General features: G+C 37.7%; 1 long non-coding RNA gene across 1 annotated transcript; it reads left to right on the top strand.

The window, feature by feature from the left end:
• The first annotated feature begins 35,207 nt into the window (after nt 1–35,207).
• Nucleotides 35,208–38,482, top strand: LOC139718542 (uncharacterized). Its single transcript, XR_011710036.1, has 3 exons — nt 35,208–35,408; nt 36,385–36,477; nt 37,805–38,482. It is a non-coding gene; the product is annotated as an uncharacterized lncRNA (long non-coding RNA).
• The last annotated feature ends 33,607 nt before the right edge of the window (nt 38,483–72,089 follow it).

Raw genomic sequence — 72,089 nt, 5'->3', positions numbered from 1 at the left:
GTAAATAAGACAAATACTAGGCAATTACGTCTCCGTGACCATATACATAGATTGAAAGAACAAAAGAGACCTTGACGTGTATAAACTATCCACTCCATCAAAGGCTCAAGAAACCGTATTTCATAAAAGTTAAAATTGTTCTGTATAATAGTGGAACTGTTACAAGAACGAAGATATTTGCTGTGATACATTTATTTTTATGAGTGTGCTAAGAAACCAAGAATTAACGATATCGAACACCACATGCAAAGGCTCCCGATTTTGATAACATTCAACTTTTTCTTTGATATTATGTTGTCCGATTTCTCATGTAGAGTATTCAGTTTATGCAGAACGATGTGATTATCGACGTGTTATCTGGTCTTAATAGTGTAAACGAGAATTTGCCATTTTCAAACATCCAATTATATATTACAGAATAACTTGCTTCACTTGCTTTTCCTACTCATATTTATATAACCTGCGTTGATGACAAGTTACTTTTACTGCCTGTTCTCTCGTTCGTTTCGAGAGCATTTAAATAGTTTATAGTTTATTGCGGTTACTTTGCCATTAAAATGCTTGTACAATTTTAGAATGCTACACTTCTCACATACATCTTAAGCCAAGAACAATAAAGTCACAATGGAAGGTTGCAATCCTGATTTTTCAATGGAGACTCATCACCATTCGTTAGAACACGAAATTCTATTGCATTGTGAGATAAATCGGTTCGTTTTTATTACATTTCATATACTGACAATAACATAAGAAACAAGTTATTAAAAAGTCTACTTTATATATATATATATATATATATATATATATATAATGCGGTATAAAATGATGTTCATCAGTTTATTAGTCAGTTACGCGGGTAAGAGGGCGTTGCTTTTAAGCGTCATATCGCACTTTCCCAGGACCCACCAGAGATATTTTAGATACTTTACGTCTTTCTCAATGTCTTCCTCGTTGTTTGTAGTGGTATAGTTTTCAAACATCTGGATGTTCATCCCACTACGGCTTGTGACCCTGGTCATCTCCTTACGGACAGCCTTTGGATCGCCATATTCACTCTTGTGGGTTATCACGACAGTCGCCTTTACGCCGTCTAGATGAAGAACAAAAATAAATACACAGAAGAAAACAAGCAAAATTGAACGAGAACTAACAAACGTTAAAAGATTTAGAAATGAAAAGCATTGAATGGGTTGAGGATGACTGAGTCCTTGCTTTAACCACCACCACATTATTTGAGGTAGTTTTCTCAAAAAAGAAGAAGAATCAAACTCCATCAAATCAAACCTGCGCTTCGTACAAGAAGCTGAAGAAAGAGAGAGAGAGAGAGAGAGAGAGAGAGAAGGGAATGGAGACATCGAGAAAAGGCCAAATGTGACCGTGCACCTCAAAACGAACATAAAGTCGCACACACTGATTTTGCGTGAGGACTGAAAATAAGTGAAATGGGTCAACCTAGCCGAACTTTACTTTTTCATATTTTCTGAAAGAGCGGGTCTTCTTTTACATTATGCTAAAATTTGATATCATAAAACGGGCAGGAAAGTGTGTTTTTTTAGCAGTTTATCTCGAACATTTTTGCTAGAATAGTGTGGTTATGTGTGTCTTTAGAATCCCTTTTTCATTTCTGAAAAACCTTGTCCACACTCTTCACTTTCAACTCTAGTAACTTTTGAAAGGATAGTGCTACTGCTTTGAAAGTTGACATTGATTATGGACAGAATGTGTTAATGAGGCATGCTCAATTTCAGTTCAATCTAATAATCCCTTCATTGTTGTTACTCTGGTGGTTTACTTCCTGTTTTTTTTGTCCCATTCATCGCACAGCCAGCACGGTTTAGTAAAGATTAAGCGCTTGAATAGACACTGTACTTCAGAGCCTCTTTTCTCAGTTCACACTTTTCCTGAGTTTGTGCTTTCTTTCCAATATTTAGATAGGTTAGGAGAGTCCATTTGATTTGAGTTATACATCATTTTAAAGCTTAAAGTCTGCACTTTCAGAATATGGACTTAACTAAAAATTCATGTCTGGCGACTTTTTGTTTGTTTTGAGGTGCACTGTCACAAATAATCGCAATTACCATAGTCAGGGCTCAACCCGAGTTGCGCAGAAATCTAGGGTTGTGTTATACAGCTGTATTAATGTTGTGCTACGCAAAAAACATTAGATCTAATCCCAACACTTCTCATAGTACTTCACTTAATCTGCGGAGGGTGTATGCTACCCCTGTAATTCTGATTCTGGGCTTGGAACACGCCGGCATCCGCACCTTAGATCAGCTTTCCTCACATTTTTTTTTTTTCACTTACCTTTCGTCTATATGTTTTGTCGTTTTTTCTTTTTTGTTGGTATTTCATTGCATGAACATATTTGCAATATTTCAATATTCTTGACAAAGTCTATATGTGTACTTTTTGTTCGTTACCGCATAACTTCTTGATCACTGTTTTGTACATTTTTGTAACGCGATTTATTCGAAATTGCATTTCTTCATTATTTCTTACCGTTCTTACCTGCTATTTTTATATCTTTTCTTAAGTTATGTAGATGTCACATCTTGTTAGTTTCTACATGTTCATTTACTTTCTCTTTTGTTGCCGTTATAATCATTATGTGATTTTCATTTGCATTATGTGCTATTGTAACAGGGCAAACTTGAAAAGCAGGCACTTGGGCCCTGAACGTGACTACCCTGTTCACTTTTCAATGGAACCGAATAAATACATGTTAAATACATAAACATGTTAAATCGTCCGTTAGGCGGATAGGCGTATCGGCAGATACATCAGAATCATTTTACTCTTTCATTGTAAATCTTACTTACCCATACACACAAAACTATTAATGTTTCATTGATTATAATTACTTTCGTAAACTACTTTTGTAAATTACTTTCTAAAACAGATAGCCTCATCAACGTGTTGTCTTTTTATAAGTTTTCATGTGTTTTACTCTACTAGGACTCATGAAGATGTTTTGGAATGAAAAGAAATTGAAAAATCAAAACAAAACAAATAAAAAATACAAAGAGTGTCGAGAATAATAAAGAAGAAATATTTTTGGTGCCTAAAACACTTTACCTTTTCTCTTGAATGTGGAAGATACGAAGAAAAATCACTCTTAACGGGTAAGTCGTATATGTAAAACTTCAATATCTAAAGCAACTGGTGTTTTAAGAAGAATAACAATTTATTTCTACCATATGTAATGTACTGCAATATCGTATGGGGCAACTGTAGCAAAACTAAGTTGAACATAATTTTTCTTCTCCAGAAAAAAGCTCTTCGTATATGCACACATTCTAATGTCCTGGCTCACACTGATCCCATATTTTATCGCCTAAAAACTTTGAAGGCCCATGATATACATTTATACCTAACTGCCATATTTATGTATAAACACACTCGAAATGTATGACCATTTTTTTCACAATGCCCTAGTAACCAAAGACCATATTCACTCATACCCTACCCGTCGTTCCCATGATTTTCATTAAAGTAATCCAAAGCTTTTACTTGCTCAAAAGTCGATCAGACATCACGGTCCGGATACATGGAATACTCTTCCTGAGGAGTTGAAACTGTGTGCCTCCTTGTTTTCATTTAAAGCAAACTTAAAGAAGCGTATTTCATTACAGTATACGTCAAATACGAACTAAAAACAAATAATCTATATGACTAATGTTGGTCTCCCGATAGCAACATCGCATGTCGTTCCTTCTTCCAGCAAACCAATTCTATTATTCTAAATCCAAGCCTATCTGCCCTTGTGCACTTTCAAGCACCTGCACGCACATTCACCACCATCACACATATTGTTGTTTATTTTCCCCCGCTATCTTCGCAGCAGAATTTGTATTGTTACGAATCTCGTACGTGCCTATCTTTTCCTCGGGCCGGCCATCTTTTCAAGCAATGCTTATAATGGCGGCCCTCTGCATAATCGCGTCTTAACTACAATTGTTATTGTAATATCTGCTGCATAGACATGCATACTGTATATTATTTCATTAATTTCCTTTTATATCGTTGTTTATGCAAGTCAGACGACTCAGTGTTAAATTTACATTGTATATTTCCTACATGTTCATGATTATGTAACTTATGGATATTGATTTGCAGAAAATAAAGTATCTATCAAACAAACACTAACATATCTATCAAAACACTCACTTCCAAGGGGAATACTACCCTCCTACAGCCATCCCCCCCCCCCCCCCGGATGTGCTTTGATCCGTACGGTTGGGATGATGGACTAAGCAATAGCTACATAGAGTTAATCGCGAAAGTGTTACGTTTTCCCTCAAGAGTCTACATTCTTCTTCTTCCGATAAAGTGCTGCCCTCAAATGGTCGAGGATGAACGCACTGCGAGAACATGCGCATACGCCGCACCGGGGCAACAGAAATTTGAAATCAGGTACATTGGTGGAACACTATTGGTTTTAGAGAAGAAAGTGTGACTATTGAATAATTGTTTCCAAATTACATGTAACAACTTCTTACTTTTACTTTCGACAACCGGCCGTATTCTACTCGGCAGATGTTTAGCAATATAAGTCACCCCGGGCAACATGCATTGTAACTGTCTCTAGCGCTCGTGGAGTAGCTCTCTGTTGCAGCCGCGTTCCTCTAACACTCTTAAGGACATGTACAATTCAAGAGGCTGTTTAGAGTAGCCACGAATTCGATCTCTTCTGGCTAAGGTAATAGCGTGATTTGTCTGATGTTAGCACACAAAAAATAAAATGAGTAATAAATAAAATGCATGTAATGAAATTGACTAAAGAAAAATATGATTCAGCGATACAATCATCAATAGTGCAATGCTCAATATCGGGACGGTGTGTACGTGCTTCGCGAGATCAGAGCTCTATGTATTATGTTATGATATTTTACTTTTGGGGGTTAAAGCTGGTGACAGAGTTTTTATAATGCAATATTCTAGCTTGAATATAGGTCATTGCATGTAACAGTGAGAATTTTGTTAGCGTAATAGTGTTTTTTACACTCACGGCATAAACTCTTCACTGCTCATTTGTGTACGGCATGCATGTATGTGTGTGCTGTGGTTATCATGTAGCAAATTTAGGAAATCATGCACGTGTGCTATGTGTGTTTTGAAAGTGTGTGTGTGTGTGTGCTAGAACGTACATTTGCAGAGTCCGCATATCAGATGAATCATTATTGCATTTCCCATAATGTTGTTACCTTGTTCTTTTTTATGTTTATTTGTCCCTTATTCCATATCCTTCGGTTAGATAATAAGTTATTGTATCCGCAGTATCAGGAATAGGGTAAGGCTTGACATGTTTGTATGAAAATATGTTTGGTTTGTTTTAGCTTATAAGGTGTGTTCATTTGATCAATGTCAATATTCTTCACTTTGAAAAGGAGATCCTGAGTCCTACCGATTGCTTTAAGCACGAGACGTGATACGTCCTTGGGCAAGTTTTCCCTTGTGACCAAGGTGTAAAAATGGATGAGCCCCAACAATACCTAACAGGCAATGCTGGGGTAATGATAATCACTGATGTACTGGCAGGGCCGGGAAAGAACAGTGGTAACACTGAAGAGGCTGCCCTGGGTATCCAGCCAGCAAATATAAAACCATATCATGTATCATTTAATCTAGTACCTGTGGCTTTCAGTTCTGCGAACATGTACATACGATTAGCAGGTAATATTAAAGGTTTGGGACAAGTGACATAAAGAGAAAAAATTGTTCAACAGCCATAAATTCTTAGATTAAATGGGTGATAATAATAATGTATACGACATCACTTACAAGTTTGATCAAAGATCATCTTGCAGAATGTGTTGATAAACTTCATCGCCTCTTCTCCTCTGGCTGGTCTGAAAGTATCGAAGATTCACATGTAATTGATATCCATTTGGTTTTGGTGACATGCTAGTAGATACGCATTGCACGTTGTGTCTTAAAGTCACCAACACCAGCCAATACCCCCGTACATTGACACACACCATGGGCATAAATCCCGGGGGGGGGGGGGGGGGATGGGGGTATGAATTCCCCCCCCCCCCCGAAATGGATGAGGGGGATGGCCTGTACAATCCCCCCCCCCCCCCCCTCCGAAATTTTAAAAAGAAATGGAGGAAACAGAAATGTGATTTTACGCCCACCTTCAGACAGGTAACAGAGCTGCACAGTATTCTATCTTGTAGGATAATGTATACATAATTTTTTTCCAAAGCGCTCGCTCGCTTCGCGAGCGAGCGAAGAAAGTAATATCGACATAAGGCATGGTCCAGACGTTGACAACGTCAAATAGTACAGGCCTACATGTAAACATGCATGACGCGAGCAACTGGGGACCATCCGCAAATTATGTACGAATACAAAGAAACAATAACACAAAAAATGAAGAGTTTGTTTGCAAAAACCGATAAGTCCATATTTGTCCAATGGAGATATTTGCGATTAAAGGTCAAGAAAAATAAACAGAATAATAGTTCTTGCTTCTTTTGACCATAACTTCAAAAATGTACCTTAATAATGTAGTGACCAATATATCATTTAAAAGGTATTATTTTGTACTTTACGACAGAGATCGTACTTCAAAATCTTCAAAAATGGACTTATCGGTTTTTGCAAACAAACACTTCAAATATACCGCCATAATTGACCCCCCCCCCCTCCATTTCCTGAATTATTCCTGAAACGACGATGACTCTGATAACTCAGTCAGGATACATCTATGGGCATACACAGGGATGATCAGGGGCGTCGATTCTATCTCGGGGGGGGGGGGGGAGGGGAGCAAAGGGGCATTCATCCCGCCCCTACGGAAATGTTAGGGGCATGCAGACAAATCATTTGTCCCCCAAGCATTTCCCGAGAAGAGGACACATCTAGAACTTTCTTTATGGAAAATTGTCCAAATACTGCCAGAACTATGCACCAGATTGTTGAATTGCAATCATAAACATGCAAAAGCTCCACTACTTGGTCCCCTTGTCACTTTGTACAATTTTGAGATGGCCGAATTTCCTAATATTTTATTAAAGAGTGTGCAGCAGAGTTTTCACTTACAAAAGTTCCCTCATATGCAGAGGCGTCGATGGAGGGGGAGTAGTAGGGTACCTAAGGGGGGGGGGGGGGGGGGGGGGGTCACCGTGCACCCCCCCCCCCCCCCGGACTCCTCGAAACTTACATTTTCAGGATCCTCATGACATACCAAAACATAATCAAGATGTTAACAGGAACGAAAAGTGGCTGTTCTTGGTGAAATTTAATGTATTCTAATGTTTTTCATAATTTCTTATGTATTTCTTTGTTGTTCAACTTTTTCAACTTTTGTTTTTTCTTTGTTTTTCTATTGGAAATTTTCACTGACCACTTTTCTGCCATAACTGGCACAAAACTAATCAATGAAAGTGATTAATTGTAAAAATAATCAGGTTTTCATGACCTTCATGACAACTAGAGCACCCGTTTTCCATAGGAAATGTACACAAAATCACAAAATTGTGCCCGTTTTGGGGGGACATTCCGTTACAATAATGGGCGTGACTTCGCAAAAGTGTACGCGGATGTTGCAAATGTGGTCTCAAAAGTTGTGCGAGACTTGAACAAACAAAGTCAAGAAGCCTCGCGACAGATTTATAGCGCGAAACTTCGAGGGGGGGGGGGGCGAATCCCCCCCCCCCGTCCTTAAAGGGTTAATGTTGCATGAAAAAAAAAATCAATTTTCACATAATCTCATTTTTAAGGAGGTGGTATGCTTTACTAAGTATTTATCCATATATTTCTTTCTTTTTGATAAACCGAAAGTCACTTAACTTCGTGGGTGCGTTCGACATAAATGTATTTCTTCTGTTTCCACGACAACAGGGTGTGCTATATGTAATATATATGTGCTTACATGTAGGGCCTACATAGTAGGGTACCTAAGGGGGGGGGGGGGGTCACCGTGCACCCACCAGGACTCCTCGAAACTTACTTGACTTTATTTTGTTCAAGTTTCACGCAACTTTCGAGACCAAATTTGCAACTTCCCCGCATACTTGTGCGAAGTCACGCCCATTTTTGTAACGGAATGTCGTCCCAAAACGGGCACAATTTTGTGCTTTTGTGTACATTTCCTATGGAAAACAGGTGCTCTGTTATGAAAGTCATGAAACCTGATTATGTTTACAATTAATCAATTTCATTGATTAGTTTTGTGCTAATTATGGTAGAAAAGTGGTCAGTGACAATTTCCAATAGAAAAACAAAGAAAAAATAAAAGTTGAAAAAGTTGAAAAACAAATAAATTAAGAAATTATGAAAAACAATAGAATAATTAAATTTCACCTAGAACAGCCACTTTTCGTTCCTGTTAACATCTTGATTATGTTTTGGTACGTCATGAGGATCCTGAAAATGTAAGTTTCGAGGAGTCGGGGGGGGGGGGCACGGTGACCCCCCTTAGGTACCCAACTAGAGGGGGATGGTTCCGCCATAAAAGTATTTGGGACAAACATATCATTTTGCTCCTCCTCGTAACTCCCAAGATGTGGAAATGTTGTTACTTTTTTTAAAGAAAGCTGTCTAAATATTTCATCCAAAGATGGCTGAAATTCAATTTGAAAATACAAAAACTTCCTCGTGTGAGAGGGTGATAGGCCTATACCCCCTTCCATACCCTCCCCATTCAGTCCTTTCTACTCAATGCACTTTTAGATTGACAGATTTCCAAATGTTTCATCTAAAGTGTGCACCAGGTCTGTTACTTCCAAAAAAAAAACAAAATGCAAAAGTTCCGTGGGTGGGAGGAGATATCTAGATACTTTCAATTAACGGAGGGTTCCCCCCCCAAAAAAAAAAAAAGTACACTTCTGGGATTGAAAATTTCCCCCATTACATCATAAATGCGTTTACGAGATATTTTCATCTGAGTTTTACAACTGCACAAAGCATCCTCGTATGCAGGTGCGTCGATCCTTGAGGACGGGGGGGGGGGGGACGGGGGGATATTATCATTTTGATCCCTTTCTGTGCCTCTTTCCCTAGCCTTCACACACTTTTCAGAGTTACCAAAAAAAGAAAAAAAAAAGAAAATGAATAATTCTGAATGCACAAGACTTATCACTTCAATTCAGAAAACTCAAATGTCCCCTCATGTACAGGAGGAATACCCCCTTTTAATCAACACTTTCTTCGCTCAGTTCCCCAAGGTCAGTTTTTTTTTTTATAATTTCCCAAATATTCCATCAAACATGTGTGTACGAGATATCTCAATTTTAAATTCAAGAAGGCAAAAGCTCCCTCGTACGGGAAGGGTGGTGACAGCCTTCTCTTTGCTCACCCGCCCCCTCCTCCCCCCGCCCCATGCATACAAGTAGACTGTGGCTACACTTTCAACATAGACAGTTTTGCAATATGCCACAAAATGTGTGCACCAAAACGTTTAAATGCAATAAGAAAATATAGAATCTCCCTCGTGTAGAAAGGGGGAATAGGGCTTATCTCCTCCCACCTTCTCTGATTGACAAATTTCCAGATATTCCAAAAAAAGTGTGCACCAGATTGTTGAATTTCAGTTCTAAAACTGAAAAAAAAAAGCTCCATCGAATATGGGAGAGGTATCTTGCCTCCTTCCAATTGCTTGGTCCCCTCTATAGACTTAGTACACTTTGCGGAATGACAATTTCGAATTTTCCACAAAAAGTGTGCTTCAGATCGCTTTTTCAATCCTTATAACGCAAAAACTCCGCCCAGCGGGAGGGGGAATCCCCTCCCACACCATCCCCCTAATCTCTACCTCACTACACTTCGCACATACACACAGATGATGCACACTGGGAATCACAGCTAACTGCCGTGATTTTAACACTTTCCTGAAAAAGCCCTATTTATTCCATTATTACTTTTTTTGGCACCAAAAGTTTGCACCAGATCGCTGAATTTCAGGTCTGAAAATGCAAAATTACCTTCGTATGGGAAAAAATGCCCCCTATCTACACCCTCGTGTGCTCGCTTTTTCTGTTTGATTGCTTAACAGACAGCTTTCATGATATTCATTGTAAGAATATTCATACAACTTTAGTGTATTTGAATAATACAATTATTTCATAGGCACATTGTTCAATGTAATTTACATCAAAATATACTGCTACCTTAAAAAAGTGGGACTGTTTTTAAATCAATAAAACAAGCAAACATGCATAAACTTTCACCATTTACAACATCAAAATGCAAAAAGTTTTCACCGTGGGAACACCCCCTCCCACATCCCCCCCCCCCTCCTCGCTCGCTCAGCTCGCTCAGGCTCAGTCGCGTCCATGACATTTAAAAAAGAATTAATACAAGAAGTTTATTTAAATGATAGCATTTTGGACAAATTGTTCAATGGTAATCTACATCAAAGTATCCTGCCACCTTCAATAAGTGGAACTGTTTCACTTATTTCATGTAAAAGAGTGGGTGATGCAAGCTTGTAATCGTGGTGATGGTGACTATCGCCCATCACGCCCCCACCCCACTCCTCCGTACGGATTTACGCCGTTGACACACGCACACACATACACACACAAGCACACACATGTTGTCTTGTAATACACGTAAAAATAAATTTGAAATGCGGAAGAAAACTGATTATCCTGTAAAAACCAAAGATGAGCAGTAAGACGGGCCGATGCATATCCCCTTCCCATGCCAGGTCAGCCCAATTGCCTCTTCCACACTGAAATATACTACGCAGCCTCCCCGAAAACTACATAAGAAAGTTTAAGAAAAGGTATCATGATCATGTGTACTGGTATAAAAATACAACTATTTGAAAGAGAGAAAACGAGCATGCAACACAACACAAATACACAGAGAAGAACAAAACCACGACATTCACGCCATTGATTCATCCAGGTGACGATCAATAAAAGTACAAATTTAAATCAATTCATCTGGACTTACTCTTTTACTTCCGAGAACGGTTTCACGTCCGATCCTCGACGCTTCATCAGTTCGTTGCCAATTGGCGCAGACGCACTACCTACCCCCTCCCTTAACAAGGGTGGGGGACTGCGTCACAACCTCTGTACAGCTCTGTCATCCGGGGAATTCCTCGGCGACTGACTTCGAACAATAACGTCGGTAGTGTGCGTCTGCGCCGATTGGCAAAGACGTCTTCCCGCCATTGGATCAGACGAGCTGATGAAGCGTCCAGGATCGGACGTGAAACCGTTCTCGGAACTAAAACAGTAAGTCCAGATTAATTGATTTAATCTTGTACCTTTATTAGTCATTGATTTTCATTTTATTCCTCCTGTAATCACCAAAAAGCGGGGTTCTCACCTCCCTGCAAAAAGTGACACTTTCAAATATTCCGATCTGAACCAGATGCTACTTGACAGCGGTGCGCGGGGGAGGGGGGGGGGGGGGGGGGGGGGGTGGTGGTAATACAGTAGGATAGGGGCCCCCGAACAACACGGGTCGACTTATTTTGCTCTCTATACAGAACGCTTCTACCGCCTGGAAAAGATGGCCTAAAGGTTTTCTGAAGAAAGTTTTTTTGTTTTGTTTTTTGTTTTGTTTTTGTTTTGTTTTTGTTTTTTTTTTTGTTAACAAAGATAACAGTCCAACATAAGGGTAACAAAAAGAAAAGAGAAATGCCCTTCTCCCCAAACCTTCCAAATTAAGTAATTGTACCCTTGTGGAACAGACACATGGTCACACAGTGTGGTTTTACGTGGTAATGTCCAAATTTCACAGAGTAACTAAGTGAAATTGGGACATTGCCACATAAACCACAACGTGTGAGGATGGCTTTGTTCCATAAGGGTAAAAGTGGAATTTTTCGGGATGAACTAAATTGAATCCTTACTGGTTTATATCAATGTGTTTACAGCTTCAAAACCAGGGGTGATTACTCGAATGATGTTACTTCCATCACATGTATTTTGTTGTATTCAATTCAATTCAATTCAATTCAATTCAATTCAATTCAATTCAGTAGTTCATTTGTGGCCCGCCTCAACAAAAGGATGCGAAAGTCGCTAACGGCTGAGCCGAGAAAATCACAAAATTGGTCAAAACCATTGACTTTCTGTTTGTTTGTTTTTGGGCATAATGATATGTAATCTAGTGTTTCGTCCATCATTAGCCGAAATTTCGAAGCTAAATAATGAAACGAAAAATTAAGAATAAAATGTGTTTTTTCCTGTTTTCTTGTTGTTGTTTTTTTTTGTTTATTGTTTGTTTGTTTGTTTATTTGTTATTGTTGTTGTTGTTGTTGTTGTTTTGGGGTGGAGGGGGCATTGTGATTTAGTGCTGCAGACAGACTCTGCCCCTATAGCAAATAGGGAGTGATTTTATTGGTCAGTGCGTGAGTAGTACTAGGTGTTTCAAAAAACATTTCCCACTTTTGATCATTAATAGTTCCAAAACTATTCATCCTATAAAACTGTCATTGATATGAGTAATGGCTGAATAGTATGCAATTTTGGTGAAGGTGATTTGAATGTGAAAGCATCAATCAGTTTCATTAAATCTAAGATTGATTTTGAAGTAAGGTTTCAGATTTGGTCAACTTTTAACCCTATGTACAAAAATTGAACTTTGCATAGGAACCAATGATGTGTATGTGAGTGTGTGCTGACAATGGCCTTGAACAATGGACATGCCTGAACCACCTGTTGACTAGGCGTCAGTCTCGGGCTCCCAGGCACATGAATGCTTAATCAATAATTCATGTGGATTGCCCTGGGCACTGCTAGTCTGAATTCATAGCTGGCAATCATTTTCAAATTTTGCTTTACATATCACTAAATTTGGGATATAAATAAGCATAAATAATCTAAAGTTCTTCATTTTAACACAACTGTCTACTAATAGTCTGACAAATGTGTTGCTTTTTTCAATAAAAAAAGATCATTTTTGGTAAAGAGTTCAGCAGCATTTTTTCATCGGGGCGATTTGTTTCACAGAAGATTTATTCAAGGCTCCATATGTGACCTAGTCCACTGCCTGGACTGTTTTGTGTGATCATTTACCGCGCGCACACACCGCTACAGCACGCGTATGCCCCACCGTATGCTCGTGTATTAATTTGCCGCGCACGCACGCATCTCGACCTCCAAAACAGTCCAGTCTGGTTTGCCAAGTCTCCCCGAAATATTTCGGAAAAAACTGGCCCCACCCCCATCCCCTCATTCATTTCGAGCATCCTGATTGGTCGATGAGATCGCGTCCAGCAGGCAATTTGTGGGATCGAAAAAAGTCGATCGATCTCTAATCTTGTAGTCTTATTGCAAACAGGTATATTGCATGTAGTAATATAACATACGTATTTTACGCCAATATTTGTATCAATCTCTCCATATATTGATGGAATTTCAAAATTATTTTTCTTTTTATTAAAAATTGCTCAAATGATACATCTTAGAGATCATAAGAGGAGAATGAAATTAGAACGTACATAAACCGTGCGTAAGATTAAGACTAACTTCTACTCGTTTCCATAACTGTTATAAATTAAATTATAAATATCACAATAACCAGCATTTTAAATCTATTTTTCGACAGAAAAAATAATTTAGAAATTACAAATAAAAAAAAATTGATAAATACGTCTAGAAAAGATATTCGCTCATTTAAAGCATCGTGACTTATCGTACATGTCAATTTCGAGGTGGCTTTTACTTCTCGATTGGGGATCCCCCGGATCGCGTGTACAGCATACAGCTTGTGCAACAAATGTGCTTTTCGTATTGATTCCGAGTCTTGCGTTTTCCGACCAAAATCTGTGCAGCATTTCAAGTATTTCCTCCAAACCTTGTTTACATGATCAATGGATGTCAACATCAGCGTCTCCGCGTCGCTTTTCTGACAGTGATAATGAGAAGAGCATTCAATGCACTGTGCTACTGAGAAGCTTGGATTCGTTGACGGTTTCGGGGAGCAGCAGCAGAACCATGATTTTGTTTATCTCCATGCCGACTGGTTTCGGCAATAGTGTGGTGTTCCAACTTCCAAGCTGCACCGTTGTGCATTGATATTCTTCGCAAACTAGATCTACATGATGGACCAGACTCTCCGAAAGCTGTGGCTCTTGTCATGCCTTTGAAGTCTTTAATTTCGGACCAGATGAGCAGGGCTATGGATCTTGCTTGGCCTGCGTGACAAAGTCGAAGACTCAAGCGGCCTAGTGGTAAGCTAATCATTTAACGTTAGATCTATCCAGTTTCTACAAATGATTCGTCAAGGCAACTTTCATTACGTGTCTCTTGTCTTGAATTACAAACTGTAACTGTAGGCCCCTAGTTGAACAATAAAAAATGATTGTAAAACTAAATGTAGTTAAATGTCTGGCCTTTGAGCCGGGTAGGGTAAACACATGTCAGGGCAGGCTTCTACTACAGTACTACTCTTGTGAGTGTTCCTAGGTGTACCGAGCTGAGTCAAATCCTGTGTAATTGTAATAAATTGTAAACACCGTAACTGCACTGGTTTAATTGTTTTGTACAGTACAGTAACTACTGTAACTTTCTCGCATACAAATGCAATTACACATAGGCCTACTGCCTTAAAAATTTAGCTTTAATCTGTGAGACACAGCCTGTGTCTCGTCGGCTTTGCTCCTCTACACAGACAGAGGAGCAATCGAGACACACGCTGTGGCCCACAGACTAATTCTTCATGTGCATGTACATTGAGAAAAAACTCAAATAGGAACATGCTTCAGTATGCAAATGTACTCATACTGAAAGGGGACAACTTTGCACAACAGGGAATGACACTAGAACCAGACAGGTTTTGCCTTTTGAACTCTTTAATTCGGTCTTTGGTACCGAATCGTCAACATAGGTCCTCTGAGGACAGTCGCCATCTTTCGTTCTTCTTTCCGCCCTCTCTCGGCGTATCTGTTACAATCGTTTACACATTATGTTCCCTTACAATACTTGTTCATCTATAGATTAAAATTATGCAGTCTTATGGCTATGCGATATGCATTGAAGAGACTGCAGGCATTATTAAAATCACATGTGCAATGTAAAAAATGTTTTTTTTTATTTTAATCTTACTGTTTTTTTTTTCTTATTTAAATAGGGGGACTGCATCTGGAGACACCAAAGCATTTCGAGCAGTGTATGGAAAATTTGGTGAATTACGATCGGAACTCAAGTCGTCAGTCCCGCTGTTGCCCTGACAGCCACTGCAACCAGAGATGTGCGTAGCGGTATCATCGAAAACTTTGGTCTTCGCAATTATGTGTGGGTTAATCAGTTGCCGGACAAGCAAAATATAAAACATGTTGTCAAGTCTGCTGCAAGAGATTTAGATACAATGTTCAAGTGGCTGGCAGATGACTTGAAGATCCATGGTGCATGTTGTGAAAGGATGATAAGAAAAATGTGCAGTAATGTGTACGCGACCTTTATGGCACTGCTTCCAGAAGGTTGCCACAGGTATATTAATAAGTTTATATGTACCACCAGAACATGGAAACTGATATCCAAAAGGAAATTGTTGACAGCGTGTTAGCAACAGATGGTGAAATCAGAGTTCTGATAGCTACCATTGCATCTGGCCTGGGTGTTGACGTAAGCAACGTACACAGTACGGTTTTGTGTGGATGCCCAAGTGATCTAGACGATTATATCCACTTTTTAAAAGCACTCAATTTTCAGGCCTTATCAGATATACTGGTAACATGAAGAATCATGTACAGCTGTACAGCTGTACATCATAGCTGAGATTTTTTTTTTTTTTTGTGAAAAATGTCACGTATACACGTGTACATGTAGCTCAGCTTGTACCTTTGGGATTTGAAAATTGTTTTTTTAGAGAATTCATATGATTGTTTTAAAACAAGAATCCACTGTGGGTGTTTTTCCTCCTTAAGGTTTGTAATGGTTAGTGGTTGGTATATTGGTTTCTGGTGTACGTGAATTTTTGCAGTGCCATGCTATATGTACAATAATTTTCATTTTATCACTGCAAATACTGTACCTTGCTCAGAATATTCATAGAAGCAAATACAATGTACATTTGTACACACCTACTTTTCATACTGTACTTTATTTTTTAGGTGTGAATATTTTCATTGATTTTAATTGGACATGTTGATGGGTACATATCATAATTACAAGTGATAAAATTATGGAATAGTTGAAATATTTTAGTTCAAGGTTGTGTTTTTGTGATGTAGTGGATTACATGTACATGTACATACAGACCATGCCAAGTGGGGATGGGCTGTGTGTTTTGGGTGTTTGGGTGGGTGTTTGAAAATTGAACTGAAAATGCTGTTTGTCTGCACATGTACAGTATATACCAAAAGAAACTTTGCGTTAATCAACATTAACGTTTCATTAACGCAAGCGGTTTCACCTGAATCGTTAGTAACGCAAAGTAACGATCGGGAAAATTAACGTTTGTAGTAACGATGAGTAACGATGAGTAACGATCCCTCACGCAAATTAACGATGTTTCGTTAAAATTAACGATAGGTAACGCAAGAACTCACACGAGATTTTGGTTTTGTAACGAGACCTGGTGAAAGGACGACGTAGCCCCTGCCGAGTGTAGCGATTTAGCGGAGTCTTTTCGCGAATCGAATCACGATTTCGCGAATGGTTTATTTGCGACCGGCGTCACCAAAAACGCACGCCGGGCCACCAAAAAAAAAGCCGGATGTTTGCCTTCAGTTTTGAAAATGAACAGCGGTAACTATCGGCTTCGTAAGCATCAGGCCTCGAATTAACCGACGGCCATGGCCGTCGGTGCCCCTCTCGTTGGCCGTAATGCCTTTTGTTTTTTGATCAAAGTTACGGCCAAAAAAAAAAAAAAATGTGCCCTTTTTCTTGGGGCCGTGGTGCCCTTTTAGAATGAAAGTTATTATTTATGACGTATGATGCCCTTTCTCAAAGTCTCTTTAATAAGCTTGAACAACTTTCCTGATCTCAAATATCATACCTTCAGTTCACTCGCGTCCCGATGTATCTGATTCAAACTCAAAGTATCTTTCCGAGATACGAGACGACGTGTACGTACATGTACGCCCGACCGGCTTTTACCGTCCCGACTGCCTCCGCAGCGCAGCGGCCGCGAGTACCGTAGTTATGGGTAAACTCGGCCTAGTGGGTAAAGTCGGCCGCCAGCGCGCACAGTACATAAAATTGTACTGTGCACGCTGGCGGCCGACTTTACCCGCTAGGCCGAGTTTACCCATAACTACGGTATGTACTAGCTAGGCAGCGCATATTCAGATAGAGTATAGAGTGAACTCCAAGTTCACCAAGAAAAAAGAAAAATCCCACGATGCCAAGGGGTGCCAGACTGGGGAATGGGGAGGGGTGGAGAGAGAGAGAGAGACCAATCAACGGAAGAAACCGCGCGTACTGGCGCATTCTTGGAGGTCATGAACTGTCTGTCACAGACTAATCATAGCAATCTACACGCGCACGCAAATTCCTTTGCCTTGTGGTTTTGCCAGCCAGCTGTCGGAATGTGCTTTGAAGTTTCATGGCAGCCTGGGTGTGAAAGGGTGTCGAGTTTCGATCAATACCTACCACCTACTGTTGTTTTATTCCTGTTTTAAAAAATGTTGTTTCACCTGATAGAAACGCGGAGATCGGGAATGTGTTACAGTTGTAGGGAAGAGGTTTTTGTTGTGTGTTGCACTTTATGTGTGTGTGTGTGTGTGTGTTTGTTTTTCTCGGTTTGTTTTTCTTCTTTCTTTTTTCATAAACACCAAACATGCCCTTTCCAATGTGGCCTTGCTGGTGCTCCTCTGACTGAGTGCCCTGGCCTCTTGGAAAAAGTGCCCTTTTCTAAATGGCCTTGCCCCTCGAAAATCCTATTTCGAGGCCTGTAAAGCTGCTAGATTAAATGTCAGATGTTTGCTCTTAATTTTGGAAATGAATAACGGTAATATTCGACTCCATATTATACAAAAATAAATGTCGGATGTTTGCTCATACTTTTGGAAATGAATAATGGTAAGATTCAGCTCCGTACGGTGCTGAAATTAATGTCAGATATTTGATTTTGCGTTCGGAAATGAATAGGGATAAAATACGGCTCCGGAAGATGCTGAAATAAATGTCGAATGTTTGCTTTGACGGTCGGATATAAATGATAATGAATTTCAACTCCGTATACGATGATAAAATAAATGCCGGAAGTTTACTTTTACGTTCGAAAGTAAATAATAATAATATTTAGCTCTGGAATATGCTAAAGTAAATGTCGAATTATCCCTTTGGCGTTCGGAAATGAATAACAATAATAATAAACTTCGTACAACGACGAGATAAATGTTGGATGTTTGCTTTTGCACTTTCGAAAGTGAATAGCAATAACATTCGGCTCCAGAAGATGCTGAAATAAATGTCAGATGATTGTTTTTACGTTCGGAAGAGAATAACAGTAATTTTTTGCTCCATACGATGCTAAATAACTGTCGGATGTTTGCTTTTAAATTTCGAAATGAATAACAGTAACATTTAAATGCGTTTGATGGTGAAGTTAATGTTTGCTTTGACGTTCGGAAATGAATAACAATAGTATTCAACTCCGTCCGATGATAAATAAATGTCTGATGTTTACTTTTATGTTCGAAAGTAAATAGCAATAACAATCAGCTCCGGAAGATGCTAAAATAAATGTTGAATGTTTGCTTTGGCGTTCGGAAATGAATAACAATAGTATTCAACTCAGTACGATGATGAAATGATTGCTGGATATTCGCTTTTACGTTCAAAAGTAAATGGCAATAACATTCAGCTCCGGAAGATACTAAAATATATGTCGAATGATCCCTTTGACGTTCGGAAATGAATAACAGTGATATTCAGCTCCGTACGACGATGAAATGCCGAATGTTCGCTTTTACGTTCGAAAGTAAATAGTGCTCAATAACATTCGGCTTCGGAAGATGCCAAAATAAATGTCAGATGATTGCTTGAACGTTCGGAAGTGACAAGCAGTAACATTCTGCTCCATAATTAAGATGCTAAAATAAATATCAGACATTTGCTATAAATTTAACATTTCGAAATGAATAACAATAACATTCAGTTGCGTTTGATGGTAAATGTCGGATGACGTTTGAATGTGAAAAACAGTATAACATTCGGCTACGTAGGATGCTGAAATATGTCAGATGATTCATTTCACTTTCGGAAGTGGACAGCAGTAACATTCGGCTCCTTCGATCATAAAGTAAATGTCGGGTGTTTGCTTTTGAATTTGGAGATGAATAACGGTAATATTCTGCTCCGTACGATGCTAAAATAAGTAACAGATTGTTGCTTGTACATTTGGAAATTATAAACGGTATCAATCGGCTCAGTTAGATGATAAAATAAAGAGCGGATGTTTGCTTTCACGTTCGGAAATGAATAAGGATGATATTCAGGTCCGTAAGATGATAGAATGAATGTCGGTTGCTTGGTTTTACATTCCGGAAGGTGTTAAAATACTTGTAAATGTTGAATGATTGCTTGAATTTCCACCAGAAATAAATAACGGTAATTTTTTGGCTCTTTACGATGCCAAAACAAATGTCAGATGTTTACAATGTCTGCAAATGCTCCCACTTTCTCATTTCAAACATAAATTTTGACCAATTTAATAGGCATCAACTATAATCTATAAGCCTATTTGCGAAATCTTAGAACTCAGAATAACGGTATAAGATGATTAAATTTTCTCCTTATTTTAGACGTGGGTACCTGTATCACTTCAGTAATACTTGATATTTATTTTTCTATGTTTAGTAGGACCGATAGTTTTGCTTGTTTGTTTTTCTTTTCGGGCCACCAAAAAATAAAAATCAATCATTTTGGTGGCCCGATCAGGCCACCGAAATAAAAGTTAGTGTGGAGCCCTGGCCTTTTGTGGATAAAGTGTCTTGCTTAAAGGCAAATATCGGGCTTCGAGGGGATTGAAGCCGCAAACCCGTACCATGGCTAATTGATTCAGATTTTACTTAAGTACATGTACTTGAAGGTCAACTTTAGATAGACTTCTTCTTTTTTTCTTTTTTTTTTTGTGCGATACAGCTGGGGCTCCATGCGCATTTATTTACAACAACAGTATAATCGGAAGACGAGCAGAAAGAATGTCAGCACCAGGAGTAATCGCACCGGGCCGAAAGGGGAAAAGGAAAAGTATATCCTGAATCTATACCCCCCACATCGACAAGAAGACAAATGAAAAAAAAAAAGAAAAGAAAATGAATGGACCCACATGACGCATAATTTTGGTAAATCTGCGGGATACTCGTTATTTCATTTTGCTGTGTTCAAACTATACACCAGTATAGCTTTTCGAGTGTGATCTTAATGCGTATGAATGTTCTATGGACTTTAAGTTTATAATGCGAAAGAGGGTAACTATATAACAATTAACGACATTGATAACGCCAAACAATAGGAAATTTCAGAGTGCAAGAAAAATAAGACGTCCCGGAAGTACGCCAGACATCATAATTGCTTTTTTTGTTCCTTTCTAGCTCCACAGCATCACCTAGGAAATCGATTTGACCAAGAACAAAAGCGCGTCCCTCTTTTCTTCCTGGGCAATTACCCCGGACCCTTCCCCTGGCCCTAATCCTAACCATAACCCAAACTCCTCACCCTAAACCTAACCCTAATCTTTACTCTAACCTTACCATTAACCAGTATTTAGCGGGGGAGGGGGGGGGGGGGGGGTAATTGCCCTCTGGGGTTAATTGCCCGGATTAGGTTGCAACACACAACAACCTCTTCCCTGGCCCTACACCTTCCCGATCTCCGTGTGTTGTCAGGTGAAACGACATGTTCAAATACAAGAATTAAACAACAGTAGGTATTGATTGAAACTCGACACCCATTCATGCCAGCCAGGCCAGGCTGAAATGTAACTTCAAAGCACATTCCGACAGCTGGCTGGCAAAACCACATGGCAAAGGAATTTGCGCGCGCGTGTGGATTGCTCAATAAAATTGGAGGGCCTGGGAGCGGGAAAACAAGGGTGATTACTGAGTAGTCTGTGAGTTATCAAAAGCAGACCTTTCGAACAATTGCAAACGTCATGATACTATTTTGTCTTCCTTTTGGACTGAAGAAAAAAAATCACAAAGACGAGTTGAGTACACGTTGTATCACAATTTTTTACATAGCCATGCAAAACGATTACTACACTCATGTTATGACAAGAAGAATCAATATTCCAAGACAAATACAAAGCAGCCTCGGGTACTGACGGTGACAAGAAACGCCACGCATTCACAATGCACGTTGGGGAGCAACAGGGAGGTGGGAAGAGACTCTTCCCGCCTCCCTGGGAGCAACATGGAGTTGGCAGGGAGGGGGGATCCTGGAGTTTGTGAGAACTTCCCGATACTCCGTGACAACAGGGAGGTGAAAGAGAGACACTCCACCTCCCTGGTGACAACACGATTGTGACGATCTCAAAGCATGGACCCCAACACGCCCAGCAAATCTGCGTGCTACTTCTCAAAAATTTGAAGGAACTTTGTCTCTGATCTGTTGAGTTGTTTTTGCTGAATATCAGGAGCTTTTCATGCCTGACGTTCAAATGGATGGTTGCCAAAAATTTCATAATCTATAAATCTCTAAGTAATTTATTTTAGGCTGTTGATGCTGCCGTAAAAACATTAGAAATTTCATAGGAACTAGTCAGGATAAAGACAAAAAAAAATCTCCGCACAAAACAAATACGAGTATCTTTTAATGTCATTGGTAGTCAAATTTGTGTTATACAGATACATTGTATGATTAAAGCAATAGGAATAGTATTAACTATTGTATTACACGTAGTAACACTTTCATGGTAAGTTTGACGTTTTAAAAATCGCAGGAGAGTTTTTTTTTTTTTTTAAGGAGTGCAACCATTTCTAAACGTGAAGGCATGATAAATGAAAGGAGAAAAAAAAAGAATCAACGTTTGTAATCCTGGGTCTTCGACTTGAGCTATCTTTAATTAAACATTCCTTCTCTGTTCATCTCCAAGACCCCAGACTGTTCATGACCTCCGAGAATGCGCCAGTACGCGCGGTTTCTTCTGTTGATTGGTATCTCTCTCTCTCCACCCCTCCCCATTCCCCACTCTGGCACCTTGGCATCGTGGGATTTTTCATGTTTCTGGGTAAACTTTCATGTGAAGCGTGCCTATCAAGTCACCACTTGACTCACCTGCTGGCAGTGTAATAATGCGAGCAGAAAGTGGTAGACATTTTCTTCTGCTGCAGCTACTTTTACTGCCGAAATACTCGGCTTTGTCACCACACACTACCACCAGTTATTCGGCGAGACACACGTTGTGTATTGGAATATAAATGGACTTTTGCACCTTCCTGAATTGAGTAAGTGTCTGACCGTTGTTGAAATCGTGACATCGCTAACGTTAGACAGTCGGCGTTAGTTTTAGGCTTGCGTATGCGTGATTTCATGGGTTCAATGTTCGATGGAATATGTTGGCTGTGGGGAAAAATGTGGCTTCGAAATTTTTGCTTGCCCGATTCCATTGACTGCGCCCATGAGTACAAATTTGACGACCATGACAATACGACATTGCCAGGGGAGTTCTGCTCAACTACAAAATCTTTTCGGTATTTGATATCGCTATTTAAATGCCTTCCGCCGGCAGGAAATTGTCCGTAGTAAATATTACGAACGACAGTTACTTAACCGAGGCATCTCCGAGTCTCGCAATTTCCGAGATTTCTTGCCAGTCCACATGACAAGTCCGCTAACGCAAGATCTAAAAATTAACGCACAGTAACGATCTGTAACGCACAGTAACGATCTGTAACGATCTGTAACGATCATTCACGCACGGTGATCGTTAATTTTGTAACGCAGAAAGATTAACGCAGTAACGATCGGCGCTTGCGTTACACGTAAATTTAACGCAAAGTTTATTTTGGTATATACTGTAATTGTACATCGCATGTTCATCTATGCATACATGTACATACAAGTGTACAAATGTGTAGAGTGTGTTTTTTTGAGTTGTACAACTACCAAGAACTTGTTTACATATAATACTCTCTTTACATACAAAATCATTCATGAGAAGTACAGTATGTTCTTTGGCCCATTTTGATAAAACTAAAACTAGTTCTGTTAATGCACATGAACATTTTTACCTATAGTTTGAACTGTGTAGCAATGAATTTATTTTCTTTTTTGAACTTCAAAGCATTTTTTAAAACCAAGAGTTGTTGTAAAGCGCAACAAATGAAAAAACAAAGATTTCTTTGTCATAACTTGTAACCAGTTTGTGTTAATCCTGTATTTTTGATGTGTAATGAGAGTCTACTACACATGGTAATCATACTGAAATGTGACATATCAAATTATTTCTCTGACATCAAAATTCAGAGTCAAACAGTTTACAATGTATTTTGTTTGAAATAATGCACTGTTGTTGAACAATGATCATGAACTATACAGTAAATGTATTGTATATTACAGTACTTGTACATGTACATGTACAAATGAAAGTGTATAATGAAGGAATTTCAAGAGCATGGAGAAACAACTGAAATATGCCTAATATTTTATAAACTACAGAACATTCAGTTCCTTATGAGTACTTGGTGGCACAGAATATCCAACTTTAAAGACACTTATACACCCGAGGAATTATTTTGAATGTCCTTCCCAGAGTGACAACTTTTTGAACTCATTATTGACAGTTGGGAGTGGGATGCTAGCTTTGAAACTTCCTTGGTAGTTGGTACAACAAATAACAGTTTTACCATCATGGCCAAATTTTTATAATGAAGGCTTAAGAAGTAATGTGATTAAAAAAATGTACAAGTTATACATATGCTCAAATTACACTACTCGTAGTCCATTTGTTTTCACTTTGCTGTCTGCTCTTACTGTACATGAAATGATGAAGACTACACAGTGTATTTAACAGTACATATATTTGCACATAATGTACATGTACACTGTACATTGTACATTTCAAAGTACAATAGTGATAAATTGATGTATTTCCTGACCACACCTCAACACTGAAAAAAAAAATCCAAACTTATTTACCAATAATCAGGTGCCATAAACGTTGAAAAAAAATAAAGTCTACTACACTGTACAGCTGTATGTACAAAGTACATATACGATGTTTTAATTTGGATGTGATTTGTAATAGGGGGTTTAATCAAATTGCTAACATGTGAATGTGTGTGGATGTGTTTGTGTATGTTTGTGTGTGTGTGTGTGTGTGTGTGTGTGTGTGTGTGTGCACATGCGTGTATGTGTTTGTGTGTGTTGTGTGCATGGCCCACACATTTCCCAAGCATAATTTCACACTGATATCCCCCTTAAATGTTTGTGAATTAGAAAAAAACAAGTTGCTTTGTCAGACTGTCTTTTGATATGAATAGGCCTACTTATTTGATAATGTATATATATACATGGAGCTACTATTTTGAGCAAATACAGGTATGGTTTGCCAAAAAAAAAGGAAGATATATATATATATATATATATGTAACCTTTATATGCATATGCAGAAGGGCAGTTCAACCAAAACTGTTCACTTGTAATGCCAGAGACAAATGGACCAATATCTCTAGCAAAAATGCTCTTAAGCGTCTTCGTCTTGGTTCACTAAGTTTAGCTTTACTATCATGAAGACTAACAAACAAAAAACTGAGTGACGGGGTATTCTTACAACAGGGATATTGGTCTGATTGTCTCTGTTACAGAAATTATCAAAGTGAATAGTGTCGGTCCAACTGCCCAGTAGGCCCTACATGAAGTGGTAATAAAATTATAAAAGTTGTACAAACTTAGCGCAATTCTTTAAATTTATAGACTGCTCTCTAAAAAAGGCACCTTCTGGTTCCTTACATGTACTTCACAACTTTGCACTACAAATTGTGTAATGTAGTTGTACCCTATCCCCTTCACCTCCACCACCCCTGATCAGAATATGCGTGATATCTTGTATACCATAGCTAAGTAGCGGTTCATAGAACCTACATCTCACAGCCCTGAGCTTATTACAAAATTACATTGTTATTTAGTGGGCCACAAGTGCCTATGTCAATTAAAGAATTTCTTTAATTTCTGAATATTTCATCATACAATATTATTAAGGAAGAATAATTGACGACAAAATTATTTCTTTTAATGAATATGATCGGCACAATCCACCCCCCTCAAAAAAAAAAAAAAACCCAACATATTGATCCCCTTTACCAACAATAACATCGCCAAACAAATCTTCCAACTTTTCTTGAGGTCCACATCTCACGACCTTCACAGAGTTCTTTGCAGTTTTATGTAGTGTTTGGATGTTAGAAGTGGCACATCACAAATCATACATCGGCGAGCTGGCGATTTGTAGCTCGCCATTTTTAATCTCAAGAATAATATTCAAGTCATCTTCGAATCTGGGCACAACAAAGTCCAAAACACCACGTGAAAGTAGGTCGGACATGACTGCAACCATAACTTTCAGCCAGTCAAAAACGTTGCACGAATCAGCTGTGCAACAATGCATGGTACGGATCACTGAAGAACTGAGTACATGTATCGCATTGCATTGTGATCAAAGAGTTGGCTCTCTGATTGTGATAATGTGTGTTGTGCAAAAATGCAGGCATCTCTGTGCACATAATTAGTAATTGTTGCAGATCGCACTGTATTCACGGTGCAATGCACACAGCTGGTAGCAGATCGATCGATCCCACATAACTTTTCTGTGATCGATCCCTTAGTTTTCATGCATACGCAATGAGCTTGCGAGAGATAGGGCATACGTAAGCATACCTAATATGAACTTTTGACCCTACGCACTGTCAAACCATTCTGGACGTTTTTTTCGGACAGGTTTGTTGGCATCGAGCGGTTACAGGGGATAGCGCGATAAGCTGTGGAGCGGCGCGTGGATGCGTAATGATAGAAAACGTCCAGAATCTGGGTTACACAAGTGTATACTCTATTTGATTTTCTTTGTTTCCTGTCACCATGTTTACGACAGAACAGAAGGTATTCATTGTAATTTCGTTTTCCAGAAGTAGGGAGAGCACTGTCGCGACTCAACGACGGTCAGTGGCGTAACTACGGGAGGGGGGGGGGGGGGGGGGGGCACGGGGGGCACGTGCCCCCATTCCGCTGGTAAAAAAAAGAAAAAGAAAAAACAAGAAAAAAAGGCTTGCCAAAATGGTAATTCAGAGGTTAGTAAACTGCTTTTCAAATCGACATGAAAGGGAGATCAAGAAATAAGATATTTTTCTAAGACTTCTTTCAACCATAATTAAAGAGGTATATAGTGTGAAACATTGTTCAAAAAGCCCGGAGCCGACAAAAGATTGTGATTCAGCGTGATTCCTAGTTGGCATTCTGAATAAGCAAGATGTGCGCAGTGTACTCAGAACATCCGAACGGCAAAAAGAGTTATGAAAATAAACCGACACCCTTGACTACCAGTGGCGAATCGGGGGGGGGGGGGGGGGGGGGGGGGCACCCCCCTCTTAATTTCCAAAGCGAAAAAATATGGCTACAAACGGCAGTTTTTGGACTATAAAATGTCGACATTTTCAAGCTCGCTCGCATTTAATCGCTATACCATTCTCCTGATGTTGCTGCCAGTAATTGCCAGCAGTTTCGCCCGGTGCGCCCCCTTAATTTCCAAAGCGAAAAAGTATAGCTACAAACGGCAGTTTTTGGACTGTAAAATGTCAAAATTTTCAAGCTCGCTCGCTTCGCTCGCTCGCATTTAATCGTTATGCCATTCTGCTGATGTTGCTGCCAGTAATTGCCAGCAGTTGCGCCCGGTGCGTCCCCGCCCCTTATTTTCCCAAGCGAAAAAAATACAGCTACAAACGGCAGTTTTTGGACTGTAAAATGTCAAAATTTTCTCGCTCGCTCGCATTTAATCGTTATGCCATTCTCCTGATGTTGCTGCCAGTAATTGCCAAGGGTTGAGCCCCGTGCGCCCCCCCCCCCCCCCTTAATTTCAAAAGCGAAAAAATATAGCTACAAACGGCAGTTTGGGAACTGTAAAATGTCAACATTTTCAAACTCGCTCGCTTCCCTCGCTCGCATTTCATCGTTATGCAATTCTCCTGATGTTGCTGCCAGTTATTTGTCGTTTCACACCGTCATTCCATAATCCATATAAAGAAAACACATTCCGTTATGTATTCTACACAGCGCACGCACACACGCGCACACACACATACACACACACGCACGCACAAGCATACACTCAAAATTACTTTTCCACGAGCTGGTGCCCCCCCCCCCCCAATCTTTTGACCATATGTATCACTATCTGTATCACCATAATTATATCGAAATACGGCATGCATCAGGCACATCCAGAGCCACACGCTCTCACCAACAAACACCATGCGCTATATAGCTCTCTCCACACTGACCATAGCTCATTTATACATCAATAAATAGGCTAGTAAGAATGAAAAGTAGGAGTCATTGGGATTACCTTGCTGTTACGCTGTTACGCTGTTCTGCTTCCTTTGCAGAATCATCTGCAATTAACTCTGATAACTCTTGTATAACTCTGTCTCTCTGGAATCTAATCTAAAACTGTAATACCCATCGCATAGCCCCTGCCTCTGTGCTTTGCCCATGGTCAGTTCAAGACCAGGGAGGTACGAGGTAGGCCCCACAGAGAGGCTGGCCGCACTTTCACAACAGAGATAAGAACCCAACCTGCCGGGGAGAGTACCACGGAGAAGAGAGAGGGGGAAATAGATGATGCGTTGGGAAATGGAAGGTGGCTGTGCTGGGGGAGAGAAAGGGAAAGAGGCCAAGAGAGGAGATGAGAGAGGAGAAGGGAGAGAGGTAGAGAAAAGGGGAGGGGAAGGTCTGATAGGCAGGAGTACATTTCTGTTACACAATCCAACGCCTGTCGCACAAGGCTAAAAAGAGGGCAAACCGTTGGTCATTCAAAAAACATTTACCTAATTATGTATTCCGACCAGAATTACGCCAGATGTCATGCTTTTATTCCCCTAGAAATGGATTATTATGCAAGATTAGGTATTTGGCTTACTACAGATGAAATATCAGAAAAGTGTCAGTGTTAAAATTTTCGTACGAAATTAATATCGATTAGGTGTCTTCATCACCTAAATTTTCTCCATGCCTTTTACACTACGAGCATCGCGTGGCATGATGGGTATTGTCATTATAATATTCATGATAGCAGAAATCGGCGCTTTTCGACAGGCGCAATTTTCTGCGCCTGTGCCTGACTGCTTGATAGAAAGTTGTTCAGAAAAGACATCTGAGAAAAATTGACAAGTGTCGCATGAGCATACAACATGGGTCAGAATGTGTCTACCCAAGCCAGCAAATTGAAAAAAAAAAGAAGAAGAAAAAAAAAAAAGGATGAGTACTGTCCAAAACCGTTCATTCCTGGGAATCCCAAGCTCTTCAAAGATGACTGGTCAAAATAACTTCCAATCCTTGGATATTGGCCACAATATTTGGCTACGAAACCAATTTAATTTCAGCCCCATACCAATAAAATTTTCCTCTACAAAGTGTACATTCTACCGAGGAGGCAACCCATGAAGAATTGTCTCTGACAATTCTCTCAATGCAAGCTATTAGAGAGATTCCTCATTTGGAGTATCAATTATATTCTACCAAAGACTGGCATTCTAAATCCAATCACAAATGTGTGAGATACGAACACTTCAGAGTGGAACAGTTTCGCTTGATTAAGGCCTTAATTTTGCCCCTCCAAAGGGTGCACCCTTACAAAAAAAAATTGTATGGTACATGTATGGTATGGCTCTATGGTGTATGGTAAATCTATGGTACAACTCTATGGTAGATGATTGCTCTATGGTATACCATATAGTGTAAACATATGGTGGGAATATTGCATATATGGTACATCTGTATGGTAGATGCTTGGTCTATGGTATACCATATGGTGTAGGTACATGGTGAGTAGACTGCATATGGTACATCTCTATGGTAGATGCATGTTCTATGGTATACCACATGGTGCAAATTTATGGTGAATAAAGTGCATATGGTACATCTGTATGGTACATGCTTGTTCTATGGTATACCATATGGTGTAGATACAAGGTGAGTAGACTGCATATGGTACATCTCTATGGTAGATGCATGTTCTATGGTATACCACATGGTGCAAATTTATGGTGAATAAAGTGCATATGGTACATCTGTATGGTACATGCTTGTTCTATGGTATACCATATGGTGTAGATACAAGGTGAGTAGACTGCATATGGTACATCTCTATGGTAGATGCATGTTCTATGGTATACCACATGGTGCAAATTTATGGTGAATGAAGTGCATATGGTACATCTGTATGGTAGATATGCGTCCTATGGTATACCATATGGTGTAGATACAAGGTGAGTAGACTGCATATGGTACATCTCTATGGTAGATGCATGTTCTATGGTATACCACATGGTGCAAATTTATGGTGAATAAAGTGCATATGGTACATCTGTATGGTAGATATGCGTTCTATGGTATACCATATGGTGTAGATACAAGGTGAGTAGACTGCATATGGTACATCTCTATGGTAGATGCATGTTCTATGGTATACCACATGGTGCAAATTTATGGTGAATAAAGTGCATATGGTACATCTGTATGGGAGATATGCGTTCTATGGTATACCAAATGGTGTAAATATATGGTGAGTAGAATGAATATCGTAGATGCTTGTTCTATGGTATACCACATGGTGTAAATTTATAGTGCATCATGGAATGCATATATGGTACATCTGTATGGTAGATGCTTGTTCTATGGTATACCACATGGTGTAAATGATGGCGAGTAGAATTATAGAATGAATATGGTACATCTGTATGGTAGATGCCTGTTCTATGGTATACCACATAGTGTTAATCATGCTGAGTAGAATAAATATGGTACATTTGTATGACAGGTGCTTGTTCTATGTTGATATCACATATGGTGTTCGTTTGTATATATTATGGTGAGTAGATCGCGTATGGAACATCTGTATGGTAGATGCTTGTTCTACAATATACCGTATGGTGTAGAATATGGTGAATAGATTGTATATGGTACATACATACATTTCTGTTATCTAATACTTCTCTATGCAGCTCATATATTAAGATATTTTTTATTGTGTTACATTTTTTATGACTCGGTTTTTGTTTTCATACAGGTAATTAACCATGTGAACAAAATATGGCTGTTAAGTATAGTGTTGGTTCTATGATGGTAATAGATGCATTGTAGTTATATGGTAGATATCAGGTGCTAACATGGAACATTGTATGGTGACTGTGGTAGATATCTGTGGCAGATTAATGCGTCATTTGTGTTAGCTGTTTTGGTTTATGGTAGATATATGGTAATTATATGAACGAAGTATGATTTATGTATGGTGTTTATGGTGTATGCATAGTGGTTCTATAACTTCTATGGTGGGTAAATGGTGCAACCATACCACCATATGCCTACCATATAACCATCATACACCATATATAAGCACCATACATATATCATACTAGTATCATACATCTACCAAATACTACCATACTTCTACCATATAATCACCACACATAAAACTATCCCAGAAGCACCATACAGCTACCATCATGACCGCCATGATACCTATACACCATACCACCACTCATCTACCACAAAAGTACCATATATCTACCATTTATACACCATATAACCACCATACATACACCATATAGCGACCATACATACCCCATATTACCACCATTACATTTGCATGTTCTACAATGACGACCATACATACACCATCCCTGATACTGTTGTTTAGTGATACTTGCAGACACTCGTCGCAAAAACGTCTTTTATTGGTCATAAACTGGTCAACTGGTCATACGTCGTGTTACGACAAAATTACGACGTCTTTATGACGACTTTCAACGACGAATGAATTGCACAACTAGAATATGCTGTGACGTTTACGTCAGTTATTGACCAATAAATGACCAGTGTTTTTCTCCTGCTTTCATGTCGGGATTAAGACGTCAGTTTTACGTCGCTTTTTGACCAGATCTAGTGCATTCCCGCAACCAGATAAAGACGCTTTATTTCACGTCATTTAACCTAATCTAGACGTGTTATATAAAAGGGTTAAGTTTACTGTATGTACATATTTCACTCTAAATCTTTTACCAAACCTTAGTAAAACTAAAATACGTGTCAAAATGGAGAATTGTTACATGCCATAGCCAGATCTCAACACTAACGGTGGCCCGGGGCCACCAAAAACGCGCGTCGGGCCACCAAAATGTCGGATAACTGCCTTTACTTTTGTAGATGGACAGCGGTAACAATCGGCTCCGTAAGAAGCTAAAATGAATGTCAGATGTTTGCTTTTTATTTTGGAAATGAATAACGGTAATATTCGGCTCCGTATGATACTAAAATAAGTGTTGGATGTTTGATTTTGCGTTCGGAAATGAATAAGGATAACATTCGGCTCCAGAAGATGATGAAATAAATGTGGAATGTTATAGCTCTGACGTTCGGAAATGAATACTAATAACATTCAACTCCGTACGATGAGAAAATAAATGCCGGATGTTTGCATTTTATTTTGGAAATGAATAACGGTAATATTCGGCTCCGTATGATACTAAAAGAAGTGTCGGATGTTTGGTTTTGCGTTCGGAATTGAATAAGGATAACATTCCGCTCCAGAAGATGCTGAAAAAATGTGGAATTTAGCTTTGACGTTCGGAAATGAATACTAATAATATTCAACTCCGTACGATGTGAAAATAAATGCCGGATGTTTGCTTTTACGTTGGAAAGTAAATAACAACAACATTCAGCTCAAGAAGATGCTAAAGTGAGTGTCGAATGATCCCTTTGACGTTCGGAAATGAATAAACATGATATTCAACTCCATATAGATAGGAAAATAAATACCGGATGTTCACGTTCAGGTGAATGATAAGAATAATGTCTCATGTTTGCTTTTATGTTCGAATGTATATAGCAACAACATTCAGCTCCGGATGATGCTAAAATAGATGTCGGATATTAATTTTGCTCTGACGTTCGGAAATGAACAACAATAATATTCAACTCCATAGATCACTGTGATAGTAAAATAAATACCGGATGTTCACGTTCAGGTTTGAAGTAAATAGCAATAACAGATCAGCTGCGGAAGATGCTAAAATAAATGTCGAATAATCCCTTGCCCTTTGACGTTCGGAAATGAATAACAATGATATTCAACCCCGAATGATGATTAAATAAATGTCAGATGTTTGCTTTTACTTTCGAAAGTAAATAGCAATAACATTCGGCTATATAAGGAAGATGCTAAAATAAATGTCAGATGATTGCTTTTGCGTTCGGAAGTGAATAGCAGTAATATTCTGCTCCATACGATGCTAAAATGAATGTCGGATATTTGCTATTACATTTCGAAATGAATAACAGTAACTTTCAGCTGCGTTTGATGGTAAAATATTTAAAGTCTGATGTCTGCCTTGACGTTCAAAAATGAAAAACAGTAAAATTCGGCTCCGTACAATGTAAATTGTCAGATATAATTCATTTCACTTTCGGAAGTGGACAGCAACAACATTCGGCTCCGTACGATAATAAAACAAATGTTGGATGTTTGCTTTTTTAATTTTAAAATGAACAACGGTAATATTCTGCTCCGTACGATGCTAAAATGAATAACAGATTACTGCTTTCACATTTGGAAATGATTAACGGTATCAATCGGCTCAGTTAGATGCTAAAATAAATCGGGGATGTATGCTTTCACGTTCAGAAATGAATAAGGATAACATTGAGCTCCGTAAGATGCTAAAATGAATGTCAGTTCTTTGCTTTTACATTTGAAAAAAAAAAACAATTAATAGTAACATTCGGCTCCGTATGGTGTTAAAATACTAGTAAATGTTGGATAATTGCTTTTACAATCAGAAATGAATAACGGTAACTTCCAGCTCTTTATAATGCCAAAACAGATGTCGGATGTTCACAAATGTCTGCAAATGCTCCCACTCTATCGTTTCAAACGTAAGTTTTGACCACCTGAATAGGCATCAACTTTTATGATAATCTATAAGCCTATTTGCTAAATCTTAGAACTCAGAATAACGGTAAGATGATTGAATTTTCTCTTCATTTATTTTAGACATGGGTACATGTACAATGTATCACTTCAGTAATACTTAATATTTCATTTTCTATGTTCAGTAGGACCGATTTAGTATTCATGTTTTTCTTGATTTTTTTTTCGGGCCACCAGATTTTACTTTCGGGCCACCAAAAAATAAAAATTAATGATTTTGGTGGCCCGATCGGGCCACCAAAAATAAAAGTTAGTGTCGAGCCCTGCCATAGCCGTATACCAATACTAAGTAGTCCCCTTCGCTATGCCATCCCCTGGCCGTGCGCGCCAAAAGCAGAGCTCGTACGTTAACCGCCAGCGCGCGCGCGGTATGCGCAGTCGTGCAGTGCCCGCCATTGTTCGAATTGTAACCGTTAGATGTGGCCAACGCAAGCGAAGGACACGTCTCGAAAGATCGGAGATTGAATGCCAAATTTGGAGACTGGAAGTGGAAAGGTGAACTGCATAAAAGCATCTGTTCGCTGAAGAGGCCGGTTTCGTCAAAGAACTAACAATTCCACGTCAAATTCGGTAAGAATTTATTTGATGCCTGTTCTCCATCCACTCGCACTCGGCAAATATTCTTTTTACTCCCACAGTCCCATAGATAATTTTCTGTGTTGGTGCTTAACTGCGACCAGCAGCCCCATGCATACACTATGCGTATGGGGCTGCTGGTCGCAGTTAGTGCTTAAATTAACCAACATAGATGTGGAGGCAGTTTCTGTCAAAATGAAATCACATCCTGCAGTAATATACAGTGCAACCGCAAGTTTATAAGCCCGCTTACGCAGAAATAATCGACTTAAAAGTGATCAAGATCGGTGTGTTGAATATGCAGATAGACCTACATGTAGCTCGTTAGCTGGGTAGAAGAAAATGCAACCTTATAGGAAACAATATTCTAACTGGAATTGGCTCAGGACTGTGCTTGACAGGATTGTGCTTGTTAGGACTTGCAAGATTCTTCCTAAATTTTGCCGTAATAATCAAGATCTACTGTGGCATTACAAAATACAAAGACGGAACTTGCAACTACATAACGTGTAACTTAACCCGTTGAGGATGAGTCCCGAGTATACTCGTGCAGGTGGGAAATGCGTGTTGTAGCGTCCTCAACGGGTTAAACAGAAATCCAAGTTCAACATAATTAAGGCTTCACCGAAGGTTTATAGTACTGGCAGGATATTATTCATTGTCACAATTAATCTATTGTCGTTGACACTGTCATGTGTCAATGACAATGTTACAATTCTTACAGACAAGGACAAGGTCAGAGCCCACGGCCCATAAAAATGGAACACGAAACAGTCTAACCCATGCATATTAGTGTGTTACAGCCTGTGAGTATGAGGCTGTGTGTACTCAAGAAGATTGCATGTTCATGTATCAGTTGTCAGTGATAATGATAAATGAGTGACATTGCGATTGCGAAATAAATACATTATCCTGCTACATGTTTTGTCTAAATGAAGCCTTTACATTGTTCATTGTTAAAATCTATTTTAAAAATGAATTCTCTTTAACTTTGTTGTCATGCAAGTATGTGGTGATGTTTCATGGATAAAAAGGAGGAACTGGAAACATAACACCCTAGAAATGTCGAATGCAAATTTAATACTAATTAAACATAATGCTACTACTATTTATGTGCAGAATACTGTCAAATTTGCATTTGGATTTTGGAAGAGGCCTATTGTCACATTGCTGATTCAAAATGTTTTCGTTAATATAGGTTCTCTATAAGAAATCTTGCAATCTGCATTGATTTATATAATGAAACTTTAGATTAGTACAATTCAACAATTTTGGATTGAACAATGTTAGACACTGCCTTCCAATGTTGATTGAGGCTTTTAAAAAATTTATGGAGAACATGCAACTTTATAAAAATACAGCACATGAAACAAATTTACTTTTGCTGATGTGGCAATTTAAATGCAGGAAGTGGCTTTTTTTTCAAAACTCATACTTTCCAGTGAAGTAATGAAATCGTTTTTGTCAATTTGTTTGTTTTAATTTCATATTTAAAGGTATGGCTGCTAGCAGCGAGCATGAAAAGTGCTTGTAGGAATGGAGAGCGACTGGAGGAGCCATGACATGAACTACACTTGTCGGCAACATATGGGAGCTTCGTACATGTACGTAGGGCAGAACTGATGCGAGACACATGTACCAGCCTGCCCTACCACTCATGTTGAGAAAGGCACATTGTATGATGATGATGACCAATGCTCCCTCTGAGCCCCTGACCCTGAGTCCTGGAGGCTGGACATCATGGCTTGTTTGGGTTTTGTACATCACAGGTATGATACCACACGAGCACCCATAATTCATCACCAATTACAATTCCGGGGGCGGGGGGCAACTGCCATTGCAACGTGGACACCATGCTCGTTTATGAACTTCCAAAATGGACCCTAAATGGTAATGACCCTTCGATTTTTTCCACTGAATGAAGTATTTGTATTCAGATTTTCATGAGTTGTAAAATATATTCCCTGAACACATATCGAGCTATTGAAAAGCAAACCCTTTTTTCAAAATTTCTGTGATTTTGATACCCTTTCCACTGTTCGCGCATGCATTGCCTGACCGTGAAAAAAAAAAACCTTTTACATGTTTTGTTGAATGAGCATGGTGTCCACCTTTCAGTGGCAGTTGCCCCCCCCCCCCCCCCCCCCGCAAATTTGCATTTGATTTGACCATCAAGAGGCAAATAAGTGCACTTATGACTCTGTATTTTGCAATATGTTAGGATTCACATCATTTTCAGTGAAAGAGCATTTGAGTTCAATTAATATTCAACAAAAATATGTGCAGAATAGATTAATTCATTTTTTTTTTTTGTCATACATGATGTACAATGTATTCATATGATGGAAATGTGTTATGTGAAGCTTGCTTTCAACTTGCTTGATTTTCCCCACTTTTATACTCCAAAAAGTGTGCCTATAATTTGATTTAAAGAGACTGTAGATATGAATTTTAGACTGATATTTGTAATAGAAAATGTATTGTTTTCTGTAACTTGCTTTTTATTGCTTAATGAATACATGGATCTTTGAATCGTTAGGTTTTTTTTTATTGAATAGAAAGGGAAAAATATAAGCCTCTAAAGCTTAATTCATCTTCCAATATTTCTTGGAAAATGATCCATAGCCCATGAATTACCTCCCATTGCTCACAAGAAATATTGGTAGATGAATGGCACTTGTGTACTGTCTTGTGTGGTTTCAGTCACAATTTGGATCACCTTTTTCACTTTTATCTCTGGCACAGAAAATCATGAAATAGCCACCAGGAGGTGTCAAAAGGCAACAGATTAGGTGTGGATTCCATGTTGGAGGCAACCATCAGCAATAGAAGAATCAGGTGATTATCACATTACTGATTCTAAAGCACAAAGATAGTTTGGGTAAATCTGAAAATTTTTCACAAATATTTTTTTTAAACAAAAATTCGAGTATTTCATCCTGATTATGAATGCAAGGCATCAAGCAGTAATGGTTTACTCTGAATCTCTTCTATTTATTTTTGTATAATTTATATAATTTATTTGAATTATTTTTTTGGATTGTTCGGAGGGCCTCCGATCAAATCTATACACCTTATCAATGCACTTTGCAAGATGTATTTTTTATCAAATTGTTAATCTTACTTCGGTTCAAAGTGTGAAAGTTGTTCAGAAATACTTAGGATTGTGTCTGATCAACTGTAGAGCAAGTTATATTTTTAAAAGTTTTCTTTACCAAAACTATCTTTGTGCTTTAAATATTGGATTTGTTTGCGACAATAATCATTTATTTTCTACATCACAACAGTGGTTATATAACATGGTGACCAACCAGAAAGATGGAAAACACTACTCTAACCTCGCACATGTGACAATGCTGAGATGGACCAGCGTTATTTTTTAAATAACCATGGGAATTATCATACAGCTCCGTTATGTTTTTTTTATAAAAACAATTCAAAGTAACAGCTTTTTATAGTACTTGAAAACTGATTCAAATAAATTTGACATGAATTGGTTGCTAGCTGTCATAAGAATGATTGCTTAAAAGTCAGTACAGTGTATAATGTGATGAATTGCACATCCACACCTACACACTAACAAGAAATCTTGAAATCAATTTAAAAAACTTAGTCTTTTAAAGACCAGTCTTCACTGCCTGAGTTCTACTTGAATTTCCTCTCCTTGCAAAGTCAGATCATTATGAAGAGTATAAGCCAATGAAAACATATACTTTTGTGTGAAGTTTGTAGTAACTGGAGAGTACCAAGTCATCCATTTGGATGATCAGTTTGTCCTACCTTGATAGGATCAAATTCATTAACTGCATAATGGCATTTGAGGAATATTAAGAAAAAAAAAATCCACCTTACTTTGAGAATTTTCCTTGCCTGATTTGAGCAATCAGTTTTTGCCTTTGCTCCACAACACTTGCCCGACTTTGACTTGCCCAGGGCAAGCGGGCACATGCTTACCTAGCACCTTGCCCTAGAAAATTAGCAATGATGGGTAAGAAGTGTAATGAATATGTTAACTTAGATGAGCATTAATTTTGTGACTCATGTTAAATTGACCCAAAACTCTTGTGTTGATACTCAGTATATGGCTAAGATGTAATTTATAGTAGCAAAAAGAAGTTTCCACCAGTATTTCAAATCTTCATTTCACATCCCCTTCTTTTCCCAGCACTCTAAGTCCAGCAACCAGCTGTGGCATCCCAACATGACTGGTCATTTCAGGATCCAGAGCAAGCCCTGTAACAAAATTCGCAAGTAGCAAGCTAGCTTTACTCAGCACCCTGTACTAGCTGTATCTTGTCTCCAAGGAAGCACCCAATGGAAATTACTACGTCAGTGTGGAATAAACAATTTTGCAAAAAGGCTGGAACACCCACAACCTATTGTAGTTAGCACGTCTACTTGTGTGTGGTTTCCCAATAGGGAGTTTAAGATTTCAGTGAACATGCACTAGTGGACGGAGTCGAGATCATGTCTGCCTGCAACAAAAGGGCTACTGCGCATGTGCCTCGCTCTCAACAGTACGTCAATGTGTTCACTACCCATACTTAGAACTCCTAACCTGCCAATTTCACGTCATCTCAGACGGGTGAACGTCGTCCACTGCACCATGTAAACGTAGCCTTAAATGACGCCATCGGTTCATGTCGACTATGTCAAGGTGCAATCTTAACTCCCTAATATACAGTCAGTGAAATGCGGACTTCTACGCCTGTCATATGGCTCTCACACGCCACATCGCAGCAGGTATACAACCAACACAGAGCAGTTGAGACTGCACTTCTGTGCTCTTGCTTGCAGCAGCTCAGCCACTGCCCCGGCGAATTGCCAATGTTACAGTGTGAAAATGCGGACATCTACAGATTGTCAATCGTATGATAAGCTTTTTATGAGAGGCTTTCAAAATGTTTGATACACGTGGATATTTTATCAAGCAAAAAATTGGAAGTTTGTATCAGAGCTTTGGAAGGTGAAATAGTAACAGACTATATCAGCAATGTGGCCAATAACATGAATTCTATGCTCAGTCTTGTGGAGAACGGCCATTTCATGTTCTGAAATTGTGGGTAATTACCCCCCTTCAGTGACATTGGGGGCAAGGGGGGTATACAGTTTTTAAAATTATATTTTATTATTGTCTAAAGTAAGCATGGCTAGATTTTCCCTTATCATTTTTAAAAAGCAGAAAATTCTGTAAAAACAAAGGAAAATAGGAAATGTGCAAAATTTTTATGAATTTGTGTCATGGATATCAATTACATCATTTGGAAGATTTTTTTTTGTACAGAAAACCTAAAGGAGTTCTATTTTTCATTGATTTTAGATGAAATTCCAACTTTCCCTAAAATTCATTCGAAATTTGCATATTGAAATCCAAATGTTGAAAATACTGGTCTTTTTTTTGGAGGGGGGTGGTTAAATTATTCTACTCAGTATGTGTGAATTTTCAGGTCTTTCAGTTGATTCTAGTAAGCAATATACTAGTTAGACCTTCAATACGTGTGCTTGGAAAGTGCTATGTTAACAGCAAAGTGTATTTTTAAAAATGTTTTCCTTTTTTCAAGATATAGAATGTATGTGTTTTTCTTGTGTTCATGATTGAATTATGTAAATACGTTTCTAATCAACTTGTGTGTATTTAATTTTTTGATGCAGTATTGTAGTCTTTGTCTTGTGTTAGTGATTGAGTGTTAGTTTATGAGGTGGTTTTGACAGGTGTAGTTGTAAGACAAGTATGGGCATTACACTGAGTACAGTACTACTGTAAATTATACATTGATATACTGTAACCATAGAACAATCTGTCTTTTTGATGCATTAATGCTGTCCTACTCATTTTACATGATAAATAGAATTTAAAATAAAACAATTATTGACACCGTAATGATATCACACAGACATCTTTGTGAACATTTATACATTCTAAAATGTTTTCAGAGTATCACGACTTATTTTGACCAGTAACACATCTTAATGTAGTCTTTTCATGACCAGTAACATGTCCAAAATATGCCGTAAAGACGTCTTGTCATGACTTGTAACAGGTCTTAAATACGTCTTAATGACGTCTTTTCATGCCCATTTAAATGTGTGAATTACGTTTTAAACATGTCATACAATGTATTATGGTCAGTAACTGGTCTTAACTCTTTATGTGCCACGTTCGCACGTCCGACTCAGTCGACGGCGTGCCAACTTCGCATATTCTGCTCAACAAACAAAGCCGCCAAAACCGATCGATAAATCGGCTAATCATTGCTAATCCCGCGGCACAATGAAAGCGTTTCTCGTGCTTTTGTTCCTCTCATATACGGCTTGCATTCTATGTGGTGATTGACTATCAAGCGGTGTTCCCAACTAGATTTGCTCATACATTCTAAGTTTCTGTCACGGTTTCATGTGCAAAGGTCATGCCTTTACAATAATGTAGCAAGTGGTCATTCAAAAAAAAAACTGAAACCAGATTCGTCATACAATTTATATCTAGACAAATCTTGGCATTCCTCTTTAACTTTGCCTGCTATTATGCCCATCTTAACAGAAATTTGTAGAAGTTTTACAAATTGGAAAAAAAGAATTCTTTCTCAAATCATGACTGCCTTCCTGTCTCACAATAACGTGGCACACAGGGGGTTTCCACCGTGGCACATAAAGAGTTAAAGACGTCTTGTCATGACCAGTGACAGCTAAGAATTACGTCTTTAAGACGTCATATTATGGTCAGTTACTGGTCTTAATAACGTCTCAAATGTCATTTCATGACCAGTAAGACATCGTAATGACGTAAAAATATGACGTCATCACGACGTCTCGCGTTGGTGCAAGTTTTCGTCTTATTTGCGCCATTATATGACGTCTTTAAGACAACTTACTGGTCAGGAAAAGACGTCTTTAAGACGTTTTTAAGATGTGTCTCTGCTACAGTATAGGGATATAACCACCATGCACCATATAACCACTATACATCTACCACAAAATCACCATGCTTTTACCACACAGTGCTTCTATGGTAGATGTATGATGGCTACAACTATATGATAGATATATGGTGGTTATATGGTAGATGTATGGCTGTTATATGGTGCTTTTCGGGATATGGTGGTTATATGGTACATGTATGATACCGCCATGATAGATTTGTGGTGGGTATATGGTGCTTCTGAGGTAAATGTATGGTGGCTATATGATAGATATATGGTGGTTATATGGTAGATGTATGGCTGTTATATGGTGCTTTTCGGTATGTGTATGGTGGTTATATGGTACATGATACCGCTACGGTAGATTTATGGTGGGTGTATGGTGCTTCTTGGTATATGTATGGTGGTAATATGGTACATGTATGATACCGCTATGGTATATATATGGTTCTCCTATGGTAGATGTATGATGTTTTTGTGGTAGATTTATGGTGGGTATATGGTGCTTCTGTGGTAGCTATATGTGACCGTGCACCTCAAAACGAACATAAAGTCGCACACACTGATTTTGCGTGAGGACTGAAAATAAGTGAAATGGGTCAACCTAGCCGAACTTGACTTTTTCATATTTCCTGAAAGATTGGATCTTCTTTTACATTATGCTAAAATTTGGTATCATAAAACGGGCAGGAAAGTGTGTTTTTTTAGCAGTTTATCTCGAACATTTTTGGTAGAATAGTGTGATTAGGTGTGTCATTAGAATCCCTTTTTCATAGTGAAAAACCTTGTTCCCTCTCTTCACTTTCAACTTAATAACTTTTGTAAGGATAACGCTACTGCCTTGAAAGTTGGCATTAATTATGGACAGAATGTGTTAATGAGACACGCTCAATTTCACTTTAATCTGATAATCCCTTCATTGTTGTTACTCTGGTGGTTTACTTCCTGTTTTTTGTCCCATTCAGCTAACAGCCAGCACGGTTTGGTAAAGATTAAGCGCTTGAATAGACACTGTACTTCAGAGCCTCTTTTCTCAGTTCACACTTTTCCTGAGTTTGTGCTTTCTTTCCAATATTTAGATAGGTTAGGAGAGTCCATTTGATTTGAGTTATACATCATTTTAAAGCTTAAAGTCTGCTCTTTCAGAATATGGTCTTAACTAAAAATTCATGTCTGGCGACTTTTTGTTTGTTTTGAGGTGCAGGGTCACATATGGTAGATATATGGTGCTTTGCTGGATGGTGTATGGTGGTTGTATGGTATATACGTGGTGCTTCTGTGGTAGCTGTATGGTGGTTATATGGTGCTTTGCTGGATGGTGTATGGTGGTTGTATGGTAAATATATGGTGCTTCTATGGTTGCTGTATGGTGGTTATATGGTAGGTATCTGGTGCTTCGGTGGTAGGTGTATGGTGGTTATATGGTAGGTACATGGTCTACTGTGGTAGTTATATGGTAGGTATGTGGTGCTTTGCTGGATGGTGTATGGTGGTTGTATGGTAACTATATGGTGCTTCTGTGGTAGCTGTATGGTGGTTATATGGTAGGTATATGGTGCTTTGCTGGTTGCTGTATGGTGGTTATATGGTAGGTATCTGGTGCTTTGGTGGTAGGTGTATGGTGGTTATATGGTAGGTACATGGTGCTACTGTGGTAGTTATATGGTGCTTTGCTGGATTGTGTATGGTGGTTGTATGGTAACTATATGGTGCTTCTGTGGTAGCTATATGATGATATATGGTGCTTCTGTGGTAGCTGTATGGTGGTTATATGGTAGGTATATGGTGCTTCTATGGTTGCTGTATGGTGGTTATATGGTAGGTATCTGGTGCTTCGGTGGTAGGTGTATGGTGGTTATATGGTAGGTGTATGGTGGTTTTATGGTAGGTACATGGTGCTACTGTGGTAGTTATATGGTAGGTATATGGTGCTTTGCTGGATTGTGTATGGTGGTTGTATGGTAACTATATGGTGCTTCTGTGGTAGCTATATGATGGTATATGGTGCTTCTGTGGTAGCTGTATGGTGGTTATATGGTAGGTATATGGTGCTTCTATGGTTGCTGTATGGTGGTTATATGGTAGGTATCTGGTGCTTCGGTGGTAGGTGTATGGTGGTTATATGGTAGGTACATGGTGCTACTGTGGTAGTTATATGGTAGGTATATGGTGCTTTGCTGGATGGTGTATGGTAGTTGTATGGTAACTATATGGTGCTTGTGTGGTAGCTATATGATGGTATATAGTGCTTTGGTGGTGGTGTATGGTGGTAATATGGTAACTGTATGGTATTTTTTATGGTAGATGTGTGGTATTTTTTATGGTAGATGTATGGTAGCATAAATTTGCATAAATTTGTCCCAAAAATGTAAATGAGATGTATGGTATTTGTATGGTATATGTATGGTATATGGATGGTACATGTGTTATGGTATGTGTATGGTATATGTATGGTACATGTGTATGGTGTATGTATGGTATCTGGTATTTGTATGGTATTTGTGCTATGGTATTTGTGATGTATTCATATGGTATTTGAATGGTATAAGTCTATGATACCATACAATACCATAGTATGGTATGGTACCATACATTGTATGGTATTTTTATGGTATACCATAGCAATTTTTTTTGTAAGGGCATGTTTATCGATATCCGTTCACCTTGTTCATCAAGCATAGTCTTTCGAATGGAAATAGTATTTTTACTGCATGCCTTCAGTGCCTTCCATGTGGCCTTTGTTCGGCCCCACAGATTTTCATTAAAGCTATGAAACCTGTCTTTGACTCGGTGAGGAGTAGTGGCATTAGAACAGTCACCTATCTCGATGATATCCGTATTCTTTCTCACACCAGAGAAGAGTGTCTTGACAAAACTAATTTTATGATCAACATGTTGTCATCCTTGAGAGTTTCAGCAAGGATTTCGACAAATCCAGTTTAAACCCAAAGCACGTTGAGACCTTCCTTGGTTCTCATATTAATTCCCAGCAAATGATTTTCACTTTTTCTTCAGAACAAGATTGACAAGGTTTCTACTCTTGGAAATTCAATGTTGTATAGCAACGAAACCAAATTTCGGGATTTCAATGCTTTCCACAAAGAAAATTACCTTCTTGTCATTTGGGACTTGAAAAACAAAAACAAAAACTAATGCTCTGCTTAAAGCAGAAGATGACTTCGACACTGTAGTTACGTTATCTAGTTATGCCATACAAAATATTCTTTGGTGGTGGCTGCCTCGCAAGACAAAGAATTATTTTCCACCCCTATTAGCATGATAATTTCAAGCGATGCTAGCATCTCAGTATGGGGAGTAGTTAATTCTGAACAATGACAATTGCTTTGCTCAGGGAGTCTGGAGTGCCAAACAGAATTCCCCGCATATCAATGTGCTTGAACCTCTTGAAATTCAGAACGGTCTTGAAGCCCTGTGTGGCTCGTGTACAAAACATTTGCATATTCATAATTCGGTCAGACATTTCTACAGCTGTGTGATACGTAAACAAAGAGGTGGTAGCATACCTGACCCGAACGAATTCACAGCCAACATTGGATTTGGTGTCTATCAATTGGATATCGGCTTGACATTTAACAGGTGTAGATAATACTGAAGCTTACTGCTTCTCTCGCAGAGACATGAACAAATTACTACTATTATACATGTTTTTTTCACGACATAATCCACGAACTCTACATATCAGTGATCCTGATGTTGACCTTAATTTGCGTCTCGGTTCAACCACCAGTTCGCTCCTTATGTCAAATGGAAGCCAAATTTTATTACCCTGGCTTTTGATGCCTTTTTCCTTACCCTGGAACGTGTTCACTCCTCCACAAGCTTTAACTGGAGAAGGTGGACAGAGCACTCCTCACTGCCCCAATGGCGGCGGCAGCCATGGTTCTCATTATTGCTCGAAATGCGAATAGCCCCACCTCTACCACTCCGCGAGAAAAGTCTTGCCCCACACCCTCACCCACCGACGAGCCTCCAGTTAGCCGCCAGCATGGGTGCTCTCTGCTAGCGATGACAAGCGACAGACACATAACAGCACGCTGCAAAGCTCCTTTCATTGGGAGACAATACTACAGCTGTAATAAACAAAACATATGAGGGTGCTTGAAGACAATAGCATTGTCTGTGTTCTGAACAATCTTGTAATCCTTTTTAACCCATTTACAGAACCAAGTTGTCAACTTTCTAAGCCTGTAGCATAGCTTTTAAACAAAGCCCACTCCACGATTAACTCATAGATCTGCTCTGTCTTCCATGCTACTAGTACCTAAAACTGAGAGCTTTGACATAGGCAAACAGCCCCTATAGTCAGACTTATGAATGGCGTATTTAACTCCGACCCTCGCAAGCCTAAATGAAACAAGACTTGGGATGTCTCAATTGTTTTGAATCACTTTTTATCGTCTCAAGATAACTATGAACTATAGATTTCTTCTTGCCTTCAGCCAAAAACTCGCCTGCACTCGTTTTGGCCAAACGTACACAAATGCTGAGGCATCTAGTTCTTATGACTCTACCGGAAGATGAGGCCACGTTTCACATTAGAGATATGAAAGGTATTTCTAACCAGGTAATTAAAGCGCCTTCTGTCACCTCTAATCCTCAACTCTGTTTTCTATCAACTCTTCACGAGTATATTAAATGCACAGAAAATCTCCAACGAGCAAGTTCAGAAAGCAAAATCATAATTTCTTCGAAACATCCCCACAAATCGAAGACGACAAGCACCTTGGAGGAGAGGCTGAAAGCCAGTCCCTCGCAGCTGCATGTACAAACACTTACTAGTATATACTGTCAGTGGCTATACTATACATCCCTGTACACTGTACTGACTGCTGCATACAATTATGTATGTATGTATTGTTGCTATGGGAACGTGTACCGAATTTGTACTGTCTTCGAGATTCAATATGAAAGGGTACCACGGGACGTACCTCGGGTTCACATACATAAGGATTTGGGAGCACAGCCATCCCGTGTTCATCCCAGACTGGTAAGACATCCAAGGATGGCAATATGAAAGGGGTATTACGTTTACAGCTCATAGCTACGGAAGCACCGCAACTTCTAAAGCTTTTGCGCGTGGAGTATAAAAGTCTTAACGAAATCTTGTCCACAACTGACAGGACGAACGCTGGTACATTTTGAACCTTAACAATTGATTCCACATTAGCTCAACAATTCTCAGTTCTGCTGAGTCAGAAAGGGACATGTAAATTGTGATTGTATGTGTATACCTGTATATCAGTATCTCAATTAAGAACAATGTCCTAATACGAGTCAGATAAGACACAAGACCATATATGACGTTACGTTGTGCATTGGAAATTGGCGACACATAACGCGGTCACTCGTTTAGGAGATTCGGTTCACCAAACTGATGATTTTAAACTCTAATATCAACCCAAAATGGCAACAGAGTTGCCTCTTATTATGCTTGCTGCAATATTACTGTGCCGAGTATGAACTGGTTAATGTCCAATCCTTCCATCAAATGTATATGAATTAAGGAACAATGATTATGTCTTGATTGGGAAATCGGTACAAGAGGTCCATTGTATTTGATTTGTCTGTGCGTTATCATGCTTAATCCTGCTCCAATTAAAGCACGCAAGGTATAAAAATGATATCATACTCAAAACCTATGCCTTGCACCTTATAGGTTCTCAAGCAAACTTTGCTCGAGTTCTTCTTCTGTTTGCGACAATGTGTGTCACCATCGATAGACACTCTCTATGCGTGAGGTGTCATGATGAAAGTTTCCACCTTGTGAAAACAACTGTCCATCATCCTTCTTGTCCTCTTGTCCTCACTAGACTGACTTCTGTACGGAACTTTGAACATGCTAACCTCTGAAGACTTATACGAGTATTACGTAATAGAATTCCTAAATTATACAAGTAATAAGAAGTACAATTAGAATTCTATTAGTAATAATGAGGTATAAGCCGAAGAGGTTCCCACTCAGCATCTCACTCAGCATCTCTTATAATCGATACTCTTCAGTAAACTGAACCCTCCCTTTCCAACACTGTACAGAAGTCAAAACTACTGGGCCCTACTGTATGCTGATGTTCTGTTTAATTGCTTGACATGAGATTTTCATAGGTATAAGAATGCTCCGTACCATTGGAACAGCAGTGATTGTGCTTTATTTATTGCTTGTTTGTATGATCAGAAGGACCAGTGAGCTAATTGTCTGCATTGCACCCAATACTGGTGCTGCTGGTCTGTCTAAAGCTAAAAAAGATGTTTGCTGCTCACTGACACAGGTATTTATAGCCAATTGGGACTGCTTGGAATTTTTACCTACTTTGAATTTCATTATGTGACTTCACTCCTTAAACACCTGGGAAATGCTAACCTCTGAAGACTTATACTTCATTATTACTAATAGAATTCTAATTATACGTCTTATTACTTGTATAATTTAGGGATTTTTCTTTTTTTTTTTGTTACGATGACTTCGAGATAATGAGAAATTTTTTGTATGTGATATGAAAGAGTGTTAAATCTTATAGAGGAATTTAATCTATTTTATGAAAATACGTATAACAATTATTTGTAATTCTGTTAACTGTCCTATTCTTTGTACACTTGATAATCTCATAAATCCCATATTTCTTCCGTGTATATTTTATATCTTCATTATGATATGTTTCTTTTATGGATTGCTATTTTTTTTTTTGCTCCAGCATTTTGAAGTATTGAACAATTGCATGTAAATTACTGAACTTGTGTATTTTAATTGATGATGTTTATGATTTTTTTTTCTTACGCGGACTCCCGCTTTCCCTTTCTCTCCCACCCTCATTTCTGCCTCTATTATCCATATCAGTACCTCTGTCTTTCTTCCCTTCCTCACTTCCTCTCGAGTCCATATACTGGCTGAATATATATTGTGTTTATAATGGAAATCGTGCAATTCAGTCTTTGACTACAATGCGATTGAAATTAAACCATTATTGAATTGAATATGTTAGCATCAACCTTACATGCAAAAATACAAGACTCCACAACATACACTCCACACTAGCCATGTTGCAAAAGAGTCACTCCCGCTCCACAGCTCCACAGCTCAAACATGATATTTACATAAATGCATATTCATACATATTCATGACATCAGTTCGTTGATATTCATATGCTGGGTCATCTTCGAGCTCCACAGCTGCTCCACAATTCACAATTGATACTGCATACGTTGCTGTCATACGCATTTGCATAATTATCATAATAGTCATTCGTACTAACGTGCAAAAATACACGACTCCACAACATACACTCCACACTAGCCATACAATCCTTTGCAAGAGAGTCACTCCCGCACCACAGCTCCACAGCTCCATATCTCCGCAGCTTACACATAGTTCATACATTGTTTACATAAATGCATAATAGCCTATATTCATAAACTAAACTCACTAATATGATATGCTAGGTCATAGAGCTCCACTGCTCCACAATTCACTATTGTATTGCCACACCCATTCACAGACTATAATATCTCACTCTCATACATAATGCATGACCATTTACATAAATGCATATTCATATATGTTCATGATCATTACTATTCATGAGCTCATTAATATTCATAAGCTGTGGAGCTCCATCGCTCCACAGCTCCACTGCTCCACGAGATGCATCCGGGTAGCGATTTTTTTTTTTCCGTAACCCTAACGCGTCGAAATTGCCAATTGTGTCACTTAAGCAAAGACTATCAGTGTACAAGTTGGTTTTTGTACGCATGTGCGTGGACTTCGCATACTGCATAGACTTGGTCAGTTAGGCATTGAGTTTGTACTGCTACATGTATTATACACAGTACCATTGGTATGGACCGTCTGCTCGGCCGTCAGATGGTAAAACGGTCTATCTCGAAAATTGCTGTTCTGAGAAAAATGACTTTAAAGTTTAGAGGTTTGAGCTTTTTTAGGAGACAGGTATAATGCATTTTTAGCAAGGGCACAAGAAGAAGCATATTAAACACTGATAACTGAAGAATTTTGTGCTTATTTGGGGTTTTAATTATAAAATAAATGAGATTTTTGTGCAGATAGACTGTTTAACCACAGCACATGTATACACTCCCGCTACACATCATAAGATGGTAAAATGGTCTATCTTCTAGATAGACCACAAACACTATGTAAACTGGTCTAACTCGAAGATAGACCATTTTACCATCTGACAGCGATGATTTAAAACATCTCAGTTAAGAAGGTTATATGGTTTATGTAAAAGATAGCTCGTTTTACCTCCAAACGATATTACCGACAATGGGCTAACTCAAAGATAGACTGTTTTACCATCAAATCTGAAGGAAAAATACAAAAAAGGTACCAAGATAGCGGAAATTATCTCAAAAACAAGACATGATGGGATTTTCTCGATAGCACCATTGGAAAGAGCACCCTCACATGACCCGGAAATTGAATTTACCTCAGAAAGTCAAATTTTCGAGTTAGACCGTTTTACCATCTGACGGCCTTGCTGACCACAGAATCAGATTAGAATGTGAGAATGACACGCCGCCTTTTAACATAAACATAACAACGGGTTTGTGTGTTTGTGTGTGTGTGTGTGTGTGTGTGTGTGTGTGTGTGTGTGTGTATGTGTGTGTGTGTGTGTGTGTATGTTTGTGTGTGTGTGTTTCCACTTCACATAATAGGCCCAATCGGTGAAATCGGCATCGCGTTCGGCTTTGCCTTAGGTGGTATTTCTGTGGTTTTGTTCGCCGTCTGCTGACACTTTTTTTTTATGTCTCGCAAGACTTGCATTGCTAGGATGTAAACTCGACGTCTTCATCAATGTCTTGCAAAAAGTAAATTGGAAATCTAATTGAAGCTTGGAATCAATTATAATCAAGGTATTATACATTTAGGCCTACAGCTGCAGCGATTGCTATTGTTAACATTGATCATGTTTATTAAGCCCCACAAAATCAGATTCGAATTGGGCATTGGGTCTTGGGTAACATGGATGCACTACCGGGTTAATTTGGGCTTATCCTCCGACTTCACGATGATTGTGCTTAAAAAAAAAATGACTTAGAAAGGCGTATAGGCTCCTTTTAGTTCAGGTTCATGTATATCAAGATAGTATATTATTATATTCTCAAGCAATAACACCAAAGATGAAGATGGGGGAGGGAAGAGAAACTGGGGGAGAGTAACCATCGATTTTTATCGATAAAATCTCTTTAGTAATAGTTTAATTTAATCAGCTTTAAAAAAGTATTTTGAATCGGCATTTTAAAAATCAAAAGATGTGCTATTTCGAACAAACAGCAATTCATTTTCCCAGTCCATGCATGTACAAAATTGCACTAGTATCACAGTTTGAATAAATCTATCGATAATTTTTTGATGTTCACTTTATCATTGCCAACCCTATAATCCTCCTCATCACGTACCATCGTCACCTCTACCACCACGACCATCATTGAAGGAAACCAAAACCCAAAAAAGAAATGTGGATTGAGTGAAAGTTTAAGGAAAATTGGGCAATCGGTGCAAAAGTTATGAATTTTTAACGTTTTGATGTTGGAACCTCTGGACAAAGGGACACTTGAGTTCATGACATCATGTGTGGGCAACAACATAAAGAAAATATGTGACAGTGCACCTCAAAACAAACAAAAAGTCGCCAGACATGAATTTTTAGTTAAGACCATATTCTGAAAGAGCAGACTATAAGCTTCAAAATGATGTATAACTCAAATCAAATGGACTCTCATAACTAAATATTGGAAAGAAAGCACAACCTCAGAAAAAGTGTGAACTGAGAAAAGAGGCTCTGAAGTACAGTGTCTATTCAAGCGCTTAATCTTTACCAAACCGTGCTGGCTGTGCGATGAATGGGACAAAAAACAGGAAGTAAACCACTGGAGTAACAACAATGAAGGGATTATCAGATTAAACTGAAATTAAGCAAGTCTAATTAACACATTCTGTCCATAATTAATGCCAACTTTCAAAGCAGTAGCTTTATCCTTGCAAAAGTTATTAGAGTTGAAAGTGAAGAGTGTGGACAAGGTTTTTCAGAAATGAAAAAGGGATTCTGAAGACACACCTAATCACTGCACTATTCTATCAAAAATGTTCGAGATAAACTGCTAAAAAAACACACTTTCCTGCCCGTTTTATGATACCAATTTTTAGCATAATGTAAAAGAAGACCTGCTCTTTCAGAAAATATGAAAAAGTCAAGTTCGGCTAGGTTGACCCATTTCACTTGTTTTCAGTCCTCACGCAAAATCAGTGTGTGCGACTTTATGTTCGTTTTGAGGTGCACGGTCACATATAAAGAAAAAAAACATGTTTTCACTTTTTATTGCGTAATGAAAGAGCATTTGACTAACCGCTTTCAGAAACTAGGGGGAATATTATGTTTACTATATACCTTTAACATAGATTATGTCAGAATCAATTAAGTTGATGGAATGTGTAATTTTCATGAAAAATTATTTTGTGTGTGTGTGTGTGTGTATGTGTGTGTGTGTGTGGAATTCTCTTCATATTGTCTTTACATTGTTGTTGTCCACTTAAGATGTCATGGACTCTAGTAGTCTCCTTATCTAGTGATTACAAGACCAAAACTATAAAAACGAATAACTTTTGCATCAATTGTCCGATTTTTTCTTAAAATTTCACTGTTGTGTTGCTGCGTTTACTCAATCCATATTGCTCTTTGGGCTTTGGTTTCCTTTAATATCAACCAATCATCACTACCATCATTGCTTTTATTAGATTACCATGCACGACCATAAACATCAGTACTATCTTTCAAAACTCGATGTCATGTTATCATCATCACCACGAATACCACTCGTATAACCATCGTATACATCTCACCACAAGCAATCTATCATCCACCACTATCCTATCAATATACTTTTTTTTTTCATGTCACAAATCCATCAACAACAACTTCACAAAATCTCTTTCATTGTTTTCAGCATCATCATCATTATCATCAGTCTAAATAAGCATTGAGACTGGCAATATATTCCTACTCAATCTTTCCCTCCAAAGCCCACATGGCCTACTACCCTGTAAATGATGAAGAGAAACGATTGAATATTAAAACATTGATTTTGTTTGTTTGTTTGTAAGAACACTAGCCGCACTCACATGTACAAAATAGCTGGTTACCGAGCGCGCTCCAAAACTCGAGTTCTTGTTATACTCGTGACTTTTTATGAAACTTCATGATCGATATATCATAAAAACAAACACCTGGCATTGACTGGTATCAGATTCCCAGGGGGGTTCATGAGTTTAAAAATGTGTGTTGTTATTTGGCACAAAATAATTTCATTTATTTCAATTCAATATTGGAAAACGATAACCAAATGGGAATCAATTTGCCCGGTATTAGCCAAATTTAAGATCTTTTCATTAAGTGGAGCATCGAGAATCAGTGCAGAGCCACAGAGGCTACTTTCGAGTTTTTATAATATTAATTCATAGGTAATTTATAACTATACGTATGAACGATGATAGCACCCAATATTATGATTACAGTTCGTTATTCCGAAGGTTCGTTATTCCGAAGGTTCGTTATTCCGAAAGTTCGTTATTCCGAAGGTTCATTAATCCGAAAATAAAATAGGTTTCGCTCTTCCGAAAGGTTTATTAATCCGAAATTAAATACAGTTCGCTATTCCGAAGGTTCGTTACGGACCCTATTTCATTTTCGGATCAACGAACCTCCGGAATAACGAACCCTATTTCATTTTCGAATAAACGAGCCTTCGGAAAAGCAAACATTATTTCATTTTCGGATTAACGACCCTTCGGAATAACGAACCTTCGGAATAACGCCACAAAATTAATGTTCGGATTAACGAACCCTTCTTGATTTTCGGGTTATAACAAACCTCTAGGCATGGGGGAAATGTGTGTTTCTGATTAACGAACCTTCGGCGTATCGAACCTTCGGAAAAACGAACCTTCGGAATAACGAACCTTGGGGATAAAGAACTGTAACCCAGCAAACACATAACGTTTTCCGAACGTATAAAATGGACATTTTAAAACGTACATAAATATACAACGTCAAAGTTGGGAATTAGAATTTACCGCAAGGCACAGTTTTTGGGGAAACGTTTTAAAAACGTCAATGGACGTTACAAAACGTTTTTATTATGTCTGCTACGTCTTCGTCCTTTACAAACGTCCACAAAACTTTTTCACTAGGTCATCTGCGTCGACTTCGCCTTTAATGAACGTTTGTTAAAAAAACAAAAAAACAAAACAAGAAACGTTTATTTGGTCCGCTACGTGTTCGTCATTGGTTTCATTATCATGAATATTCATGTCTATTTATGAATACTCAAATAAGAAAGTATTAAAATAATTGAAGGGGTCGGTGCAATATAGTGCTAACCCACACGATAGTCATCTTAAGATAATCGCTGTTGAATGTTTGGAAAGTCCATACATTGTACATTAATAAAACATGAATGCATGCATTTTTTACCATCTTATAGGTTGAATTCAAATATGATATTTTCACGGAGGTTAGAGTGAAGAATAAGGATTATGAAAATGCATGTAACTCAAATTTGCCATAAGTGTGGGTTAGCACTATAATTATCGCACCGACCCCTTCAATTTGAAAAATAGCGGAAATGGATAAAAGACATTGAAATCTAAAGATTTATGCTGGGTCCGAACTTTCTGTGTTAAAAATAAACTTACCTAAGTTATTGTTCAGTCACTCACAATTTCAAATTGTGTTATGAAGAGGTATTTTCATATATTAATAGGCCTAATTAAGGTGTGTGTGATCTAATCTTAGTAACCATGTCTTCATGCATCTCATCATTTTGCTGGTATATAAAAGAATGTGATACAGATTCATCAATTGGGAATAGGATGTAGTATAGGATGGTAGGTGGTAGGACATTAAGAACAGGTTAGGATAAAATTATATACGTACGATTAGGGTACATTAATCCAAGATTGTGCCTCCTTTTTTTCAAATACCCAATAATAAAATAAAGATTATACGTTCCTAAAAGGTACGTTTACTGGACATTCTAGACGGATATGAAAGGTTCTCTAAACGTTCTGAAACGGGTCATAAAGACTCTTTAGACGTTCTTAAAACGTTTTTTGATCGTTCTAGACAGTTTTCAAAAGTTTTCTGGACGTCCGCAGAACGTCCACAAAACGTTTTGAATATTCTTAAAAGGGTTTACTGACATCTATATCATTGTCCGAAAGGTTTTCTGCAGGTCCTTAAAAATTCCGAAAGGTTTTCATTGTTTTTTTTAACGTCTACAAAACGTTTCTATAAAGTCCATTTGAAACATTTTCAATACGTGGAAAACCTTTCACGAAAAGATGTTCTGAAATGTTTTGACTAAACGTCCAAATAACAAACATGGAACGTTTCAAGAACGTTCAGAAAACGTCCAAATGTTAGCTGGGAACCATATTTGTATCATGGTTGTACCTTTAGGTGCTCACAGGCGCTTTATTAGATCTTAGAATGAAATAGTGATTAACCAACAGGCCACGACCTTAACATGACGTCAAAATAACGTCCATTTTCCTCGTTTAGTTTTCGTGAAAAAGGCGTCTTTCAGACCTTTTTTCTTGTTTTCTTTACCAATATACGTTAAAGAGTCATGAATTGACGTGTAAATGACGTGCTCATGACGTTATTCTGACGTACGTCTTGTCTTTATAATTGTGATTTACACGTCATTAAGACGACTCTATGACCACCAGTGACATCTTTGTGACAACTTCAATTTGTTCAAACATACGACATATTGACGTCAGTTTGAAACGTTTATATGACCTCAAATATCTTTATTTTCTTCTAAAAGACTTTAAATAAGTAATTTACACGTCTTCACGACGTCTTTGTAAAACCACCCAGGCGTCAGAAAGACGTCACAAATATGACGTCTTTTAGATGTCTTTCATTGAGCAGAAGTACGACTTTCTGGCGTCAGTTTCAGACCTCTAAATGGCGTCTGTTTTCTTTGCAAGATGTCGCAAAACTGACGTAAATTTAACGTCATCAATACGTCATTAATTATGACGTGGTAAATAGGTTTCAAAGCATCGTAAATTTTACTTCACTAATACGTCGTAAATATTACGTGAATAATACGTCACAAAACTGACTTGAATTTTAAACCTTTAGTACGTCGCTAATATGACGTCATAAATACGTCGCAAAACTGAGGAAAAGTTCACGTTATTAATACGTCGCTCATATGACTTCATAAATGCATTGCAAAACAAAGTAAATATTACGGTATGCATGACGTCATTTAAATAACGCTCAATTCGTCGCAAAATTGACGTAAACATTACGTAATTAAAATGTCACTAGTAGTAGGTAATAAATATGTCGGAAAACTGACGTAAAATTCACGTCAGGAGGTCCATAACAGGACGTGATAAATTCGTTTCAAAAAGACGTTGAAATCACGACATTTCCTGGTCATTATCAGACGTGCGACCACTCTGACCAGTTGCGAGCAAAATAATTAAAACGTTCTTTTGACCTCCGTCTGCTAGCTGGAATGTTCATAAAGTTGGTTCCATTCCTTTCTGCCATTTCGACCGCTCACATAACTACAGTGTATAGTATTAGTGTTATTTTTTCTCAACCAATTTCTGTGCATTTTCTGCATGCATCCTATAATAAGGCATCCAGGCTGTAGAAATCGACAACTTTTGCTGAGCTCAGATACAACGTCAAACGTTGAAATAGATGAATTCACGGGTCTGTGTATAAAACCTATTCCAGGGGGAGTTCACCCTAGCAAAAGATAATTTGTTCTTTAGAAAAAAAAAAAAAACTGATAATGATAAGAAATTATGATTGGTTAAAGTTTGAGGAAAACTTTAGGAACTTGAGGAAAAGAAAGGTATCATTCTAATTTTCAACAAATTATAATCGATCAAGAAAATCAGGAAATCTATGACGTTTCCAGCGACTTCCTATACAAGAGAATAGAAAAGAAAGTATGCAAAATATAACATTCTAGCTTAAAGGCATATTTTACCATTTGCAGATGAAACTAAAACCCAGCATTGGTGCTTCAAAATAGTTCTCAAATGTGCGCCGTAGGGATAGAAACAACCAATATAAATACTTGAACCATTATCATCGATGTTAAATACTGTTAGATATACAAAATGTGAACAATATTTTTAATAAAAAAATTTCAATATTAAACCGTCTACAGTTATGGTTTCATGAGAAAAAGAAGTGATATCTCCTTACAACTGAAGAGTTTGTTTGCAAAAACCGATAAGTCCATTTTTGAAGATTTTGAGGTACGGTCTCTGTCATAAAGTGCAAAATAACACCTTTTAAATGATATATTAGTCACTACATATAAAGGCACATTTTTGATGTTATGGCCAAAAAGAAGCACATTTTTTCTTTTTGTTCTTTTTATTTTTCTTGACCTTTAATCGCAAATATCTCCATTTGGCAAATATGGACTTATCGTTTTTTGCAAACAAACTCTTCATTTACTGTATATTTTATGCTTCATTGAAAACATTTTATATGGTAGGATGTTTTGTGATACAACACTGACCTACACATAATATGCATCAAATGTAATATCTTGAACATTTTTTTTTAATCACTGCTCCCAAAGGTAAACAGGACCTTTAAGATACATGTATTCCATTTTAAATGCACCCTCTACTGTAGTAATCACTCCAAATATTTTACAAATAACCTCTGTGATGACAGTTCTATTACTTTATTAAATATTAATAAATATTAAAATACAATTCAAATAAATTTCTCAATGATATCTCTACAAATGCCTGCGAAGGAGAAATTATCAAAAAATACTCTTAAATGCATGTTTAAAATAAGTGACGAGCGGATCAAAACACCAATTTTCTGCAGAGGGGGGGGGGGGGGGGCGGGCACAATGAATTTTTGAACACTGCGTAGGTGATCAATAATTGCTAGTGGAGTCAACGTCTTCTTGGTTACGAGCCAATGTTGGCTCAACCTTATATGTTGGGCCACGGCGGACTAACCATTCATGTAAACTCCACATGGATGTCGGAACAATTTTTTCACTTACGGCCTATCATTCCTTGTAACAACTTAATACCGTAGATTAAACATTTAAACAATCAATTTGATGTCATACAAATGCGATCCTACAGTAACCCTTAATACACAGACACCTGTTAACGCCATCCTAACACTCTTTTATAGCAAATTACTATCATACAGTATATAGCTGTTGTAAAACAGACAAACAAAAAAAGAATAATCATATGGATGCAAATGCAATTTCTTTCCCCTTCACGGCCTACATGTATGTACACATCATTACATCATGCATCACTATTATCCTACTCCCCTCCCATTAAAAAAAAAAAAAAAAAAATCATTCGTGCCTTGTCAACGGACACCACCTGACGCTCACTCCACTTTTGAGGCTGTCGCAGTTAATGTGTAAAAAAAAAAAATACTGCCCATTAATAATCGGAAAACAAAGTGATCGCTGTCAGTCAAATTGACCAGTGATGTGAACTTTGATTGAAAAAGGTACCCTTTCGTTTCAATCTGCCTAATACCAAGGAGGTGAAAGAATTAAATTACCTTAGTCTCCTCTCCCTGCTAATACCAGCTAGGTGAGTCACCTCCCTGCTGATGTTGTACACTTATACTGACTGCTGAGTTTTGTAAATGATGACTTGATAAACGACTTGCCCATGTGAAACATCTTCGAATAATGGTCCAATTTACAATGTACGACTTGTTTCCTAACGTCTAATTTTCCTCTGTAACTTCGATATTAAAGTGGGAACGTGTTACTGTTGTGTGTATACATACTTGCACTGCGCGCAGAACAATGCACCAAACACTCTTTTTTATGATACTTTATTAGAAATTCATCGATATCAGGCCAATGTTTACAATGAAATTAATTTGAAAAAAAATAAGCAGCTGAATTCTTCTCTTGTGCTCCTAAATCATATTTTTCTTAACACACAGTACAATATAGGTCTATACATGTATATGGGTCAGAATTTTGAACGATGTACAATTGAGCCAAAACAAGGCAAAATTTAAAAAGTAGGAAATTCTACAATTTATTCATCTTACCTGAGAGAGTATAACTCAAGCTTTAATATGAACCCAATTATACTAGGATTTTCCCAGAGGAACAAGTTTTTATTCACCGCTGAAGTTTACCATGTCCAGAGCAGCGAACGTCCGTGAGGAATAGTACAGCACATACACTTGAATACCATTTAACATAGTTTGCAAAGATCTGATTCAGTTCAAAATCCTAACAAAATATCTTAAGAGACATGTTTACGTGCTTGCAGAATATTAAGCTTGTACTCTTAACCTGTACGTAATGGTAGACAACTGATGATTTAACTAAATTCGTCGTTTCTGTTGAAATATTGCTCTTCCGCTAAACACTTTCTCCGATTTACGCGCATTTTACAGAAACTCAATATTTTGACCTCTTATTTCACTATCACATATTTCAATCCCCACTCCCAAATAATAACATACCTTTTTAAGATGTATCTGATCTAGGCAGTTTCTATAACCCAACGAACATAGCATAGTTTTCATCACGGAGGTTCGCATGTAGCTAACGGACGTTCGGAACAAACAAGATGCAGCTCTCTTGAGTTGGAAACGCATTCTACTCACAACAAACAGCAATTTCATGTCGAGAACAAACTCCTCTGCAAAATTCTGAACAGATATTACCAATTCTCAATTATATAAGCTTGTTTATCTTTCCACACTGAGGAATCAAAGAAAACAATTTTTTCATCTCTCGTAAATGAACGTAGAAGCGTACGTGTAATCTCAGTGACGTAGTCCATCCTTGAGAACGAATATATTTATCAAAATTTCGTTATCATGAAGTAAAGATTCAGGTCCTAAATTTGTTGTCTAAAGTCTACAATGCAAAATTTGCTTATAACGAACATGGTCACAGCTAAAATTATGACAAAGAATTAACATAGAAAGACAACAGAAATGTGCTCCGTAATAGAAATACGAAGTTTAGCTGGGGAGGGAAAACGAATACGTTGGGAAGAAATCCCTCTATGTTTGCTCCTTGTGTTACACACAGTTACCGAGGAGAATTTGTATTATTATATTAGTCAGAAATGATAATAGGTTCGATACTGCGAAGTTTCGTCATATCAAGACACAATAAGTCCATATTACTTGGATGGATGTTTGTGACTTCGATATTATACAATATGGTTTGTTATAACAAACATTTTGTAGCGCGTCATTTCGGAGGCTCGTTATTCATACAGTTTGTCAATACGAAAATTGATAGAGTTCGTATAATTATGAAGCTTTTTTACTCGGTAGATGATAGGAATCTCCGAAGGTTAATCGAAAGGTTTATTACTCGGAACATGGAAAATCATGTTCGCTTATCCTAATGTGGAGAAACAAGTTAACAACTGAAATCCTCCAAATTTCAAAACCTCATAATAACCGTTTTCACCTAAACGAATATCAGGCCCTTTCCACTTTCAGAAGAACGGACATGAAATAATGATCCTTAATATTTATTTTTCGGACTAACAAACTTTCGGAATAAGAACATTTTCAATAACAAACCTCCTTAATTAACTTCAATATTTGTTTTTTCATTTTCGGAATAACAAACCTTTGGACATCGGAGTAACGAATCGTAGGAAGAGCGAACTTATCAAAGTGCAACCTTAAACCTATTCTTAATCATTACTTTTGTTAACAATATGTTTTCAAAGTAAGCACAAAAGCACAAACAAATTGACGATCTCTCAGTCTCTTAAATGTAAAATGAAAAAAAAAATCTTGGAAGGAATTACAAATGAACATTGCTTTTCATTGATGAGTATAAAACAACACCATGTGATGATAAGCGGAGGATTTGTTTGCTTTCATCAGACAATAATTGTATACTGCATTATTTTTGTTCGCTTGTGACGGCATTTCGATGAATAAAAAACATAAACAAACAAACAAATAAAAACTTCTCCAGAGGAATTTGGTACAACGGGAGTGCACTTGCAATTCTTTTCTCTGTGTGTTGGAGCTCGATCCCTTCTCTGTTTCTCAGTCATTTTTATTCAACTGCTTCCACGTCCTTTTGAAACTTTTCCATTTTTTATTCAACACATGCCCATTACAGACTTCTTCCGTCATTATCCTGCATGTGATTACGCAGCACTTTTTGGATTTGTTTTGGTTTGTTTTGGTTTGTTTTGTTTTGTTTCCGTTTTCTGTTTGGTCGCAGCATGTCCAGGCTATTGGGGGAATGAGAGAAAAATCGTCATGAAGAGAAAAATAAGAATGAATTAAGGCATTTAATATCATGACAATTACAGCGAACGTCTGTTATGGAGGCCCAAACTGGATGTGTTCTGTTTGAGACGGCAGCTACCATACTCAAAAGATAAACACTTGGCGCACCTGTCACTAAAAAGTGGCACTGATCCTCTTTCTCCTACTATGTAATCCATTGACTTATTCTACCAACGAACATCCGTAACCAAAACGTTTTCCTTTTGTTATTACAAGAAAATTGAGTGCTGAACATTATTCACTTTTGGGTATGAGCGGCTCGGTGATTTGGTAATATTTTCAACTAACATTAACTTTATGTGCAGTGATATATTTGTAATTATCAGCAATTTCCTTTCTCGGACAGAACGTCCGTGAGCGAAACTTTCAGAGCCTGTAACAGTACAAATTGTCTCCAGATCCTCATCAGAAAGAATTTTAAATGCACAGAAATTACAGATTACGCAAAATTCCGTTTTCCTATAACTTTGTTTTCAGTGTTTAGCTGTTTTTGTATAATTAGAGGGAAAACAAGCGTAAAATTGTGAGTAAATTTTCAACTGTTTCTTCATCATGATCACATAACGCCTTATAAATTCTGAAACTACTGCCCTAAACTCATTGTTTACTTTGTAAAACTTTATTTGTGGCTTTTGGAGCTAAAAGTTTCAAAGAATACAGGACACTTTCGGGACAAGTTATCCCTATCGAAGGGATTGCATACGTCACGGACGTTCGCTGGAATTGTCACGGACGTTCGTTCTACTGATAGGGTCATGTTCCCGGACGGATAACTAATCGGCAGAGAGTACCTAGCCTTCCTAACTCTTTCAAAAATTTGAAAAGGTATTGTCAATGCAAATTATAAGAAATTTGACATCCTTACAACATATGTATTGCTCAGAGGGGATCAGGAGGTGAATTTTCAGAGAAAATATTAATTATTTGCTTGGTTTTTGGTGAATTGCATGGTCCAAAAACTGCGGACAAACCTCAGTCCGCTCCAAAAATAACATACAGCTCCTCGGCTAGAGAGCCAAAGGTAAAATGCACCTTCGTCATCAAAGCAAGATGGTGTCCCACTCGAAAACGTTTTAATCATCACGGACGTTCTCTTTTTCCCGGAGGTTCGTCTAAAAATATAATTTCGGTTTCTATTTGACAAAGGATGGACAGAAACTCAAAACAAACATATTATCGTGTGGCTAAATCTTAGTTGATTACGACTCAGAACAATATCACCAATAGCGTTTAATGGGAAACGATCTTTATTAGAAAATAGCGGAAGCACGTCCGTGACGAAAACTGAGTATAATTTTGCATAAAAGAATATTACGTCCCAAGTACAGCCAGCAGACGTACAATTTTTGCAGGATATGTTGATTAGGTGGAACACCAAATTTTCGTATACATTACAGTTGGGACAACAAAGTAGAATTTGCAGCAGCGATAGAAATAAAAGCACCACGGACGTTCGTCTGTTTAGGACTTTGATATTTCAATTGTTCTCTGTGATTTTATACGTGCTCATAAAGTTCTTATAATTTTGTGGTTCATACCCATGATATGTCAGATCCAGAACATGGTCAAATATTAGATGCCACGTACGCTTAAAAATGCACATCATTAGCTTGAAAAACAAAAATTATTGTGAAAATAGCGTTTTTACCGTATTTTTACGTTTTAAGTCCTTGTCAAATGAAAAATATCAGGCAAAAGTCAACCAAACCATATATTTCCTGAAAGGAAATTTACCAATCTTTGAGATGACATGAAAAAAATCTGGTTTCTTAGATCATCCTGGCGTGTTCTAAGGGAAAGAATGTCATAAGGTGCGAAAATTGGCAATTGTACATCGTTCAAAATTCTCACCCATATACAAATTGTACCATGCATAAAACTTTGGCACAGAATTCTGCATGAATCTCAGAAAAAAGCTTTCTGATTTAATACTTATATTATAGTAACTTAATCAACACTTGTGCTGCTGAATCACCTTCTTTTTTAACGCTAACACACACACACACACACACACACACACACACACACACACACACACAAACCCATCGTTATGTTTGAAAGGCATGAAGGCGTTCCATTCGAATCTGATTCTGTGTTAGCAGACGACCATGCCATTGGTACTGTGCGACAGTACACGTGCCTAACCGAGTCCACGCACATGCTTACGAAAACCGTTATTTTTTTTTTTCAGTCAGTACACTGATAGTCTTTGCTCAAGTGACACAATTGGCAATTTCGACGCGTTAGGGTTACGGAAAAAAAAAATCGCATCAGGGTACAAATATTATGCTACTTGCGTGGCATCCTGCTTACTGATTGGTCGTGCGTAGACCACTGGGGCTCAAGCCTGAATGAACATTGTGGAAGTTGCTAGGAGTGTACTTTCTATTGCCAAACGGCGAAAACTGTCTCAATATCTCCCCTTGACCGCGATTGCGTCTTAAAGGAAACTTTGGAGGCGGTTTTCTCGAAACGCCGATTTCCTAGACCACTCGACATGGTCTTATAAAATTACCAGTATTTCCGCAACTGAGTACTTGAATGAGTCGTATTAGATATGAAATTAAAGCAGAGGAGTATGGAAACAATGTCATTTCATTTTTAGAAAATCGACTTCCCTCAACATTCGGCTCCTTTTGCTGTAGCGGGCCACATTTATCTCCGTCAAAGAAGAAACAGAAAGTATGATTTAAAGAGGGGTACGTTGTCAATTTGATTTGTATTCAGCTGATAAGGACAATTTGTCGTTCTACCTGGAAGTGATCAAACAGATGGTAATATTTTCTCTATCACTAGAGTGATCCATATCACTGTGTCCCCCCCCCCCCCCTTGGAAACTGGGAATACTATGTCCGATGTCCTTTGTACTCAGAATTAGATTTATGAATTCAAAGGGATTTGCCCTTGCAGGTAAGTAGCTTTACCAAGCCAGTGGGTACCATGTCACTGAAGAGAAACGTATCTGCATAATTATGAAGAATGACGTGAATTTAGAATTATACTCAAAACAGACTGATAGATATTTCTTATATACTTTGATTGAAATCTATATAAAAATATAAGATAACTGTACAGGATGGTAAAATTTAACATGTATTTTTGTTGTTGTTGTTGGTTTTTTTTTTTCTCTTTACGAACATCGCCAGTCTTGACTATAAAATATGCAACTGCCTCATCTGGTTTATACATGATAACGATTTCTGTGAGAGTCAATGACAATGATGTCGTCACTTCTTAGGTCTCATTGTTTATCAAAGAAAGAATTAACCGTTGAAATTATGTGTCTTTTGCATGATTATTTCTGATTTGATATGATATTGCAGGACAACTCAACAATAACATGATGCAATTAGTAGATAACTGTATTATTTAAGTCTTAGATATTGCAGGACAACTCAACAATAACATGATGCAATTAGTAGATAACTGTATTATTTAAGTCTTTAGAAAAATAGTTGTAGGAGATATTGTGTGTTTGTTTTTTGTGCAGATAAAGGAAGAGCTGTACTCAATGCCATTATTTACTTACCTGACACAAATCTCGAAATACGATATCTCTTTTTTTGTCCTCATTTCATGTAAGCTTTGGTGGATCTTCTCTGATTTCATTGATTTGACGTTACTTGAAAGCATTCAACTTAAACATGAAGTGCTGTCCCACTTAAACGTGGAACATTTTCAAAATTATTGTCAATAAAATAAAAATGCATAAAACATAAATTTGTTAGAAAACAGTGACTTTCTCACCTGTGGTGATAAACAAACACAGCACTGTGACATTCCTCTTCCTTTCTTCTGACAAGATTCTTACTACTTACTCTCAAAATACCATCTGAAAAAAGAAAACGGCATGGATGTAATGAAATCATTACCATGATTGACAAAAAACAGTAGCTAATAATAACTCACAGTTGATCATGTACTAGTATTCATTATCGAGCGCTACATAGCTCAGAGTTGACGACTAGATTAATTCATCACGTCATCCTCAAGGGAATTTGATGAAACTGTATGGACAGGAGTACTAACATAATGAAGTCTATGTTCATTAATTGTTTTTGAAGGGAAAGGTTGTTCGTGTTTGCGCGACATATAATATGTCTCACTCTTAAAAATGCATTCAAAGAACAATTTTCTTTCTCATTTTGTAAGTAAAATGGCAAAGGTGTATACAGATCCTACACAAGTTCTTTCCGTCGCTCTTTACTAGTTTTCCAATATATACGTATAAGTTTATTTTTCATTCCCTTATCAATCCCACACCATGTAGTGTACTCAAACGTATTGCAAAAGCCTGGCCTAAAAATGTCCTACTACTTACGTATATTGGTCGTTCAAAATGTATTGAAATAGTTTAGACAAACTTTCCCTTTGAAACTGAAACTAAATATTGAAAGTGTCTGGGGGGGGGGGGAATAACGCCTGTATTATGTGACTAAAAGAAAAAAGGAGAGGCAGAAGAAGAAGAAGAAGAAGTAGAACGAGGAGAGTCGTACATACAAAGTGGACTGTGGCAGGTAATTGTGCAAAAACTCAAAGGTTATTATGAAATAATCTAAAGCGACGCAACACCAAAGAGTATCATACAAAGGACTTAATTTCACCACGTGTCATAAAACTGCTACTGTACAATGAAGAAGCAATAACATGGTCACGAGAGATGGGAAATTAAGAAGGGAAAGGGTGGAAAGAGGTAGAATTTTAGTGGATAACCGTTTACGATGCTGATAAGCTGTAATAGTAGAGACGGCGACTGCTTAGGAGGTTGCGATGATAAAAATTACCACTATAGTTATTTTTCTTTATTTGTGGAATAAATGTGGTGATTTCAAGATCATTGATTAAATTTCGTTTCCTTTTTTTTTTCTTTAGTTTACTCACTAAACTCATTCTTCAGGCGTTCCAAAATCTTGTCTGAGAAGTCCGTTATGCCACTGGTGGTTACCAAGTCAATTCTGTCAGTTAGTATGTAGTGAGTCTTCCCTCCTGTGTGCTCTCCATACCCTTCGTCTGTTATGATGGAGTATTTCCCTAATTTAAAAAGAACAAAGACATTGAAAATCTTATAGAGTGAAATAACGCTCTTTCCTTTTTATTTTTCGTTTCTTTTCACTCCCCGCCGTTGAACATATCTTAGCGAGATCTTATTTCGGTTTCTTTTTTTCACTATAGTGTTATAAACATTGTACCTACAAGAAATTTTATGCTAACACACATACAAACATGCAAACTCACATACATAGACGGGAGACCATGCTTTGCAGCAGCTGTTCATTCGGGTTTTTTTTTTCAGCTGGCATATATGAAAAAAAAAAAATGTCCAGTGCTTTTGCAATCAAGCTACATTCTTATTTTGACCGTCATACTTGATTATGAATTAACGACTGCATTCTTGTGTTGAGCACCACAAAATTCCGAAGAAATCTCCAAATATGATATCAATAAGTTATTAGCTTTGAAATGTTGTAATGATATAAAACTCAATTAAACGGGTAGATCTCATCCCATCAAAACAAATGATTGAAATTTAAACCTCCAAGGCTGCTACCACTTGGGAGCCTTGACAATGAAATCATGAGTCTATAAAACTACACTAACAATCCTTTATTGTGATTGGAACATAGGTGGATATGACATCCCATGCTAGCAATCATAACCACTGTTAAAGGAACAGTTCTTTTTCTCAACTAAATGTGACCCTGCATCACAAAACCGGCAAAAAGTGACCAGACATAAATTATTACTTAAGCAATACTATCATAATTGAGTGTCCGATAAGAGCCGATTCTGAAAGAGCAGAAATATAACTCAATTCAAGCGGGCTCTCTTAAAGAAATCACTGTAAGTGAGAAAAGAAGCTCCGAAGTACGGGGTTTATTATCAAATAATTTATTATTAATTATCAATTAACAAATAATTTATTATTATTTATTTATAAATCAAATTACTATCAAATCAGTAACATCATTCTGTTTAAAGTTATCAATGTTGAAATTGAAGAATGTGTACAGTTTTTTTTTTTTTTAAGAAATAAAAAGGAGATTCTATAAGACACATCTACACACAATATTTTACGAAGAAATGTACTAGAAAAAAGTTAGAATTACATTTTTTTTTTTTCGTTTTATGACCCAACTTCAGCATGTTTACCGTAATGTACAAGATGACTTGCTCTTTCGGAACATCCCAAAAAACTGAAGATTGGCTAGGTTGACCCATGTTACCTTTTTTCAATCCTCACATAAAATTAGTGGATGCGACTCTTTGTTGATTTTGTGATGCATGGTCTGAAACATAGATAAAACTTGGTTCACACTCACTAACATTCTATGCATGATAATCTCCAAGTATTCGAGATGCTGAAGACTATTTTAAAATGTTCTGTAGGTTGTCATGTACACTTATACATCATTATGTAGAAAACGATGAAAAAAAATGACATGGAAAAAAGTTTGAATTTTACAATCTCTTTACCTCTTAATGTGCCAGACCCAAAACCCCTAACGTGCCAGATGTTTTTACCCAACGCCAGAAAGTTTGCAAACTGGATTGACAATGTAATTTAAAATTGCCATATCTTTGAAAATATTGACTGTTTTGAATTGAGTTCTACAAAACAAATATCAAGAAATAATTGGTCTTTCGTGCCATGTTGTCAGTTTGCTGTAATATCTATCTGAACCTAAAATATTGCAGAAATAATCGATATCATAAAAAAAAAAATTAATATACATTTTTGTGTAGTGTGTAAAGAAAGAGTCAGTCGTGATTTTTCTTCAATAGAACGCTCCCTTGACTCTGTGAGAAAATTTTTCTTCTAGAGTTGTATAATTGCAAAGATATTAGCAGTTCAATTTGTCTTTTCAATTTCTTTTTCTGCGTCGGTAATTCATTCCCAAATCTGAGTCCTTTAGTCCCAGATCTTGTATTTGAAACTAAAGTAAATCCCGGGTCCTGGAACAATGTCTTTTGTCCACTTGAGAAGGAAGCACCTACTAATCCTTCTTTTGTCTATGCAGACTGCAGGCGGGTGCACCCTGTTGAAATCGGCAGGCCTTTGCTTACAGGTCTACTTTCCGTCCACTGTACATGTGCATAGACAAGAACAAAAACGTGTTCTTCCTTTGTTTATGCTAGCGTGGGGACGATTAGTGAAGTTAACCAAGACAAAAGGATGAAAGACTTGACCGACGAACGAAAGCTTGATCCTCTTTGAGGGACAAAATGAAAGCCGCTCCAGCAGGAGAGCAACCAAGCAGAACAATGCGAGTGGAAATGCATAGACAACACACGCAGATTCAGTAGCATACACACGCGTGGTTTATCAATGAGAATTTTGATCTATACACAGCTCGCAGAGGGTGCGCTCTCTGCGGATTTTCCCGACGCGAAAAAAATACAACTAGCTGGAAAAAAACAAAACAAAAACATGTATTTACTCAAAATTTTCCATGTAAGTATACTCATATTTTTAGTGGAAACGATGGCTATGCTAATCAGCTACCAGTACATATCAGTGCCAGTTTCTTGGTGTAACGTATTATGGTACCACAAGAACTTAAATGACCAATGTTTTTCTCGCTCTTCTTAATCGCCGATCGGCGACCATGGCACGTCAGGACTGAGGTCGCCGTTCGGCGACCATAGCACGTTAAGAGTTAACACACTTAATTAAATAAACTTTGTGCTTAAAATGTTCGAATTTATATCGAGATTTTGTTTTATAATTTGGTTTTTATAGACAGGAGATTTGATTTATGTAGAGATACCATCCCAAAGGCAGCCAATAGACCTACATATTTACACCCATATTGAAGAATCAACCTATTGGGCCGTTATCTCATTTCTTCGTACATATTTTGTCAGTCTTTATGCACTTATGTGAATTATCTATGAGCTAAATGCATAATGTATTCACTGAGCGTTGGCAATTGAACAAAAGCATTATAGAAACTGTTATCATTTACAAAGAGTAATCAGACAGTATGGGTGGATTTGATAGGTCAAGTTTGAGAGTTCGGATTGAATGGCAACAAAAAACAAGATGTATTCATTCAATTTTAACAGTTCTATTTTTTTTTTTTAATGAGAAGGCAATCCTGCTTTGAAAAATAACAAAAAATATCCCCAAAGGAAACAAAATCTTAATCTCCTTTACCAGTAAGAGCAAAGATGAGAGAGTTGATGAGACACGACTTGCCAGCAGCAGTTTCACCGAAGAAGCCGATGTTTACTTTCGACTGGTCGTTAAAAGGAGTATTGTATTTCACCATTCCGGGCACGTACTCCCTTATTTTCCGCCGAAGGTCGTCGCGTTCCATTTGTAAACTGTTCACTAGGTGCAATACAGACCATTGTGTTAATTATCCGGATCCAAATCCAGGTGTTGTGAAGTTAATTTGCATAAACTGTGAACGACTCACAAATAATTGCATATAAATGTTGACTTGCGTTTATGAACCTGGACCATTACGGCATATTCAAAATATCACCCGATTGCCTTATCTTTTACATCTGATCGTAAATTGTAATGAACCAAACCAAACCAAAAAATAAAAAATAAAACAAACAGAGTTATAGCCAACTCTTGCTAAATATTCAACCGATTTTTTTTTGTTCTCTTTTAAGATAATCTTGTGCTATAAATTGTCTCAAGGAAACGTGGTATTTTTAATTCACCAGTGTTGCTTGGATGCAATCGTAGCATCAAAATTGATCATTTAGCGAAAGAACAGGGATTTGTTTTTACAGTAATATTACAAGAAAGAATAACTGATTTTAAGCACATGCCAAAGAAATTTGATGCAGAATCCTCGTTGAATATACGTTCCCTCGCTGGTTTTGGAAGCTGACATTTTGCTTTGAACCAATATAAATATCTAAATAATACTCATACAGATTGACATGGATGCTGAGAGAAAATGCCACTACTGAGTGGAAATCACAAGCGAAACATAAATAATGTGCAATTAAAACGAGCATTTTGTTATGTATGATAATAGAAAAAGTAATGATAAGTTCACTAATTTAGGTTGGTTTTTATTATCTATAACAGGTTCGCCTTATAAGTGTGATTTGTATTGATACTAAAAGAAACCACAGAAAAAAGAATAAAATAGGTCACAATGAGACAAATCGGTGATGTAAGTGGCCTACTATGTTTCCTAGGGCAAGGGAATAAAATTCCTGTAAAAACTCGATATCAAACATCTTTAGACTCTTCGTAAGGCGTTGTGGACGAAGAAACTTACTCTTCTTTATTTAAAGAGATTAAATGATAGATTGTATACTTTCACTTTCTTATCCCCACTTGACTTTAATGAACAAAAATTTCGACCATCATTTTGAAGAGTGTCATCGCAGAATGATGTAATTCTTTTTTTTTTTTTGTCAATTAGAAATACTTCCGATTATACCCGAAAAAAATAGAAACTTATACGAAAATATGGGAACTGCATTTTTTTTTTCATGGAAATATACTTTGATTATTCCCCACATTCTTGCATATAAAGAGAAGCTTTTCGAATGATATGTTCACATTTTCTCATACTTGGTAGTAATTCTTCTTCCGCATTAGATGGCACTCCTTTGTATGGTCTCCTCCAGCAGGGATTCCAGGCACATCCTTTGAAACACGACAAAATAAACAAATAAATGTATCAAATTTCTCCTGTTTATATTTTGGATTGTTTTTTTTTTCTTTAATGGAAAACATGGTTTTGTCGTGAAACTATAAGAATCTGTCTGACCGTAGTTGATAATCATATGAAAATCTAATGTTGTAAGGTCACATCGTGAAGGTAGTGATTTATCTCAGTCGGTAGCACGTCTGCCTCAAAGGCAGATTTCCATGTCCAACTGAGCAGTGTTATGTCTTATCATACCGTCCCCTCTGGGAAGAGGCAAAACACTCTGTCCCTCGGATAGGACGTAAAATGGAGGTCCCTGGTGTGTAGACGTCACGACGCATGCACGTACTGTACAAAATCCCTTAATTTATTCATCGCAAAGAGCAGGGTGTTTAACCTGGTGAAGGGATCCCGCCTAACATCCAACCGGACCCCATGGAAGAACAAATATTGCACCTGGATAGGCACATCGACTCAGATCGAAATGAAACAAATAAAAACATGCATCCGCCACTCAAAAACTATTAGTTCTATGGTGTGCTATGAAGCTATAAAAATGGTTGACGAAGAACAAGTCCTCTCACGATAAAATGCGACTATTAAAAGGGTACAGTCCTCCTCAACACACTCGTTTAAGGTTTTGCATTAAACATATATTATCTATTTTGGAGTAGTCAGGACTGATAACAAAACGTCAAATATCGGAAACCTTTTTGCGGTAGGTATTCCGGATGGTGTTTCTGAAGAAATTTTCCAAGGAGAAGAAATGCGATGACCAAGGCGACAGATAAACCGACGACAAGTCCAATGATGAAACGTAAATTGTCGCTTTTCCCTAAATAAAAAAAAAAAAAAAATGTAATCACTACATGACTATATTTCAAAGAGATTAAAAATTGGGATTGAAAATGAAAGAGAGAGAGAGAGGGGGAATATCACAATATTTTTTTTTTTTTTATATTTACTCTTTCTTGTAATGTCAAACAAATAATCCCAAATTACAAAAGAGTACTAAAATAAACGCCATCACAACCTTACTGTAGATAGTACTAATAGAAAGTTATAATAATCACCATCATCATCATGATAATATTCAATAATATTAATAATAATAATAATAATAATAAATTAATTAATTAATAAGAAAATAAATCAAAATACATAAATACAAAACGACGCATACAAGTGGCAAATTCTGCTTATTTTTTTGACTACAAAAAAACAAAAAACAAAAAACGTTCTTTTGTAAGCATTAGTAAGATGAATTATGAGGAAGCTCTTTTAATCCTGTGGAAAATTATTATTCATTTTCATGTGTGTGTGTGTGTCTGTGTGTGTGTATGTTCGTGTCCAAAATTTAATTTCTTTCAATCCGTATACAATAGATACAATAAACTTCAGAATAGAATTCAAATTCAAACATTTGTTTGAAGTTGTATACTTTTTTCATAAACTACAATTAAGCCCAGCATCATTGGAAAACACACAAGTGCAGATTGTCATGCAACCTGATATAGGAAGAACAGTGATTTCTGCGGTAGACGTTCCATCCACCGCTTCCCCGGCAGCTGTGCACATGAAGGTTTGCTTCGGCATCCCGTGTTGGGCTGAGACAGTGATTGTCTCCAGCCTCTCGTGTGTGTTGTCAGACAGTGTTGTCTGCTGCGAAACCACAGAATTCAGTCTCTTTCCTGATTGTTCGGTCCATCTCATAGAAATGTTGGGCTTGAATCCACGTACAACACATGTAAGGTCAAAGGAAGGAGCGAGGGGGGAAATATGGTATATACACCGGCTTGGATTCGGTTCGCTCTCATCGACGCATTCATCGATTTTATGTGTTGATGCCATCGCTATGGAAATTAGAAAATAAATATGGACCAAATTAAAACAACGGTGAAGACGAACCTTAGTACCCTTTTAAAAAAAGAGATTTATACTTGTGGGATTCCCAGATACGTGTTCATGATGAACGAACAAAACCCTGGCTGTCTGATCAGGCGTGCGATAAGCCTTGTGAAATCCATTTTGGGAAGTTGCAAATATGATTTCCTTATATTTTTCAAATATTTTTGGATAAAAAATAGTACAAGTGAATACCGGTAAACTAAATCGACAAACCAAGAAGACAAAGGAATTTTTGCTCAGAACATTCCCTTCCGTATAACTTTACGCGAAAAGTTTTCCCGTCATTGCCTTTCTCTAATGTAAGGGCATTGTAATTGTTGAACAGAAGCAACAAGATGAAATGAGGTACACTATATGACAAAGACAAACTAGTGATGAATCAAAGAAAGGAAAAAAATGGGTAAAACACGATGACCCATCGATTTCTCTCTATTCACCCGACGTATCGTTATAAACACAAAACATGCCATGCCATAATAGCAGCCTTAATTCCCCCGAAGAAGTAGCAAACATTTTTTGGATTATGCTTACAATATTTATGCCCATTTTCAATTGTGGGTTGGCAACAACAAGAATAAAAATTTGCAAGTCCACACTTCTATTCCTAAATCAAACTGGG

Source organism: Diadema antillarum, unplaced genomic scaffold (genome assembly GCF_040938485.1).
Source record: "Diadema antillarum isolate AM-2024a unplaced genomic scaffold, OU_Dant_1.0 scf00000096, whole genome shotgun sequence".
NCBI lineage: Eukaryota > Metazoa > Echinodermata > Echinoidea > Diadematoida > Diadematidae > Diadema > Diadema antillarum.
Note: the sequence above shows the minus strand (reverse complement) of the source record. Positions and strands in the feature narration are given on the sequence as shown.